Genomic DNA, 72,089 nt, shown 5'->3' on the forward strand with positions numbered 1-72,089 from the left:
GCTAGATAGAGATATTATAAGTAGACTTTACTAGTTTTTATTAAAATTGTATGTTGTTAGACAGATTATTGATAATATTAGTATCCGTATTTAAACTATAATTTAAAAAAATAGTTTCTGATAATCAATTAATGATAAAAACAAAACTAATTATCAGTAAAAGAAACGAATTTACATCCTCAACCTGTATCCATCAATCCATATCTTATGTGAATTGTTTCCTTTTAATTGATAACAGTATAGAAATATTTTTATTAATTATTAAATTTTTTGAGCACCTTAATACTATTCAACACACTTCTGTACTACACTATTTATGAGTAAACTTTGGTTAACACAATCTTACGATAATATTTAATTTTTTTTAGTTTATTAAATTAACCAAGTTGCATTTAACACAAGAAAACTAGTAACTATATTTTAAAACCTTAATATTTATTTATATAGGATAAAATAAGATTTTTAACCCAAATGAATAACAATTGTTCGATTAAGCTGAATGAAAAGAAAAACTTTAAGTTTATGATTAACAAGTAAATGTAAAAATAAACAACTCTATATCTAAGAATCAAGTAATCTATCTATTTGGAAAACATAAGGAGAAGGGTCTTTTAATTTTTGTAATTTTAAGTAATATTAATAAATTTATATTTCATCACAACATCTTAAGTCAAAGAAGTCAATACTTACACAACAAAGGTTCAAAAAAATTATTGCTGGCTAACTTGTTTGTTTTAAATTTTTTTTTTGGTTTATCACAATTTTTTTTGGTATACTAAACTGTTTTAATAACTTAAATTCATTTTAGTTTTGAAAAAACAGTTTACTTTTTTATAAGTAATAAATTTTTTGAAAAAATAGATGTGAATGAAAAAAAAACTGGTTAAAGCCAAGTTGTGTAAGTCGTCAGTCTCTATATTTACTAATTAAAGTGCTCGGGACCGAAACCAACAGTGAGCACATTTTTATTTGTGAAAATAATCTATTTTTTAAATTTTGTTCATCAAATGAGTCATTTATATTGATAAAAATAGAATTTAACTATCATTAGTTCTTAGTTTATTTTATTTATTCCATATTAGTTAGATTAAACGTAAACTTTTTTAGTACTTAATTTGAATAATTTTTTATCTTTAGATTATTAGGTCATATTTACTTTACAGGTTTGTTTAATACTAATTTAAATAGATTTTTAGGTCATCTTAAATAAACTTAAAACAATTTCTAACTTTTAAGTAAATCTTTATAATTTTTTGTTGTAAATATTTGTGTAATTTTTAATAATAGTCTGTTTAGTTATTTTAGAATTTTCTACTTTAAAGAAAATATTATAAGATTCATACAAAACTTGGTTTAATATTTTTTAAACATGTTCCAATTTACATAGAACAATTCGTTATAGGCTGTTAACCAGATTTTTCTTCGTGCTTTAGATACTAGGACCATATGTTTTAGGAGTTTTTTTTTTGTCGTTTAATAAACTATACCAGGGTCATAGCTAGCTCGAAAAGAATACGAATAAGCAAAAACTTAAAACATCTTAATAAAGCGTTATAACGTCTTAGCGATAAAAGAACAATTTGAACAACCACAAATGTTTTTGTATTTTATTTTAAACTATGCCATTTTGTTAAAACTTAAATAGAAGATTTGCAGTAAAGTACAAAGCTATGTGCCTTAACTATACTTTATCAATTTAATGAATTTTATTAATATGCAATCATTACTTTAAACTACACTGAAACTAATATCCCAAAAACATGTAAATTATACTTTTAATGGTATAGGGGGAAAGGGTTGGGTGTGCCACTTTTTTTACAAGTTGATCTTGTTTTAAAGATCTTTGACTAAGCTAGCAGTTGCTTTTCACAGTATTTTGATTCTCAGTTTATTTTTTCTAAATATTAAGGTACTGAATAAACCACTTTATTAGTTTTAATATAGGGAAAGACCATGTAAAGAAAGCAAAAACAAACTATTTAAAAAATTTTTTTTTCCCCTACAGATCTATAAGTTTCTCAGTTTATTATGAACTTATTAGTAAACTTTTCTATGGTAGAATTTGCTTAAAAATGTTAGTAAAAAATACTTTTTCTAAAAAAATTAAACAACTTATTTTCAATTTTGATTACAAAATATTTCTGGTTGTGTGTTTATAACTGTATGACTGTTGAAAAAAACTTTTTTAATTGGCTAAAAATTTTAGTCACAATAGAATGAATACTCAAAAAGTTAAAAAAAAACTATGATAAACTATGTTAGATCTTTATAAGATAAACTATTTTAGCTCTGTTGACGATCTAATTTAAACACTATTTAAGGGCTTAAGGAGGTTATTTTTTACAAAAGTTAAGACATATGGAAGTCCACCTTGATTTTTTTGATTAAATGTAATTAATTTTGTAGGGTTTTATCTGGGCTATTAGACATTTTTAACTGCTTAAAAAAATCAAAGTATCTTTTGAGATATAAGCACCTAAGTCAGTGATCTCAATAGATGCTTAATAGTAGTCACTAGTCAAAAAAGAGACTGTTTCACTAAAATTTTATCTTCTATCTAATTTTTCAAACAACCTTCTTCAAAATTTCATAGAAAATTTATTACTGATATTTAAATTGATTTAATACCTCAAAAATTTAATATAATGTATAAATTGTATAAAAACTTAGTGAAAGCTATAAATATATATGAGCAAATAACACATTTTCAAAAAAAAAAATTGGACCCCTATATAGCCTTAACATTGGTTCTTATGTTTTAGCTTAAAGCTTAAACTATAAGTTTGTTTTATTAGTAGACAAATTTATTAATTATTTAAATATAGTATTTTGTATAAAAAGTTTCCTGTACAAACTTTTAGACCACAATTTTTTCACTGTCAATCTTCTAAGAAATAATTTTAGAATTTATACTTTCCTTTATTTTTTAAGCTATTGACTTCAAGGTTTTACAAAATGTTTCTTACATCACAAAAAAAAATACTATTGTAACTATAAAAAAACCTAATTGCAGATAAAAACAAAAACTTTGTCTTTGATTATTTAAATGTTTTTTTATTATAAATAATTTCATAGTATTAACACACGTTTAGTTTACGATCAAAGGGGGTCCTATCTTGTTTTTTAGAGATTGTTTTTTTTTATGTAAGCTACCGAATAATTTTTTTTTTCCAATATTTTAAATTTTTTACTTAACATGTTTTCAAGTTTGTTTTCTGAAAATTGAGGTATCTACTTTAAAAATCAAAATAATAAATAAGTATCACAGACTTTTCAATTGTTTTATATAATTCAGAAATTGTGGTCCATATTTTACTAACAGAAATTTTTTACAAAATTTCTATATCTCAAACGTTAATTTAAGTTGCTATGCTGTAAAAGTTTAACTTTTAAAACAATAAAGAGGATGTTGAGAAACCTTATCATAATCAGTTATAGTTTCTTATTCTATTTGAATATGACTTTGTTAAAAAACTCAAGATCATTTTATCTAAATTATTAGATTGTATAAATTACTATTTTTAAATTTTTATGTGTCATATTAGTTTGTAATAATTCAAGGGCATAGGGGGGAGGAAAACTTTATTTTAACAATTTGATCTTACTTTATTTAGTTTTTACTAAGCTACAAGATGCTTTGTAAAAATTTAAAAAATTCAAAATAAATTTGAGATATAGTCGGTCAAAGTCGGAAGCAACATAAGGTTCCTTGTGGGAGGCGTAAACTAAAATAGCAAAAATAGACTATTTCACTAAAAATCTATCTCCTCCTTTGTTTTTTGAGATAACTACCTCAAAATTTCAGGAAGTTTTCCTTGATGTATTTAGAAAATTCGGTTGGAAAGAATTTTAATAGATTTTAAAAATAAAAGTTTTATATAAAAAATTAACGAAAAAAACTTTTTTTTTTTTTTTAATTTTAATTTTTAATTTTTACTAAATTTTATTCCAACAGAATTTTCTAAATATTGCAAGGAACATTTCCTAAAAATTTTGAGGTAGCTATCTCAAAAACGTAGGAGTAGATTTTTAGTGATTTCTTGATATTTGCTGTTTCAGTTTGCGCTTCTCATAAGCAACCAATTGTTGCCTCAACTTTGACTGACTATATCTCAAAAATTATTTTGAATTTTTAATCTGTAAAAAGCATCTTGAAGCTTAATAAAAACTATATAAAATAATTTCAAATTGTAAAAAAAGTGTCTACCCCCTATGCCCTTAAGTTTTATGATACTGTAAACAAATATTTTGAAAATCCAGGTTTTATATGGTTTTAGTAAAAAATTAAAGGTTTTATAGGTTTTTTGACTAAAATTTAAATTCCAGTTGTTTTCAGGTAAAATGACCAGCTTGATTTTTTAAGTTAAAATAAAAGTCCTGTTTTTCATTTTTTTATATTATTTTTCTTATTAAATTTTAATCTTTTATAGAACTTAGCTTGTCTTGGTTATTATTAGTGCAATTCTGAAGCATTGTTATTTCATGCTCAGTGAACCGTTAAAAACTGGTGCATATCTGCAGAAAAACTATACATATCTGGCAAGACACCCCAAGTTTTCTATGAAAATAGATATTGTTACCAAGAAGGATTCAGCATTTTGGTTTATGGCCGATTAACATAAATATTAAATGTTTGAATCAAGTTTTAGAGGTAAAAATTCCCAACTTAGAAAAGTTTAAAAGCATTATTAAATGCAATATTTATTGAGATAGTTTGAGGATGCCAGTTGCAGTTTTATAAATTGAAATTTTAGCCTAGTTTTAAATCTAATTTGTTCAAAAACATTTAAAAATATGCTATAAAATTAAAAATAATCTTGATTAGTTAATAACTAATAGTTCATGGTTTGATTTGCTTTAAAAATATGTTTATTTTTCACTCTGCTAAAGTTATTTTTATTTTATTCTTAAAAACTAAAGAACATGATACTAAAGTAAGAGTTAAATTACTTTAAGTAGTTTACTATGTTTTTGCATACGTGTTTTTTTAAATTTTAAACTGCAAGGATTTATGAATTTTTTATATACCATTTTATACTCTTACACTTGAATTTTTGTAAAATAAAAAAGAAATGGTATAATAAATAATGCAATGCATGTTTAGCTTTTTCTCACATAAAATTTTTCATAGTGTTTTTACAAATAATAAAATAGTGTTTATTTTTATTTCTTATTATTCAAACAGCTATTGTTTAGTGTTAGAACCAAGAAATTTATGCAATACTGAAAAAAAAAGTTACATGTATTGAAATTATAATCACTTACAGGATTACCATACTTTTAGGCTACTCAAGCTATTCAGAATAACTCAGACCGTCAAGCTCAGGAAAGTATAAACTTTTTTGAAAAGTTCCAGCTGACTCAGGCTTGTTTAATGTAAATTAGGCTGACTTTTTGTCCTCAAAAAGTGGCAACCCTGTGTTTATTTGCAAACATAAACATTTAGCAGGATGGTTAGTTAAGCAGGAACATAAAGCTGCTGATAAAGTTTTTGTAAGTGTTTACATTCTTAAAGACGGATAATACCAACAATTTTTCAGGCATACTTTTGTAAAATGTTTTAATTGAATAATTCTTGCTTATGTCAAGCTATAAGTCTTGCAAACTTGCATAGTTTAGTTTAGAATTTACTAAAACATATTTTTATTATAGTTAAAACATTTAACACTTGATTAAAAATAAAGCTAAAATGAAGTTTTCTTTGGAATCAGAAAAAGAAATTATTGAAAAGTGTGTAAACTTTGTGGACAAATTTAAATTTCTCACTTGCGATTCACTTATCATTGTTAGTTATTAAATTTTTTAGTATTTTAAGAAAATCTTTTTTACAAGTTTTCCTTCAATAAAAAGTTGTAGTGTTTTGTTACATTTAATTTAAACATTAAAAGTGTAAAATAAATAGCAGTTTGATGTCCAAGATAACTGGTTAAAAGTAACGTTCATACAGGAGTTTTTCAATGAAAGTCTATGGAGTCGTTTACCAGCAAGTTGGAAAATGTCGCTAGACAACATCAATCCAAAGAAGCTTCACCAAATAATAGAAGATGAAGAAGAGTTAAATCTTGCAGATAAAGAGTAGGTTTTTTTAGACATTAGTTTACTTACCTTCAATTTATTTTGCATTATAATAAACTTTAATTGTTTAAAAAAATTGTTATGTTTTTATCATAAGTTTAGTTTTTTTACTAATTACTTTTTTAGTTTGTTTGTACTATGAAAATAATTAATTTAATTATTAATTGAAGTTATATTGTTTTCTAAACCAGGGTTTCCAAAAATTTTTTGCATAAGGCCCCCTTTGAAGAAATTAAAAGAGCTATGGCACTCTCTAATAAGATTTCTCAAAAAATAAATCTTAAACTGAATAAAAAACTTGATATTTAATCAAACTGTAGTTTAAAGAGAAAAGTAAATCTAATCAGAACTTTATGTCATTGTGCAAACAAAATTGGTTCCTCAGAGTTGCTACTAAGTGATATCAAACAGATCAAGTTACTTTTAAACAAAAGCAGTTACCTACAAGAGTTAGTAAAAAAAACAGTTCATTAACATTTGAAAAGTTTGGATAGAACAAAGACAGTGGGACCGGAAAAATGTGTAGTTACTTTAAAAATTCCATTCGTTAATATAAGCTCGGAAATTTTAGAAAAGATAATTAGACAATCAATAAGAAATACTTATTAGGCAGCAAACCCTAGAATTGTCTTCACCTCTAAGCCACTATTAACACAGGTCGGTAAGGATCCAATATCAAACTTAAATAAAAGTATGGTAATTTACCAATACTGCTGCTGTTATAAAACAAGCTATATAGGATTAACAACAAGACATCTAAGGAAAAGGATTGAAGAGCATGTACCAAAGAGTGTACATAATTTTTGCTTTTCAGATAAGAAAGATGATATACCGGTCAAGGTTTTAAATTCATCTAAACGTTCATCTATTACAGAATATTTAATTAATAACTCAACTTCTGCAAACAGTTATTATCTAAATAGATTTAAAATTATTAAAACGTGTAGTAATATTTTCTATTTTATTAAATTAGAAGCCATTTGTACTTTCTTAAGGAAACCTGTTTTATATAAGCAAAAAGATTTTTACTATACTGTTTTTTTTCTTTTCATAATACTATAAAAGTGTTGTTTTTATTCTATTTATTTTTAGTTTTACTGTAGATCAATTAAAGTGTAAACAAACTTTAATGATTTTAATTGTTACTAACTGCTTTTGTCTTTTATTAATCTCTTGATTACTTTATGATTACTTGATTATTTAGTTACTATGTATATAAGTTGTAAAATCTTATTACTTGTTAGCTTTGTACTTAACTGATGAGAATTGCTCAAAATATATATAGTTTTATTGAAATTGTGTGTTTTGTATATCTTATTGTATAATTACTGATCACTTATGTTCCAATATTTAAAAATATTAAGTATAATTTATTCATCAATTGTCAATTCAAGCTAACGCCGTTTCACCTAGAAGGTTCTTCAGAGCTTTTTCAAATTGACAATAAAATAAAATGAAGCACACAAATAAATAAAATGGGATTAGGTAATGAGAAAGTAATTAGTTGTTAATCAGTTAGTAATTACATGCTTGAGCAAATACAAGGGAAGTTAATTAATTAATTAATTGTAAAGATAAAACTAAGCAAAAACATTCTTCAATTAAAATAAATATAAATGAATACTTGTAAACAAATTGCTAGTAATACAAAATAATAAATAAATAAAACTTGAAACGTATAATTAACAAAAAATTAAAACAATAAATTATAGAAAAATAAATATCAAAATTAAAACTAAAAATAACACAAAAAATAGCTAGATCTGAAATGGGGGCATTTCGATGTTAGTTCTTTTCTTACATTAAGTGCTTTTTCTCTGTCCGCTTCAGCAATGGCCATTCTTTCTAGGTTGCAGATAGTGCAGTTTTCTGTTTTTTTGGGAACTAAGCAGTTAATTATAAACAATATTTGCCATTTGATTTTGGAGAATTCAATGTTGTTAGATGTAGTAAATTTGGTTAAATCCGTTGATTGTAATTTCTTAATAATGCTCTGCTTATTTTGTTGCCAACTTTTCTTAAATGAGTTTCCTGTGGAACCAATGTATTCCTTGTCTCTAACTTTTGCTTTACATGCTCCTTTTAAGAAACATTCACTGTTAAATGGACAATTCGTCTTATTTCTACAATTGCAAGTTCTAGTTGTTTTGTTTTCAACTTCTCAAATCTTTTCATTATGTGAATTTATAATATTTTTCATGTTGGGCAAACAGCTATACGAGATTTTGATTGTGTTCTTGTTGAAAATCTTATGAAGTTTGTTGTCTTTTGGAGAATGAAGGCGAACAAGGTCTAAGAATTATTAGTCCTATATTAGTTTTTAAAGAGTTACAAAACGTGGGGTTAAAATATGTTATTTTCCTTGATCTTTTGTTTTTCTTACTACTACAATTCAGTAATAAACAATGAACTTTACCGCAAGATCAACTGTTGATCTTGCGGTAAAGTTCATTGTTTATTATCGATGGCATAAAACATCTCAACTTTGTTGATGATGGCCGAAATAAATACTGGCTAATACAATTCAGGTCATGTTTATCATAGTCTTAGCTTGTTATGTCCACTTGAAGTTAGTGCTTTGTTATAATCTTTTTTAACGCTATCAAATACCTCTTTATTGCTTGAAAGTTTAATTAATCAATTATTAATATTGGACTTATGGCTTTTCTTATTGTTTTGGGGTGGTTAGACCCATTATTTATGTATTTTACATTGGAGTTTTCCTTTTTGTATGGTAAAATTATACTTAATAATTAAGCTCTGTATATAGAACATTGTACTTCATATAGTTTTTTAGTATATGTATACTTAGAAATATAAAGTAAATTTTTAAGTAAACAAAAAATGTTTATTTAAATTAATACAGTCATTGATCTTGAAATTTTACATTGTAATGTTAATGTTTAGTTCTATTACTACCACCAGTTTTATTACCTGATGATTTGTGTAAATTTTGTTTGGTTAGTATATTGTTTCATTTAGTAAGAGTAAATAGATATAGGATATTATAACCTTTTAATGATCTAAAAAACTCTGCTACTTTACTCTTTACAAACACTATTTGCACTATTCTAACTCTTGAACATTTAAAACTATAACAATAACTGTATACATGCATAATTTTAAACACTTTATTGTAAGGTAAGTAGACATAGGGTTTATGATAAGAACACAACTAATAAACCTCTAAAAAAGACATGTAAAATAAGAACAAGGAAAAAAATTAAAAATTAAATCAGTTAAACTTTCTAATTACGATTTTAATTATCTAAGGAGCTGCTAGGAGCCCTAGAGTGCTTTATGGGATGGTTATTTTAATAATAAATATTTAGCTATGTCAGGACATTTTTTGTTCAGGAGCTTTTATGAAAAAAAAAAACATGTTTGTAATTAGATTAACAACAAATTATTTATTTTGTATTTCAGATTTGGTTTTCCACAAGACTTCAAGGAGCTTCTAGTTGTTAGAAAGCATTTACTTTTACCGAAAAAATACAAAAACACAAACAATCAAAAGTTGTCAGGTAATATTTTTTGTTATCTTTTTTTTCTTATTTAACTTTTTATTTACTGTTCACTTAAGAGGTAGTTTAGTGATGATGAAGATTTTAAAGTATTCAAAGTAGACTTTAAGTTACCTGCTTACACAAGTTTACAGTAAAACGGTTTTACTATTAAAATATTATTAAAAACATTTACTGTAGTAGTAAAAAACACCTCTACATTTCCTTATAGCTTATAATATAAACAGGGTTGCTAAAAACTTTGGAGCCTGGAAAAACGTGAAATTTGACAATTTAGGCTAAAAAACCTGGAATTTGAGAAATTTTGAAAAATAAACTAGAAAAACTTTGAATTTTGAAAAAAAATCATGAGAAAAATATGAAGCTTTTAACAATTTTAACATGTTAAGTAGTAAAATTTCGATTTGACTCAAAAAACTTACCATATAGGTAAAAAACATTTTTCATCATCAAATTTTTCTATTATTAAAAAACACATATTAAGTAGCTTTAGAGTATCTTTTCAATGTTTTTATACTACTTAACACAGTTTTTTACATTAAACTTAACTTTAAAATAAAAAATGCCCGTAACTGTGTACTTTTAAAAACCTGGAGGAAATTAAGAAAACCCAGTAAAATTGCCAAAAACATTTGGTAACCCTGTATAAAGGACTTTAGTTGTTTTTAAAATATCAATTGTCAAGATTAAGATATATAATTAAAATATTCTTGTATATAAGCAAACTTAACAGTAAACTCTTGTTTTTATAACAGATAAAATGAAGTTAAAGCAATCAGCGTGTCACAAACATGTCGGACCCAAAAAAGAACATGAAATTTGTCATTTGGCCCCTGTAAGTATTTGCAAAGTAATACACTTCAGTTAAAATTTTATTAAAAGTATTAATTTGTTTTTTATTCGTAATTGGTTAAGTATATTTTTCCCAACACCTTTATTTACCAATATTAACTTTGGCTTTTGTACGAAAGCTTTAAGTACAAACTACAAGCCAGTTTTTATATAATTCAAAAATATCATTTAACTTTTGAGATATTCTATTTTTTGTAAAAAGTTTACGATACTAACGTATGGAACGCAAATTTTTTGGGGTCAATTTTCTCAGAAGTTTTAAAAATCACTAAAAATCTATCTTCTCCTTCATTTTTTAAGCTATCTTCTTCAAATTTTCAGGAAATGTTCTTTTTATTATAAGAAAAAAATAACATTACATATGAATTTTAATAATTAAAAAAAACCGGAATTTTATGACAAAAATTAAAAGAGAAAGTTTTTTTTTTTAAGTATTTTTACTTAGAATTATTTAAAGTCCAAAGTCGTTTTTTTTTTGTACATAGATAAGACAAATCTTGTTTAAATATGTTTGACTGTGAAAGTTTGAAGAAGATTGCTTGAAAAATGTAGAGGAGATAGATTTTAAATGAAATAGTCTCTTTTCGCTCTCTTAGTTTTCCCTTTCCATAGGAAACCTATTATGCGGCCCAACTTTGACCTGTCATATCTTAAAAAATAATTCGAATTTTTTAAAACGGCAAAAAGCAACTTAAAACTTAGTAAAAACTCTATAAAATAAGATCAATTTAAAAAAAAACACGGCTTACCCTTTATGGCCTTAATTTTTAGATAGTTCTGTTTTAGTTTTAACTGTAAATTATAAAGTGATTCTAAAAAATAATTAAATGTTGAACATTTTTACAAAATAAACTTTTAAAGGTTTTTTTCAACTATAAGTATGTAATTTTCGTTTTATCCGTTTTTATTATTTTGTCTTCTAATATACTGGTATAAACTGTAAACACCAGACATAAAAAACTTGTCACTGTACCATGTACTTTAGTAATAATATCTCTATAAATCCTACCAATTATTTTGAGGTAGTTAAATAACTAGCAAAAAATATTTTTTTTATTGAATTGTGTAAGTATTAAAACTATAGACAAATTCATAGTTAATTTGACAAAGTATAAAGTTTTCAAAGTTATTTTAACTAACAGGATTGCCGAAAAAACCTGAAATCCTGGAAAAACCTGGAATTTCGTACAAAAATCATTAAAATACCTATAGAAAGCGGGAATTTTTAAACAATTATTACATATTAAGTAATTTAATTTTGGTTTGACACAAAAAAATCTGTCATTTGGATATTTTTTGTTAATATTAAAGTTATTTTTAAATTAAAAAACACATTGAGTAGCACAAAAAGTAGCTTATCAATACCTATTCACTAGTGTTTTATTTATATAGACAGTTTTTTACCTTAAGCGTAATTTTATACCAAAAGTAGACCCAAAAACTTATACTTTTGAAAACAATATAAAAACATACATAACCAAAACAAAATATTTTTTTTAAGAAATATTTTGAAAAAATTTAACAATTTTAGGTCATTAAGTAATGTTTAAGTGTGGTGCTGTTTAAACAGAATGTACTAATTGTCATAAGAAATGTATTAAGTTTAAATAATTTCAATAAGTTTCCGACTTAATTTTAAATTATTTTGTATTTAAAAACTGAAGTTTTTTACCAGTTAAATACATAAAAAATAATCTTAAATTGAAAAATTATAAAGTTAGGAAGTAGCAAGAGGCTAAGTTATAAGCAATTATATATTTACTTTTTTAGTTCTACAAAAGTTGTTATATGTTTTTTAATCAATTTGTTTCTTGTGTTGTTTTCAAGTTGTTAAAACCTTAAATGTTTTTTTGCTTTATTCTAGGTTTCTAGATTGTTTTAAAACACATTTAAAACTTATCTTTTAATGTTTTGGTTTATTTATAGCCAGTACACCTTAAGAATGTTATATAAAAACAAATATTTTACAGACTGTTCGTAGCATTGTTTTGTGTTATAGTTGCATAAACTGATAACTTATAACTATTTTCAGATTATCGCCACAACCTACTCAGGCACTGACTGCAAAAAGATTTATGTAAGTTAAATGTGTGCTTTTTTTTTAATAAACCAATGCTTTGTGTGTTATTAGTAATTAAATATTTTGAATTCTCCATAGAGTTAAATTTACTGGATATATTTCTTTAAGTTATTTTTCGTTGTTTAGAACAAACATTCTAGATATAAAATTATATATAGGATTTTGGTTCAGGGCAAGGCCACCTGTCGAGGAGGCTGTCTGTTGTTTACAACCTGCCGGATGTCATGGGCGTCGAGAGAAACACCCAGTTCACTGAACGAGCCGAAAAATTCGATTTGGAAACTCAAAAAGCTTTAAAGGTTGCTTGCATAAACTTTTTATTGAACGTTTTTATTGATTATTAGTTATATAGATTCAGATATCTTCAACGTTTGAAATTATGAAAAAATAAGTAAGATAGTTTAATAAACTTTTATAAAAGTGTTTATAAGCTCAAGTTATTTTAACAGTTTTTCGTTAAACAAATTAGTATTTGTTTTTAAAGTTTGTAGTGTATAGATAATGGCACAAAATAGACTTAAAAGAATTAAAAAACTTTTTTTTTGTAAACCCAGGACCACAAGCTTTTCTTTCCCAAGCACGCCAACAAAAACGTGAACACCAAACTGAAAAGCGGCCAGATTGTCGATGAAGTCGGTTGCCATGACAACGGAGTGTTGCTAACTGGGCTGCACGCCTGCGGTGACCTCAGTTCCACAATGGTGAGAATTTTCTGTGAAGACCGGAGAATAAAATCACTCGTTTCCGTTGCTTGCTGCTACCACAGGTAGTTTTGTAAAAAAAAAACAGTTTAAAGTACAAAGAATTTTAGCTTATAATCTTTTGCCTAAAGTTTATATGTGTTATATATTTTTCTTGCTTGAAAGTATTTATATTTGTGGATCTAGCAACTAGAAATATTGCATTTTATTAAAATAAGTGAGTACTTAAAATTTAGTCTAAAAAATTAAATTCAATTTATAAAGTGTGGAATGTTATAACGATGTAAATAGTTTTTTTTTTCTTCGCAAACTTTAATTAATTTTTGCTGATCTTAGTTCATTATAATATTTACTCTTTGTTTTCGATCCATAAGGTTAAAAAAAAAGGTTTTGAATATAAAAAAACTTTAATCAAATAACTCAGTTGTATGTTTTCCTTTTAATTATTTTTTTCACATCAATTTATGCACAACATTCAGATTAACAATGCTGCCTGAAAGCACCGACATAAGAAGCGGGTATCCGATGAGCAACTTGGTGAGAAGCATGCCGAATCACGAGTTGGAATACAGCAGCTTGCGGATGGCTTGCCACTCAACAGAACTTTTTCTCAACGAACTCAAACAAGGTTGGTGATAGTTTGAGTTGTTGAGATACCTTACGGGTACGTAGGTATTAATACTACATTTTCTACTTGAAGTTGTATTCAGAGTTTTGGTTAGAGATACTTTGTTTTTTATCAAGTAGAATTAAGCAATCTCAAGTACTTCTTTTAGAACACAAACAGTTTTTCTCAAAGTCATTGAAATAAAAAATTTAAAAAGATTGATAGTTTTAATGAAAGAGCATTTCTTATTAATCTCATTCTAAATAATTATCGTTTAACAAAAGATTAACTCAAGTTTAATTTTAAAGTTATTTCGATATATTACTTTTATTAAAATATTTTCTTCTTTCTTCGCATGAAAATTTTATATTGAAGAAAAATATTTTAAAGTTCTTATTTAATTTCAAACTCTTTTAAAGTATCAGGTTCTGCTGTTATAACTAAATACAAATTTAAAAACTAAAATATAATTCAATAGAGCATATGATGTTCTCTAGGCAGACATACAGTTTTATATATCAAGTTCAGCTTTAAAACTTATATCATCTGTAAATTGTTCTTAGATTGCAAACTATATATTTCTTTCATTTAGCTATCTTGGCAGTTGTGCAAAATGATAAATTCCTATTGTATCATGTGTGTTTGTAGATCGCAATTAGTTGATGCATTTTTATATAGTTTTAGTAAATAATTATGTTTGTTTGAAAATAAATAAAGTCTCTTGACATACTGTGTAATTATTATTTATCTAATCAATGCTCGGAGTTTGTATATGGAGTGTTTTAATTAATTTTACTGTTTTAGTTAGTTTATTTCTAAAAATTTTTTTTTATATTAATTTTATTTCTAAAGTACTATATGAACTTTGAAATAATGTTTATTCGGTAATCTTTTTTAATACCATTTTTTCAGTTGTAAGTTTTGTTGTATATTATTCTACTTGAACAACTTGTATTGTATGTTTTTGTTTATTAATTTAAAATGTTATACATTTTATTGATGCTGTATAAAACTTAAATTTAAAAATGACATCTATATCATTTTTTATATTTCTACCTTTCAGTTTTTATTTTACTAGTTATTTAATTTATATGTCATTAAAAGTATTTTGTTTTTTTTTAATAATTTGTTTTTAATAGCTATATATTGTTTAAAGCTTAATAAAGTATTATTTTTAACTAATAACTATTTTGGGTTCAAGTATATTTTTTAAAGTATAACTATGAAGCTATTTTAAAATATTTTTCAAGTCATCACTCAAGCATAGTGCACAAAAATACACCTTTAAAAACCTTGCATTTTATATTTTTTTTAAGTGTTCTTAAAAATAGTTTAACTAAATTTTTTTCTGCAATATAATATACGATTTATTTTTATAAGGCCTCCGGCTTTATTGTGTATTATATTGTTTAATTAATATAGCGAAACAAATTAAAATTATTTGTGTATTTAAAATATATACTAACTCAGGTAGAAACACTTTATACAATAATAACTGGTAACGTTAACTATAACTCAATCAACTCTAAGATTTGTGTTATACCTTTTTATAAAAAGTCAGTTAATACGAATTAAACTGTTCACGTATGTGAAATCTAACAGGGGATGAAGGGAAATTACGTGTATACTGCTACAGAGCGGTGCTTCAACACATACTTAAAAGTCGGCATCCAGAAATAACCAGGCCTAATGTTGAAGGAATCAAAAATGCGCACAATATGGACTTCCAACAGTACGTTTATTAGTCTTGTTTTACTAAACAATTTTTCAACACTTAACTAAATTGTTTTTTTTTTATCTGACTTAAGTTGTAATTTTTGATATTGGTTAAAAAAAGTTGTTTATCATTTAAAAAATCTTCTTATTTTAATCATTATTTTCAACTCAAAAAAGTAGTTTTATACATACTGAACGTCTAACTAAAAATAAAATCTAGATATCTTGAAGCAGCAACAGTAAAATTGAAGCTTGCAAAGACACCAGAGTACAATTTAGAAGAAGTAGATGAAATGTTAGGAAAGTGGAGAAATGTAGTGACCTTCTTTGCGTTGGGAGTTATACTAGGACCTGTCATTGAATCACTCATATTGAGAGATAGGTGCCAGTATTTGGTGGAAAATGGTTAGTTTTTGAACAGTACATACTTAACTTTTTATTAAAGTTAATTTGATAATGTGTTTATTTATTTAATAAAACGTTATTAAAACATATTTAGAACATATCTAATACATACTTAATGGTAAGTTTTACTTGGAAAAAAACAAAAACATTTATATTTGTTGAAAGCAACAAAAGTATTTTACAATTGAAGTTTTAAGCACTGTGTCAAAATGAAGATGCTTTGTAACTAACTGATCTTTTTCTAATAACTTTTGCAAATTATTCTATTGTGGCAGATATCTTAATTTTAAGTAATTATTTTTTAAATACTTCAAATTATATGTAGTTTAAGTTAACTTACGTACAAAAATAATAATACCTATTTTGTAAAATTAACAGGGTTACAACCACAAATTAGTTCAATTTTCAACCCAGACTTATCTCCAAGAAGTTATGTGATTGTTTGTAGCAAAAATTAAATTAACAATGCGTTTTTAGATAATTTCTTTAGAAAATACTACTATTTATTGTTTTACACTTCAGCTATTTATTAAAATCCTTTGAGTTTTTTCGATTGTTTTTTTTTTAAGGTATAAAGAACTTTTATAATGTTTAACTTCAATTGATTTTTTGTACTTAGTTTATTGAACCTTACACCACGTTTTTTATTTTTAACTAAAATCGTAAAACACATCTTTTTTATAACTTTTAAAATTTTATCAATTTATTTTAGTAAAAAAATATTTTTACAACAGTGTTTTTTTAACTAGGAATTGTTAAATATTTTTTAATTACCATTTGCTTTTTGTATGTGTTTTGTCTTCAAAGTAAAAAGCAACATTTTTTTTACAAAAATAACTCTTAGAGTTACATAACAATGTTTATTGAAAGTTTAACATTTATATAACTTATATAAAAAAATAAAAAATAAAATACTATTTGTATTAAATCTCATTGCATTTAATTTAAAGGTTGGAAAGTAAAATTCTTAGGTCAGAAGTTTCAAACATTTACTAAATCTAAAACAATAAATGAAGAATGTTTGCTGCTATTTTCATACATAGATTTGTTTACCACATAAAACACTACTAAAAACATAGTCTGTGCATTCTGATACTTTTAAACTAATATCTCTACAATTCACTCTATTCCAAAAAGTATAAGATCATTGTTTGATAAGTCGTGAAATGTTCATGTGAAATATTAGACCAGCTTTTTAAAGTCGTGGACCGATTTCGCTAAAAAAGTTAGTCGCAGGCCGCATTTTTTCAATTAAAGTTCTTCAGCCGGTCGAAGTTATTTTAAGTAGTTGTAATGTTAAAATACTATTTTACACAAAAATTCGATAAAACAAGCCGTAATAAAGCACTTTAGATTAGTAGTTACGAGGTAAAAGTCTAATTGTAAACTTATAACAATTTTTTTATTAGTTTAGAAACATTTATTTTGGTGAAAAGTTTATTTTGATCAGAAAATATTTGTTTGGTCGGCAACATGACTCATAGTCAAATTTAAAAGAAAACTGAACTGAGAAGTGCTTGGATCTTTAAACATAGAACTATGACAGTTTTAAAAAAGACGAAACCTTTTTGTGAAGGTTAGTTGTAAATGTTATAAAGTTAAAATACAAAGTAGTTCCAAACTAATTAAAAATGAATTGGTAGAAATTTTCTTACAATTTTAACACGTTGTACAAAAGTATTTTAAGAAACTGCAAACTAACCTCTGTTAAAAAATCATACTAATTACACTACCTTTAACGAGCTTTGAAAATAGTAAAACATTTAGTTAATTGTTTTTTACGTATTTAAAAGTGTTAAAATGTTTCTAGATATAAGAGAAGGTTAGGTTTTACCATAAAACTTGCATGAAGAGGCTATGATACTTTTTCAACTAAAATCAGCTAATTAACGGACAGCACGATAGAGTATTTTTAGATTTATTAAAGCTTTATTTTCTGAGAGGTAACACAGTCTTTAAAAGTTAAATAAATCGTATTGTGTTTCCAATTTGTAGCATACAAAAAAATTCTTTTTAGCGTGAAAAGTTGTTTTATTTCTTTGGTATTTAAACTTTCACTGCTATTAATGTTAGTTTTTCAAAAAAACGATTAAGAAAACGTAAATAAATTTTCTGAGAAGTAATTAAGTCTTAACTAAATAAATCTTATTGTGTTTCAAATTTGTAGCATGTAAACAAAACCTTTTTTAGCGTGAAAAGTTGTTTTATTTTTTAATATACAAACTTTCAGTGTTATAATGTGAGTTTATTAAGAAAACGTATATTTTCTGTCGTAAATATTTTCCAAGTCCTGAAAAAGGCTAAAAACCTAAAGCTTACTTTTATACTTATTTAGTCTGTACTCAGAATAGTATTTTATTAGATTAATCCTAAAGGTTTGCAAAAAGTTATAAAAGTGCTTTTAGAATTGCTGCAATTTACCCTTGGTCAAAACAACATTTATACTTCATATTTAGTTATTATAGGCAGAACAAAAAAATAATAACTTTTTGGCACCAGTCATAAGAAAAAACAGAACAAGGTCATGATCAATTTGAGAAGATGGCTGTAGTTAAGCAGAAGGGTTTGCTGAAAAAAAAAGGCTAATAAAATCAAGACTAGCAGTACTGCCCGCAAAAACATGATGAAAAGAGAAACAATAAATTATCTACAATAGAAAGACACATGGATTCAACTAGTAGTTTAAGAACTATACAAACATTTAAAGTTCTGGTAGATGTTTTAAACTATAGAGGATAGACAAGCAGCTCTTCGTTTATTGTAGTATCAGTTAATGGAGGAGAAAGATTTATGTACAAAAATAAACTCTCACAATGGTTTCAAAAACAAAAAATATACTTTTTCTACGCTTTTTGTGTCACAATTTTTTACAACTTTATGTAAAAAAAATATTATTCAAGATATTGTTTAACAAGCTATTGACTTGGAGTACGAAAAAACTTCCGGTTATCGAGGCATACACCAAAAATGCAGTTTAATGTCATGTCCAGGATACTAACTAAATACTGCTATTTGTAGTTTGTAATCAGTAGTTTTGTTAGTTTGTAAAAAAATTCTTTCAAGTTTATCTATCTTAGAAAAACATACTTAAAACTATAGTTGGTTTTTAAAGCTAAGCTAATTTTAGTAACCAGATTTTTTTATTAATCAACATATAAATAAAAAATTCAAGATCTTTATCCTATTTTTATCAATATGTTTAAATGAAAACTGTTTTTATTTTTTTAGTAAAATCACAGGAGTCTCCTCATTCAAATCGCCCATGTAATCTCTTACATTCGACTTGATATCTTCAATTGTTTTGTGCAACTCTTCCTTGTACTTCAGATGATCGTAGTAGCCCAGCGAGGCGTCTTTAACTAAATTAAACAAGCTCAAGTTTTGTGAGTTTTCTTTTTCCACGTAATATCTCTTACCTAAAAGTATATCACACCTTATAATTACTACTTTACCAATTTGTAATATAGTGACAACTTTAATTTCTTAATGCATTGTTTTTAAATATCTTTGTCACAGTTTTTTTGTATGATTTTAAACCCATGTATGAATTTGTCACTCACCGTGATATAGATACAAAGGTTGTTCACGCTCAAGAGGTTCATGTTGATTGAGGTAGTATATTTTTCGAAGTACACCGCCAACTGTGTGCTTGAGTACTCTCGAATTGCTAGCTGTTGGACCGTGTAGTGCACTGTATATCGAATCATTGATGTTTGGTCTTTTCATCGCGTTTGAAAGACTACCGCGTAAACAGGTTTTCCAGATATATTAGGTGCTGGAGAAATTTATGTATATGTTTTGCTTTTAAACGGTTAACTCAGGGTTCGGCAAACTGCGGCCCGCGGGCCAAAGCGGCCCGCGAAGGGTAAATCTGCGGCCCGCGAGCATGTTATTTTTTTGAATGGAATGCGGCCCGCGAAAGAAAATTTTGCGGCCCGCGAGCATGTAAATGTGGCCCGCTAAGCAAAAATATATTTAAAGTTAATTTTTTTGATAAATTTAGTTTTGAGTTCCTGTATAACATTTTATAACAATTAAAAGATTTTAATGATTTAGCTTAAAAAATGTGAAAAAGACATGTTAGCATTCTACTAGGTTTTTTTATCAATTTAATAAGAACTTTTTTCTTACAACAGCAAATTATTTTCTGAAAAAAGAGTGTAAAAAGTGCTTTGAATTAGTAAGATAGTTATATAATATCTATTTAGTAAAAACTAAATGCAAATGTTTTCCGTTTTGTACAAAAGTAATGCACAGTAATAAAAAAACAGATTTCTATAACATATGTTTTATTTCTAAATGTTATATTCTAGTTTACACAAAAACATTTAAAATAACATAATAATAATAATAATGATAATTATAGTTATAATGATAATGATAATAGTAATAATAATAATAATAATAACAATAATGATAATAATAATAACAATAATAATAATAACAATAATAATAATAAGAAATAAGGTTAATTTTACTTTGGTTTTGAAATCTTTGATTTTTTATAAGTATTTTTTGCATTTTAAATTAATTCCTATGCACACCAATGAACAAAGATGCTCATATTTAAAACCACTTTTTATTTAATACTTAACCAGATAAAATTTAGTTTATGCATATTTTTCTAACATTATTGTTTCTACATGTAATATCTAAGTGTGTAAAGACGCATTTAAATTAATATATATGACATAAATTAAAAAAGTTTTTTTTAGGTATACATTTGGTTTTTCAAACTATGTTTTTTGCCAAAGTGAAATATTTTTTATGCGTTGCATACTGTTATAAACAGTTTATGTTTTTTGAAACTACCAGTTTAATACAAACTAGATAGAGAAATGGTAATTTATTAAGTTTCTACATTTTTTATCAAAATAGTTTAAATTCGATTAAATAAACAAATAGAAATTACCACACACTCAGACTATGACTGTTTGAAGATTTCAAATCTCAGGCCAACTTGGTCATTTTTCAGTTTTTGGCTTGAATTGCTTTTTGTATGGTAAAATGTCAGGCTAGTTTTGGTCACTCGGACTGACTTTTTTGCTTTAAAGAGTGGTAGATTAAATTTATGATGTATGTTTTGTTCAATGCACAGTATTGGTTTTTATTAATATATATTTTAAATTTTAAGTTATTCAGCTGATATAATTTGAATTATTATTTATACTAATTGTAAACATATAAGTGTGAACAATTAGTGTTACCAAAAAATCCCGGAAAAGCTTGGAATTTGACAATTTATACTTTAAAAATCTAAAAAAGCCTTGAATTTGAGAATTATGAAAAAAACTGGAAGTTAAAAAATAAAATTATATGTAAAGTAATGAAATTTCGATTTGACACAATAATCTACCATATAAATATTTTTTTTAAAACACATTTAAAGTATCTTAACAGTATCTTTTAAATTTTTCTATATTATTTAAGTCAGTTTTTTTTTCCTTTAACTTAATTATATACTAAAAATAGAAGCAAAAAGTTTTATTTTAAAAAACTTAATATTGGAGCATTGCACCTTTGCTTTTAACATTTCTTTACCTATTGTTGTACTTTGTATTGGAACTAAACCTAGAAATTCTTCTAAAATTTCAAAATTAGTAAAACCACCTGTAATAAAAATTCTAGAATTAGCAATATCTGTTGTATCAGTTCTCGCATCTTAATAGATTGATTTAAATCCTAATTTGGTTTATGCGGCTTTATAATCTTCAGACATTTCCTAAACACGACTTCTTGTTGGTATTGAAGAAATAAACAAAAATATTTTACTAACGCAAACACAAATTATTTAAATAAGTTTTCAACTGTCAACGGTATCTTTTTTTTTAATAATTACTTTTGCTACTTTATAACTTGCCTAAACAGTTTTTTCTAATCACTCAGTAGTTACTGAAAATAGTTATGTGCGTTGTTGAAACTGACTTAAGCGATTTGTTTTTTTTTGTTTCTCGCAATAAATCCAAACTATTATATTATAGTCCTTATAATTCGTCTTATAATTCCATTTGCTCTTTTTAAATTCAGTATTTTTATTGCAGATATAGAATTGCTACAATGCTCAAAAAAAAAAGGTTTTTCTAGTTCATTAATGGCTTAATAAATAATTATAGTTTTGTTAAAAATGTTTAAAAACATAATTGTCCATTAAAGCTGAATTACAACAATTTATTTAGTTATATAACTAACTCACTGTTAATAAACTTCGGTATTTCTTTATTTGTGAACTTTATTTTGAACAGGGTTGCCAAACAAACAGGCTAGTTTGAAATTTTTTTTTAATTCAGGCTAGGTTAAAGCTGTTTAAGAATTTTTTATAAAAAACTCAGGTGTATCTGAAACTTTTATTTCAAACATTATGAATAAATCTTCGAATTCTCAGAATAGTTTTTATGACTGTAGTGTAGTTTCCTAGTTGTAATTTTTTGTTTATTTACATATTGTGCTTTTTTATAATAATAATATTTTAGTTATGTATTTAAGCTTGATTAACAGAAAGTTTTTAGCTATTTTAACTTTTAGTAAACTTTTAATATAATTTAGACATTTTTCCTTTTAGAGTGGCAACCGTGTTAAGGCTAATTAATTACCACTAAGGTATTTTATTAAAGTATTCCAGCATTAATTAAGCTAAAAAAGTTGATTTAGCTTACCTACAGTATAAATATCTATAAAAATTAAGTTTAACTTATTAAGTATTTAAGAGAGTACATATTTTATTAAGACTTAAGTATATTAAACAATGCAAATTCTTTTACAATAAACATTTATGTATTAAATAGGCATTCTAAGTGTAGCTAAAAGTCATTTAAAGTAAATAAGTGAATAAAAGTAAAACTATCTCTGGTGTGACCAAAACTAAAACCAAAAGAATATTCAAGTATCACTAAAACTAAAACTGTGGCCCGCGAAGATTTTGAAAACTTGAAATTTGGCCCGCGAGCACCAACTACCTGCCGACCCCTGGGTTAACTTAAAAAGTAAAACATAATAAACGTAAAAATGTTTTGAATATTAAACACTATTTTATTTTTTTCAAGTTTTATTTTTTAAGTATTGTTAAAGTTTTTTGATCTTAAAAAATAAAGTCTGAATATTGGTAATAAAGTGTTTTTTTTAGTTACCAAAAAAAATTGTGCACCTTATAATTCTTATTACTATTGAAATAAATCTTTAATATTATATCTTTAGTTGTTTACTTATAGTTGTTTTATTATTTTTAACCGCCTACTAAAGTTTGTTCCAATGACATGTTTAAACACTTAATGATACTTTTACAACGAGCTCAAATTACCAACTATTAAAAATTACATATTCAAGCCATCAATTTTATCAAAATAGTATGTAACTAGTATTATAACTTTTTACAAAATAAATTTCTTTGTGCTTGCAGAAAGTGTTGAGATGGCTCAACTTAAATTTCGAATGCATCAGTTTCGTGCAGTCGTACTGCAAACTGATTGATTTTTCCCACTCAATAATGTTTAGCACGATCATGTGACCAGGTTTTTCTTCGATTGCCGCCAACATAACTTCAAATTTATCATCTCTTTCAAGTCGTTTCAGATTTTTGCCATCTAGAGAGGTAGATGCTCTTGCGCATGGAAGGTCTTGTAGCTGTAAGTGTTACTTATCTTTATCTACTACTTTAGAGGTTTGAGAAAATGATTTTTTAATCTTAAACTTATCTGAACTATAAATTTATTTTTAGAAGGAAAAATAAAGTTCTTAGAAGTAGCCTTGTTTGTGGAAAACTTACTTGTGACATAATAATCAAAAACTTTTATAAGTACTTTTTAAGATGAAATTTTTTAAGACAAAATCTCTTTTCTAATTTTGTGTTGCTCCTTATACTTTTTTATTAATCAGTAGATTTGTACGACTAAGAATTTTTTGTTTTGAAACCATAACTAATAAATGAACTATGTACAAATTAAGAAGATAATTTTTAAAGAAAATAAATTATTTGCTTATAACTTATAATTTTCTGCCAGGTTTTTTAAAATACAAGTTTTTTTGTCTGTTTTTAGTAGTATGAACTAAACTTAAGATATAACTAAAAGGTTACTTTATTTCTTTTTTTATATAATTAATAAATCTCTGAATACTACATAAAAATTTTATTGTACATGATAGTCCTTCTTTTTCAATTTTAATTTTATCATTTTACATGTAGTTATTGTAGAAAATTCCAAGTTTTTCCAAACATTTTTGTAAGCTAGTCAACTTGTAACTATATGTGCAGTAACTTTGTTAAAATAAGGTTTTGATTTTCAGCTATAACTGTTATTGAAAAGAAGTTTTTAGCCTGAGATAACCAGAATGTGTTGCAATCATGACATATTTATTTTGGTTGAAAACAAACATAACATAAAATAAAAATAGTTGATAGATATATATATACCAATTTAATTTTACATTGGAAATATAGAAGTTGTCGTTAAAAGTTTTTGTAAAAAAGTTTAAATAAAACATATTTAAAATTTTCCTGATGATTACGCTACCTCAACTTTTCAAAAAACTAATAAATATATTTGTTAATATTTTTATTTTTGAATAAGATTTATTTAGGCACTTACGAGGTCTTTGACCGAAACTTAGTTTGTAAAACAAATTCTTGAAAGAATAAGTTCATATTTGTTATTAAAACAATATGCTTTATCTTAAAATAGAAAATATTTTTGTTTGTTAAATGTAAGTTTTATTTATGTATTAATGTAAGTTTAGGTTTACACATTTCTATTCAAAAGTTTAAAGCCATTCTTTAAATTTCACCAAGTTTTTCGTTGCTACATTAAAATGACCAATGAAAATAAAACTATCCAAAACAGGGAACTTTCGGCCCCAATACTAGAGCATGATCCCACCATTGGTACATAGAAGTCAGAACTATATTTTCCGGTATTCTACCAAAGTACCAACACTGCTTTTTACTGCAAGAAAATAAATCGTTTTTCGACAACTTTTTAATTGAGTCTTACAGTTGTTACTGATTGTATTTTCGAATAAAAATATTTACACCAATGATTGCTTAAATTCATAAAACTTAAAGTCTAAACTATTTAAAAGAAGTGAAACAACTTAGTATCTTAATAAATATCGTAAAGAATAATTTCCTATTTGTTAAACATGAAATTAAATAATATTTATTTTAGTTTACTAGTAATCTTAAACAACAAATATATGAATTTTGAAAACTTATTAATATGTTTGTCGCTTTGGTCGTTGACTATATGCTAAAATTAAACCATTGGTTTTTTCAGTACTAAAACTTTTGTATTCATTTGTATACTTTACTATTTAGTTTGAATAAGTTCAAACAACAAAATTTAAATATGGACTTTTTTTTACAAGCTTTGAATTTTACAATTTCAGCAAAACTTATGACATGACTCATGCAACATTACGACCAGTGATGTTAAATCGGAGAGCGAAAAATCCCCGCAGTAGAATAAAAAAATAAAAAGCATGGCAATAGAATTAAAATTTCTTATGAAAGCAAAAGCTTATTGGCTTATAAATTTCTTTTTTCTTCTAGCTCTCTCACTTTTCACTTTAGTTTCTTTTATTTCTCCAAATTTCTCTCAATTTACTATAGAGCTTTAAAGTGCGTGTTTACAATTAAAACAGCTGTATTTAACTGCCATCTTGATTATAACATGACTGGTTCTCACAGTCAGAGGTTTCCGCGTACCTAAGTATGAGGAAATTTTTTTTTTTTCCTTTATGATTTTGTGTAAAGATATGTTTGAAAAACTGATAAAGAACTCCATTTTTGTTCAAGTTTGTGACGTTATTAGTTGAAATACAAAATATTTAAATTATGTATGCATGTTTTTTGCGTTTTTATATAAATTAGTTTCAGACTTTAAAGTATTTTTTCTTTACTTTAATGGTAATTTAAAGTTAGTTTTAACAGAGTTAAGTAAATAATTACAGTTTAATAAAAATTATGAACTAATAAAACTTTTTAAATTTTCTCTAGGTTATTATGATGAACATAATATTTAGTATTTGCAAAGTTTTACTTTAACAGGTTGAAATAAGACTTTTGAATGGGCTAACATTTTATGATAGAAATGGAAATGTTCAAGAAAGTATAGACGGAAAAGACTACCCTATAAGAAAACTCGTACTTAATTCTTAGCGTTTACGTCACTGCGTATCAGCGTTGTAGCTTGAACGGAACTGCACCAGTTCGAGTTTCTAAAATAGTCCTTGTAAAAATGTTTATTGTAGTTTATGAAAAAGCGGCCTTTAAAATTATTTTATCATCGGTTTGGACAAAAAGCAACGATTTCATTTAAATAGTGAAATAGGGCTACTTAAATACTAATGAGTTAATTTTCATAATACTATCTAAATTTAATAACTATTGTGTTAACTTTACATTTGCTGTAATTTTTGGTGAGTACACTGCAAAAGTAAGTTAGTTAAAGTTTGAATATTTGCTCAATAAGTTTTGTGTTTTTAAAAAACTATAAGCAAAATGCCTTTTCTAACTTTTTTGTTTTGAACTTTAAGTCTTTAAAGTATTTATTTATATATATATTTAATCAAGTCAAAATTTACTTTATATTCAACATGAAAAACATTTGTTTACTTAACTTACTTTCTAAAACTAGTTAAACTAAAAGGTTTACACTAAAAATAAAACTTTATCGTTGTTATAAAACAAATAAAATATTAAATGAAGTCGCGTCTTTTTATATAGTTTACACTAAACTGTTTGGTAAATTATAAAATTTCTTAACATATATGCTTCATTTTCTTTTATGTTTTTTATAAGTTGAAAATAATAAATAAGCTTTTAAAATTTAAAAACTGTTTTTTTATCAATATTAAACTTAACGAAAATATTCAATTCCAATTTTTACACTATAGATTTGTTTTAAAACTTATAACGATACAAAAACTTGTTTTGTTTTTTAGATAATACTAAAATTCATTTCATACACACTTAAATGTATTTAAAATACGAATATGACAAATTGATTTTATACAAACCAACCTGTGTTTGTTTAAAAATATTTATATACTGTTTGAGTTTTGACCTTGCAGTAAGTAAATAAAACACGTCAGTAGAAGCAGTATTAACAATTTGTTATTTTTTGTTTACTTTTTTGTGTATATTGTATGTTTAGCTTATATTTCTATCTGTTTTGTATTAATTGAAAATATTTTTTTTAAATCCATTCAAAAAATTGTTTGCCAAATCTTCAAATGTTCAAAGAATAAATCCATCTTTTAAATTTCATCACTTACAGGTTTAATCTATCTAATATTATTAACTTGGCTGTTTCTATGAAATATATAAAATTATCTATGAAAAATGATAAAAAAGTTTAATATATCGTTTTGCCGAACAATATTTGGTTCAAAGTACATCAAAGAATGCTAAATAATACAAAACAATAAAGATAATTGTTTTTTACAAACATAATTTTTTTAAAGTTCGATGTAAATTTAGTTGATGAAGCAACAAAAGCCTTTGTAGATCACAATTTATTTACGTATTACGATTGCAGAGTGGTTCATTAGCAAATAATTCAGCAGAAATTATTGATATAAGCTCACTCAATTGCGATAAGTCATGGGTGTCCCAACTCACGTACAGCCCTAGCGGTGAAAAAATACTTCTTTATAAACTTTTCATTGTTAATACTTACATGTACGCTGCTCCTAAAGAAGTACCAAGGTTTTAATATCCGCTCCAACTAACTTTTACAAGTCAAATTGTATTTACGAGTTGCAATAGAATGTATCTGGTTCTCCTCAGTTTTTGTATTTAACATCTTTTAACTTATTTTTAATTATGTGCTTCAAATATTTAAAAAAAATTGGTATAACCTTTAAATAAAAATATTTTAAACATTATTTTAGAGTTTGGTGTCTTAGACAAAAATCATAAATCACAAATATTCGTTTGTAGTTTATTAAAAACAAAATTTAAAAAAGCTGGTGAAATTGATTTAACACTAGTTTGTTTTCTAAACTTTGGTTTGTTCTTATGTTTGGTACTTTTTTTTCTTATTCTTTTCGATAACTGTCAGATTGCCTTGAAACACATTTTCATTCTTTTAAGGAGTTAAAAAAGCGCTGCGCAGTTTAACGCCTCGCTCAGTAACGTCTTTGACAACTTTCATGTCATTACCTTTTGCTCTTGCCAAGTCTTTGTTCCATTGTTCTCCTGATTTGGTAAGAAAAAATTTACTGCAGTCTGAAATTAAAAAATAATTAAGATACTTCTAACAAATTCTGCTAGATATCTCTTCTTTCTTTCCTCAGTAACACAAACAGGCAGTATAGGTAATAGTTCTACGGCACTAAAACAAAGCTGTAACGTTTTTTGTGGAATTTTACAGTTGTCGAAATCTACAACTTTAGAAAAAGCGTATTTAAAATAAACTAGGGATTAACTAAAGTATTTAAAAACCAGAATATAAAGTTTAATAATGGATCACAATTTATAAAGTTTTTAAAAATGTTTCATCAAATTGTTTAGTTATATGAAAATTATTGAAAACATAAAAATAAAACATAACAAGTCTTTAATCAGTTTAAATAAAACTTTATCAAAAATAAAAAGTAAAAGTTCTAAAACTTAGAGAATGTTTGAAAATACTTTTTTTTAAAAACATAAGTTCAGAGGAGTCTTAAAAACTAAAAGATGTAAGTTAACTTTAAACAAAACCGATATGGCTACTTTAATGAAAGTCTGTATAAAACGATTTCGAATGCACTACATTAAGATCAATAAAAGTTTAAAGCTGATTTGATGCTTAAATATAATATATGTTTTTTATTGACAATAGAAAGATTACAACTAGTTAATTGCGCCTAGTTTTCATTAAGTACTGTTTAGTTACTTAATAATTAGTTATAATAATAACTTAAGGCTTAAGTATAACGGTTTGTCTACTTCAGACTCAAAACAGAAACTTCCTAGGGTGTCGGTTCCGACCGCAGAAAAAGCGTTTAGGGAAAAACCCTTCATCATTTGATGCTAGATCAGGGGTCGGCAATCTAAGGCCTGCGAAACAAAATTCTGCGGCCCACGACCATGAGCCCGCAGAGCAAATTTATATTTTAAGTTAATTTTTCTGTAATTTGGTTTAACTTAATTGATTTTGTTTTTAGTCCGTATATAACATTTTAAAACAATTAAAAGACTTTACTGTTTTGACTAAAGAATGTGAAAAAGACAGATTACTTTTCGACCAGTGTTTTTTTCTCAGTTTAATAATAACTTTCTTCTTACAACAGCAAGTTATTATCTGAAAAAAGCGTCTGAGGAGTGCTTGGATTCAGTAAGTTATTTGTATAATAACTATTGAGTAAATAAGCTAAACGCAAATGTTTTCCATTGTGTACAAAAATGTTAAGTAGTAAAATTCTAATTGACCTGACAAATGTACCATGAAGATAAAAATGTTTGTCATTTTCAAATTTTTTTTTTATTAAAAATCACATTTAATTTAGCTCGACAGTATATTTTCAATGTTGTTATACTACTTAGCGCAAATTTTAACATTAAACTTAGCTTTAAACTAAAAAAGATCCAAAAAAGTGTTTTTTTAAAAACCTGAAATAATTTTCTTTAAAAAATTTGCCAACCCTGATTATTAAAATTATTTAAATACTTTTTGTTTCCAAGTTATTAACTCTACCAAAGTATCTAAGGAATGGTTTTTTGAAATTTAAAGTTTATAACCTAAAAAATAAAATACTATATAAAAATTCAATCATTTTCAAATTTCCAAAAAAACAAAGATATAAATCACAGTCTAGACATTTGTATAGAAAAATTTTTACATAAAAATCTAAATTGCAAACGCAAGTTGAAGTCATTTCTATGTAAACTAAATTTTAGTTTTAGTTTTAACTTAAAATTCAATGTCTTTTTTTTTTGAATTACATCACCTATTACTGGGCCCTTTATTAGTATAAAACTTTAGTTGTTTTGACTAATGTATAAGAAAAGGTATTGCAAAACCCTAAAGAACCCAGTAGCAAACTTATTTAAAGTAAATAATGCGTTAAAAATTAAATAGCTACAAGAACTAGACGTTGGATGCTTATAAAATCGGCGACCTTTGAATTTTCAGCTGATTTTTTTTTTTACCTTTGGAAATATCGCAAAAAACCGTTTGCAAAACTTTAAATTAATTTAATAAGCTAGATAGAGGCTATATCAATTTTTCTGGAAATAACCCCTTTGTAAACTGTATGAGACTTTAAAATTTCGTCTTTCAAGTTTTCGGCCGAAAACTTTTCTTTATGTAGCTTTAATCAGAAAATAAAACATTTTGTAAACGTTTAATAACAATTTAAATAAAGTTTTATGATGACGAATTTTGATTTGCTACATGTACAAAAATTTTCAGCCAAAAACTTAACGGTCGAAGTTTTAAGGTCCCATACACTTTATATAGTGGTTATTTTGAGAAAAATTGATATAGCATCCTCTATCTACGCTTATTAAATCATCTAAAACAGGGGTCGGAAAACTGAGGCCCGCGAAGGGTAAATCTGTGGCGCGCAAGCATAAATAATCATTATTTGAACATAAAATAAGTATAAGGTATTTCATGTTCATACAATGTTAATTTTAGTAAAAACGTGCATGGGTCATGTCTTACATGAAAGCAGTTTATATTAAAAAAAATCATGGAACATTCAAAATATCATAATTAAGTGTATTTAGAAATTAAAATATTAGAATATTAAAAGTTATTTTTTTTTTCTTCAGTGACCTTTAGAAAACTGAAGGTCGTTGAAAAAAAATTATTTGAAAAAAAAACAACGACCCTTGAGAACACAGCAAAGTAAAAATATTAAAATAATATATACTTATATATGTATTTTTCTGGCTAAAACATCGGTTATAGCAGAGATTCCAAAAAAAAAAAACATTTTTTTCTAAGGGGCCCCATTCAAAAATTCAAACCCCAATCCAATGGATTTTTTTTAGTTAAAGGCAAAGAAGCGTTCTCTAGAATAAAATAAAAATCTTAGTTAGCTTTAAAGATATGAAAACTAACTGGATCTAAAGTTTTGACATTTTTTTTTATTTAAAAAATTTCTAATCGAGCTAAGTTAACACTCGTGTTTTTTAATAATAACTTTCTTCTTACAACAGCAAGTTATTATCTGAAAATGGAGTGTGAGGAGAGCTTGGATTCAGTAAGTTATTTATATAACAATTATCTAAAAATCAACTGAACTCAAATATTTTTTATTGTGTACAAAAGTAATGCAAAGTAATCAACTAATATATTTTACTTTAAGTCTTTACTTAAGTCTTTTCTTTACAATTTAGGTATTTAGTTTTACATGTGTAATATACTTGAAATTTTGTTATAGAAGTTTTCTCACTATAAATTATGTTTGAATGTTCACAAAAACATTTAAAATAACATAATTATAAGAAATAAGGTATTTTTTATTTCAGTTTTGACGTATTTTGGTTTTTTACAACTTTTCTGTGCACTTTAAATTAATTCCTATGCAAACCAATGTACAAAGATGCTCATTTTTTAGACCACTTTTTTGATACTAATTGTTTTAGTTAAGTGCAGTTTATGCATAGTTTTCTATTATTATTATTTTTATTTCATAGAATATCTAAATGTCTACAGAAGCATTTAAAACAAAACATACGACATAAATTAAAATAGTAAAAGTTTAGCATACATTTTCATTTTTCAAACAATACTTTTTGGCAAATTTAATTTAATTTTTGCTTTGCATGTAAATATATACAGATGCTATCAGATACGCTATGCTTAATTAGATACTTTAAACATCTTATCTCGAAAAAACTCTGAATAAAGACTTTTTACTAGTAATGAACGTTTAGTAGTTTTGCAACATTCATTAAGTTTTTAGCTATTTTTTTGAATTTATATTAAATTTAGAACGTTTATTTAGTTGTTTAAGCAAAACTAGTTTAAAGCTTTTATTTAGATTTTAATTAATGATTTAACAGTTAAGTTTCCTTTTTTTTTCTTACTATTGATTACTGTTACCTAAACAAGTATTAAAAAAAATTATCTAAAGTTTATTAGGTTGAACACATAAGCTTTAGATTTATAGCATATGATAAACTGTTTAAATATTTAAGTTGTTTTACGTTCACACAAGTATTTCTAAGATCAAATTGTTTCTTTAAGCAATTTCTCAGCTAATTACTTCTGATAATTTTTTCTTTTATCTTAATAACTTAGATTTAAATTCAATGTTTTATAGTATTTTGAAAGTTAGATTTTGAATAATAATTTAAACCAATCTACTATTTATTGAAGTTTCGAAAAAGCATAACGTTTTTAGTTTACTTGATTAATTAATGTTCGTGCTTCATAAGTTAATTAGTAAATTTATCTTTTTATTGCAAATTGGTATGCATATCAAAAAAAATTTCTAAGTTATAATTTTGCTATTGGTAAACAGTTCAATTTTCTCTTTGAAGTATGTAAGCTCAGTGGTTCTTATACAAGTTAAAATAGTATATTAGAACAAAAAATTATACCAACACATGTCAAGTCATAAAATTTGGATGCAGCTAAGTTCTGTTAATAAAAAACAAACATTATAAAGAATATTAGCACATTTTATTTATTTTTTATTAAAGGATTGAGTCTCAGTTAATACAGTTACTTTTAATATTTTGTATAATTTTTTGTTACTGCTTAAAATCTAATAAATTTACACTTTAAGTAACATAAAAAAATTTATAACGCTAATATAATATCAACAAGTCCTATTTTTAGTTACCTTTATTTCACCATAAAGTACTAAAATTAAATTTTGATTTCCACTAATGTGTAGAAATTTTACTATTTATGTAATTTTTTTACTATCAGAATGAGCTTATTATCTATTTGAAAAGGTTCTATATACAGTCCATACTAGACCAGTGGTCGGCAGCCTTTTATGAGTTTCGGGCCAATTTTTCTAAAGAAAATTGCTCGCGGGTCGAAATGTTTGAAAAAAGTCTTCTGTGAACCATCGTTATTTAAACGTATTTGTAGTAATCAACATAAAACTACTAGTTTAAACCAAAATGTGATAAAATAAGCAATAGTAGAATTGTTGTAGTGAGTATATGTATATAGTTTATTGAACGATAAAAAATGCGCTCAAAATATTTGGTCCTAGGACCTGGTGAACGAAAAAACCTTTCGGTTATCAATTAGTAGTTATTAAAGTAAGATCCTAATTATAAGCTTTTACTACAAAATTAACCTATTTACCGTTTTAAAAAGTTATATTTTGAGCTAAAAAATAAATTGTTGCCTCAGAGTTAGGCTTTGTGGGCCGTGTTTGGCCTGCAGTTTGTCGACACTTCTGCTAAACTTAGTAATTCTTTTTATTTATTTAGGTGAAGTAACAAGTGCTCATAAACATGATGCAATGAACAATTCAAAGATTTATCAAATATTGTATCCAAAGTTATGAGTTGGCAACTTTTCTTGGGCAGGTTAGACTTACCAAGATTTGTTTTTCGCTGTCCGAACTTGTTGCACATATTAATTCTTTAAGTCTGCGGATTAAAAAAGATATACTTGAAAAAATTAATAACAAAACTGTTTAAAGCTTCGTAAATCATTATCTATGAAATTTTAACATGTGCTTAAGTGAATGAACGAACTATTTTCTATGAATGGAATATTTTTTAAAGAGTTCCATTAGAAGAGTTTTTTAAAAGTTAAGTAGCAAAAAAAGACCTTTTCATTTTAAATACCACTTTTTTTAGTTTTTAATAAATTGACACCCATTTGCATTTTAAAGGGACGATTACTTAACTAAACAGTAATTTTCTAAAAACAAATCAAAATTCATCTTCATCTACATAGAAATTTGATACTTTTTCTGGTAAAAGTTTAGCACATAGAACATTTACATAGAAGTGTTATACATATCAGGTGGAATACAATAACTTATGCAAGTTTTACTACAGCACAACCTATTCAAATATAAATTTTAGTCAATTGACTTATGCTAAGAAATAACAACATTTTGTACTTTTATTTTAAAAAAATATTAGCTTTTGTATAAATAAGTAGTATATTTAACTTTTTTTTTAATATGTATGTAGTAAAAAAAAAACATAAAGATACACCAGCGATATTAGCTAAAATTTAACTTAGAAACAACTTTGTTTCCTATATTTAAGACAGCAGTCAGCATATAAAAGAACCATACATAAGAAACAAATACAACCTTTTAATTGATAAGGAAACAAAAATTACTTTGTCTACAAATTAATTACCTTTATCAGTTAAATTAAAGTAAATTATTACAAGTATTTAAGCTGAAAAACTTCGCAATTTAAGGCAATCATAGTTCATTTTATCTATAATTTTTTGTTATTTTATGCTCAGGAACAATAATGTTTAAAAATAACTCCAGTCGAACAGATAAAAGATTAATACTTAATTGTTGTTTAGGGTTGCCAAAGGTCTTTGTGTAAATTTGTTCCAGGTTTTCTAAATTTGTTCCAGGTTAAAAAAATGTTTGCCTATTTTTTATTATAGAAATAAACTTAAGTTAGAAACCTTTTTTAAATATTATAACAACATTAAAAAATAACAGTAAAGCTGTTTAAAATTTGTTTTTTAACAATTTTTTTAAATTTAAAAAAAATATTTTTATGATAGATCATTTGTATCTTAACATATACATAAACATATTTGTTACTTAATATTTAAAAATAGTTTAAAACTCGTTTTTTTAGATTTTTTGTTTGAAAATCCAGGTTTTTCCAAAATTTATAAAATTCCAGCTTTCTTAAGTTTTTTAGTCTAAATTGCTAAATTCCAAGTTTATTTGCAAACATGACTGTTTCTTATCTTATCTACTACTGATTATATAATATAATATTTTAAGTTTAAAAATTCTAAACATTAACTTAGCAAATTGAAAAAACGATCTACACCTAAACTCATTTTCATTATTGCCCATTTTCAAAAGATTGAAAATAATAGTGTCTCTTCTTTATAAAATCCAGAATATCTATAGTATAACTTCCAAATCTCCCGTAAATTATAGCTCATAACATTTTTATTTAAGTCTTCATTACTAACCCTAGAAATTTAATGTAAGTTACTACGCGCCTTACTATTTATCACCTACTTACTGCCCAAAATTTTAAAATGCCTAAAGGGCGTAGTCATCCTTTTAATTAGACCAACACTGACTTGACTAGTATCCAAATTTAAACATATTGCATCATCCAGGGTTGCCACAGGTCAGGCTGGGAAAAATTTCCTGACTTTTAAATAAATTTTTCCCGATTTTTCTAAATCAAACTCTTGACTTAGCCCTATTGTAAAATACATAATCAAACACTTGAAACTATATAAAGCTTTCAATATAATTTTAATACAGGTTAAAACAACAGTTTTTTTTTTGCTGAATTTAATCATCAAACTTCCATTACATCACTTGAACCATCTGTGTATGATTGATGTATTTGCAATAAACAGCTCTATCAGCAAAATACTTGTATTGTTACCTTATAAACACAGTTTGTCTGAAAAAAGACACATTTTTTTAGCATTTCCTAACATAAATGTATCTAAATAAACGAAACGACATATAAGGAACTTTTACAATTGAAACCTTAAATTAATAACGAACTTTCACAATTAAAACCTTAAAACAATAACGAACTTTTACAAATTAAACCTTAAAACAAAAAAGAACTTAATCAAACACTGTTTTTTTTTATAATATGTAATAAAATTTATTTTCTCCGTTTCTTTATTAGCACTTCAACCTCTTCATCTAATAAAGATATGGTTTCCTTCATCTGGTCTGAATCCCGCTTATTTTTTTGGCAATTAAAGTTATTTGCCTCATTTTATTTAAACCGTTCTCATCTGCTGCCCTTACATATATCGAAGAGAATCTTTTCTCTAAATCTAGCCACAATTTGTGGGCTTCATTTCTTTTTGCACTCATTTATTTTTACCACCAATTTGCAAGTTAATAGAAAAACTTTACAGTTTTATAAAGTATAATTTATTAATTTATACCAGATGAAGGCATTAGAAATTAAAAAAATTTCTTAAATTCTAAGAAAATTTTGCAGTTTTAGTATGACTTTAAAGGATTTTTAATTAATTTTTACCATTTGATGACTTTGGTTAAAAAGAATTTTGTATTTTTAAATTGACAAAATCTGATTTTTTTTTGTCAAGTTTCCTGACTTTTTTTCTAAAACCCAATTTTTTTCCTGACTTTTCCTGACCTTGTAGCAACCCTGATCATCTTAATAACTAATGCTTTACACAAGAAATTAAACTAAATTACACTGAAGTTTTTATATATATATATATATAATAAAATATTTTTTATTATTATATTATATTTTAATAAATTTTCCTTGAAAATTCAGAACACCTTAAAGTCCTAGAGTGTTTAAAAATTTATTTTACTCCTTAGTGTTGGTTTGAAAACAAAGAAACTGGTAATTATATACAGGGTTGCCACTGACTTTTGGCAAATTTTCTCAAGGTTTTCAAAAATTCTTCTAGGTTTTTAAAAGTACTTTTTTTGGGTCTATTTTTAGTTTAAACTTAATTTTAAGGTAGAAAACTGTGTTAAATAGTATAAAACATTGAAAAGATAAAGTAAAGCTACTTCAAATGTGTTTTTTAATAAAAAAATTAAGATGATGACAAAAAACTTTTATCTATATGGTAGATTTTTTGTGTAAAATCAATATTTTTCTACTTAACATGAAAAAATTGTTTAAAATTTCAGAATTTTCCAGGTTTTTTTTTCAAGATTTCTCAAATCGCAGATTTTTTTGCCTAAATTGTCAAATTCAAGGTTTCAAGGTAAAGTAACAACCCTGTTATATAGAAAATTAAAAAACAACTGCTATACAATTATTTTCTTTATGTAAAAATAAAGAGTTAAAATAATTTACTTTAGGGTTGCAAAAGATTTTTTGTAAGTTTCTTTCAGGTTTAAAAAAAATAAGTTTTTTGGTAAGTTTTTAGTATAAAATTAAACTTAAGTTAAAAACCTGTTTTCATTAGTAAAACAACATTTAAAAGATACTCTTAAGCTACTTTAAAAGTGATTTTTATGAAAAATAACTTAAATGGCACAAAAAATATTTATCATTACGATAAATTTTCGTATCTTAGTATAATTTAATTTTAAATTACTTTAAACTTTAAACATTTTATAATACAATAAATTTTCACAATATATTTTTTGAACTAAATACTTTAGTTGCTAAACAACTGTTTGTGCTAAATAATTTTCATTGGGTGAAACACATTCAAACGTTCAATTTTTTTTTTACTTAATTATTTTTTAGTAAACATAAAATTTTGTCGCAATAAGTTTTATTTTACAAAAATTCTTCTATATAAATTATTTTTACTTGAAAAAATATTAATAAACAACATTGAGTAACATTTTTGCTAAACTCCTATTCATGCATTAAAATTTATATAAAATTGAAAAATAAGAAAATAAATCCACAAAGTAAATCATTGCCAGCATAACAATTTAAATAGCTTGAAAACTAGTTTTATCGAATACAAAAGCATATTTTATTTTTATATTTTAGTTTATAAACAAATTTTAGTACAGTTAACTTTTATAAGTTTGTATACTAATTAAACAACTTTAATTAGTAATACATAAGTTTTTAATTTAAACACGGTATTTTCAATTAAAAGTAAAATATTGTAATTTTTTCAGACAAGGTCCTGTTCTTACAATTATTCTAAATTTAAATCCGACTTAAATGAAACTAATTTTTTTCCTCATAATTCACCACTTGTGTGGATTCTTCCTTGTTCAACCCGAAACCCTCGATCTTGCTCCACTCCGCCCAGTTTTCTTCGAAATGGGGGAATCTGTACGGGTATTTCCGCGGAATGACCGCTTCGGCTTTCCGCCAGTAAATCGGCTCGTTGTACTTCGTGTGATCTCTCTCGACCCAACTGGGGAAAAATTTACAAACTTTATTAAACCTGCTTCGTTTAAAAGTTATCATCACGCAATATACTGGTGAAAATCAAATAGTTAAAATCTTACAACGAAAAAATCAGATTTAGTATCTAATCAAATTCAAATTTCAAAATGAACTTTAAGCAGTAAACTATCTTAAACAAGTCAATGAATAAAACTAAAATGAATAAAAAAATAAAACTAAATAAAACTAAAGTCAATGAATGAATCAAACTTAGTTTAAAATCAAATAAATAAAAAGTAGGCTCAAGTTTATATCAATCAACACACTTGTGCGCAACTTAAACATTTTAGCGAAACATACTTCATGTAAAAATTCAAACAATAGATGCAAACAAACGGTTTGGTGTCTTCCACGTGCTTCCAGGTGTCGCTCAGCCTCACCGACGGCCTCATCTCCGCCTTGTGCCTCATCTCCTCCAGCTCCCTCTCCTCGCTGTCGTGCGTCAGCAGCTTCCTCCCTCCCCTGAACTCCTTCCTGAACTGCACCTTCACCTTGCTGTTGCGGGATTTTATTTGAGTTTTTAAAAACATTTAAACCTGCATTAAGGGTTGCCACTATTGGAACGAAAAACGCCAAATTGAACTACATTTCGTGAGATCCTGAACTGAATGACTTTGCTGTTGAGGTTGTTTTTGTTTGAGTTTTTTAAATAATTAAATTATACGTTCAGGGTTGCCACTTTCTTTGCAGCAAAAGAGTGCAAATAGCATTAGGCCTGATTTTGTGAGAAACTTTTTTTTAAAGCAATAAAAGCTTAAGGCTGAACAAATCACTGTTGTTCTAGATTGAATAGTTTTAAAATGAAAAATTTGAGAAAAATACTAATCCATTGTTGTTTGAGTTTTTGTCAATAAATAAAAACCTGCGTTCAGGGCTACCACATTCTATGAAGCTAAAAACATCAAACCTTATTTTGTGAGCAAATTACAATAAAGTACTAAATCCAATTGATTTTTTCTTTACTGGCTTGAATATTACAAAATCGTAATAATTACAAAAGAGCTTAGAAATACGAGAAAGATGTCATTTTCAAGAAAAACATTAAAAATACAAAGTCAAAGGAACTGGCAAGAGTTTTACTAAAAATGCGAACAAGTCTAAGTTTTTCGAATAGTCTGAAAAACTTCAAACAACCCTGAGCTGACATAAGCTTTTTCAACATATTAGACTGGGTGGCCTGGATCTGTGGCAACCCTATGCAGTTCAACAAACTTATAATTTTTTTTTTAAGTTATAACAAAAGACAAATCAAACAATATTATATGTAATGTTCTTCCAGCAATTGTGCACTGAATTTTTTTTTGTGTTTTTTAAAACTGGTCTGTTTGTGATTTTGATAAATGTACTTAATATCATTTATTTTAAATTACTATTTAATTTTCACATCTGTAACTCAATCTATTATAAAATTTAAATTTTACTTTTAATCATAAAATTAACTAAATGCAAGTTTTTGTAAGAATAGTTTTAACATTTAAGGACTCTAAAAAAAATTAATGTTTGAATACATTCACATTTTGAAAAATTAGAAGTATGTAATAAACATTTCGAACAGAATTTATAAAAAAACAATTTAAAAAAAAGCAAGAATATCTTTTTAAATCTTTTACAATTTAACTTCATAAGAATCTAATAAATTAATAAATATACTACTTTAGTTTTAAATGAACATTAAGCGGCTTAGCAAATTTTAATCTCTTAATCTTTACTTTGTTTAGAATAGAAGTATAAAATCACAAGTAAAAAATCATAATCAAACAGTAAACTTAATAAAATATTAATGAAATAACACATACCAAACTAAATAACTCTCTTGGTGTAAAATGTAACATTTGAGACAAAATATACAACGTGTGTACAAAAATAAAACAAAATCAAGTGAAAAAAATCAAAACTAACAGTTCCTGATGCTTGTTGAGAAAAGGCCTGGTGAGGTACATTTCGTTCTTGGCCTCCTCGGTCAGACCCTCCACAAACTCCTTGCGATGAGCCTCGCTGAACAGGTAGGGAATGCGGTGCTTTCCGCCCGTCTTGTTGCCCTTGATCTGCCTCCATTTAGTCCTGCGGTTCCTCAGCAACAACTGTCCCAGCTTCATGATAACTACTTATAAAGCTGTGAAGATATATTAACATTTATTTGTTCAGTTGATGTTGTTGTGTAGTAATTAGCTGTTGAGTTTTAGTTAAACAGATTTTACTTGACTGCAGTTGTTGATTTGTTTTCAAATAAAAATTGCTTTCACCAAGCAGGGTTCCACTAATATTTCAAAAAAAAAATTATAGGGAAGTCCATAAAATATAGCAAATTTATAGGGAAATTAGCAAAAAAAAACAATGAATTTTAAACATTAAGAACATATTTTTAAAGTACAGAAAGTAAAATTTGTCATTAACCTTTTATAAGCACAGTCTTAATGAAAAAATTACGGAAGTTCAAGGGTTTCTGAGATCAAATTTTAGTTAAATAAGTAAACATCAAAAATTATTATCCATTAGATGTCGCAAAAGAGTTAAATTTTTGTACTGAATACATGTACATGAGTACATGAATGATGTAGTATATTAAAGTATTTTTTTCAAATCACATTTCAACTTAAAAAAATTTAACTAGCCTAAGGTGTCAATGTACTAAAATAAAAATATTTGTGCCAGCAACACCTTTACTTTCAAAAAAGTTATATAAAAAAGTTATAATAAGTTACTATTTAATTTATAAACCACTATGTTTCTCCTTTGTTTTGTTAAGGCATTAGTACACTTACTAGGTATAAGTTTTTACAATCAAACTGTAGAAGGATACAAAATTCAATAAAAAAAAGATAAAATTGTCAAAATCAAAGGTACTTCATAATTTCAACATCAAAACTTGACATAACAAAATTAACTAAATATAAGTGATTTAAACATCTGTAATCTTGAGTTAAGTATGAAAGGGTAGCAACACGTTTTATTGTAAAAGTTTCAGGGAATGCTGAATTTATTTTTTTTTAATTTCTACAATGAAGGAATTTAATAAAACATTTTTGCACACATTTGTGTTCCTTCAGTTTAAAAAAGAAAACATCAGATTTATTTTCACAGTAAAATAAATCGTCAAAAATTCATATGTTAAGCATTTTATTTCAGCAAAACTTAATGCTTTATGCTACTTTAAGAATTAAAACAATGTGTATGGCTCAAAGAAAAAAAAAGGTGACTTAAGCAGAAATTAAATATACAAAAAAAAAAGTGACTATAAAATAAAAACAGGTGTTTTATAGTTGGATAGAAGTTGATTTATTGCTTTGAAAAACTTGTTTTCATGTTCTTTGCTTAAAGTATTGTAAGTATTGTATTTAAGTTATGTTTTAAACATAACTTAATAACAATACTTAATAACTACTTAATAAAAATACTAATAAGACAATACTTTATAACAAAATAGCAGTTTTTGCTATTTTCATAGCCTTATTTTTTGCTAAATGTTACACCATATTTAAAAAAGTAGTTTAAAGAACAGTTAAAGATAAGTAATTTGGCAATTTTTGAAATATGAGTGATCAATGTCAGTGACCTCAAAGGTTACACTAAAATCCTATATCCTCCTTCATTTTTTAAGCAACCTTCTTCATATTTTAACAGAGAGTTTATTATTAAAATTAAAAAAGATTAAACGCAGGATTTTTTTTTAATTAAGTAAAATATAAATTTTATTAAAAAAAACACCAATTTTTTGTTTTTTATCTAATTTTTGTTTTCAATATTTTTAAAATTCCAACTTTATAAGTCTTTGAAACTATAAAAGGAATGTTTCCTGGAAAATTGAGGTCTCTAGCTCAAAACATTAGGGAGAAGATAGATTTTTTGTATTTTTTTAAATTTCTGAGAAATTTGCCCCAAAAAATTTGCAGTCCATACACTTGTATCAGAAACTTTTTATAAAAATTACAATATCTGAAAAGTTAAATAAGGTTTTTTTATTCTATAACAACTAGCTTGTAGTTTGTACTTTTAAGCTTTCATATAAGATCCAATGATATTTTCAGTATAATAAAGGGTCAGACCCCCTTATGCCTTTAAACTGCAATGAGTTTTTGGTTATTTTTTAGTTTAAACATTACTAGAGATGTTTCTAAATTATTTTTTTTAAATAGATTTTGAAAAAATTCATTAAAATTCTAAAAATACTTATTTATATTAGGGGTAGAAAGTACTTTGGTGATGTTTGCTGGACTTATGAGTCCATATGATTTGAATGTGTTTAGGCTTCATTTTAAAAAATCTGAAATAAAAAATTTTGCAAAAAAAAAAGTATGCCGTCCAAAAACTTAATTTCAACCCCAAAAATCACATACTTTTTGATTTTTTGACTTTAACAGTAATAAAATCACTTTTACATGCCCTAGACTTGAAATTTATGTCTTAAATGAAAGCTTATACTTATTGACATATATTTAAAGACATATTAACTGCTTTTGATGTATTATGACGTCATAATCCCCCTAAATGTTCAAAAATTGTCTGTAAAATGTAGGAGTAAGGAAGTACAGCACACTTTTTTGGTCATATTGTAAAATTCAAATAAGTAGATATGATTTGGATGCGTTTTTGCTAAGTTAAAAAGAATCTATAGTAAAAAATTATAATTTTGCAAAAAAAAAATTGCTGTCCAAATAACTGATTTTAACCCCAGAAATCACATACTTTATTGATTTTTTGACTTAAACAGTAATAAAATTGCTTATACATGTCCTAGACTTATAGTTTATAATTTTAAAGAAAGCTTATAATTATAGGCATAAATTAAAGACATTTCGACTGCTTTGTTGTATTATGACGCCAATATTACACTAAGTATGCAAAATTTGTCTGTAAAATTGTACTTAATTTTTAATATAAAAATTAAATTCCTCTGCTGTTTTACTTTTAGTTTTTTGATTTAGAATATAAAATGTATCACGTCAGCTAGCCAGAAAGATATTACTGATATAATGTCATTTCAATTGCATGTTGATATATATATAAAATACATTTTAAATCACTTTCCTTTAATAGAAATTATGGTTATTCAGAGCATTTTATATAAGTAAATACAATAACAATTACCTGCTATGAGTTGAAATTTTTAAAAAATGATAAAAATCTTTAAAATAAGAGAATTAAAATATTTAACACACTAACAAATTAAGTTTTAATTTATTTAGTTGTACAATACTTTAAAAACTTTAACTAATAGTAATTTGAAAAAATAAAAAAATAAAGTAAGAATAAAGCTAAAAAATATTACAGATAAATAATTATTGTTTAACTAAAAAAAATCTTAAATTTAAAGAATAATATTACAATAATTTTAATAAGTTTACATGCACTTTCTAAGATATATAAGTCTAGATCTTTTACACTTAGACAGGTGCTCTCAATAGTCATAGTTTCTAATAAAGGAAAGTGATTTAAAATGTATTTTATATATATATCAACATGCCATTGAAATGACATTATATCAGTAATATCTTTCTGGCTAGTTGACTTGACACATTTTATATTCTAAATCAAAAAACTAAAAGTAAAACAGCAGAAGAATTTAATTTTTATATTAGAAAATAAAGTGCAATTTTACAGACAAAATTTTTATATTTAGTGTAATAATGACTTCGTAATACAACAAAGCAGTTGAAATGTCTTTAATTTATGCCTATAATTATAAGATTTCATTTAAGATATAAAATATAAATCTAGGACATGTATAAGCAATTTTATTACTGTTTAAGTCAAAAAATCAAAAAAAAATGTGATTTTTTGGGTTGAAATCAGTTTTTTGGACAGCAATTTTTTTTTTGCAAAATTATAATTTTATTATAGATTACTTTTAAGCAAAAACACATCCGAATCATATATACTAACTTTTATTTACAATATGACCAAAAAAGTGTACTGTACTCCTTTACCCCTACATTTTACAGACAAATTTTGCACATTTAGGGTGATTATGACGTCATCATACATCAAAAGCAGTTAATATGTCTTAAAATATATGTCAATAAGTATAACCTTTCATTTAAGACATAAATTTCAAGTCTAGGACATGTATAAGTGATTTTATTACTATAAGTCAAAAAATCAAAAAGTATGTGATTTTTGGGGTTGAAATTAGTTTTTTGGACAAATTTTTTTTTTTGAATTTTTTTAATTTTCAGATTCTTCTTAATAAATCAAAAACACATTCAAATCATATGGACTTGAATGAATATTACAATATGACCAAAAAATGTGCTGTACTCCCTACCAGGGGCGTTGCGTGGGGAGGGACGCTGGCGCATGCGTGCCACCCAAAAAAAAAGAATTTAAAAAAAATGCAATATCTTTATCCTTTGTTGTTTATTTCTTCTGCTTAATTTGCCTTTTTTCAACTATTTTTTCTAGTAATTGAAAATTAAAACGAAATTTCCCATTATACTGATTTGGTGCGTAATTGCAAATGCACACCAATGTTGATGAAAAAATCTATAAGAAAATTTTTTTATAACTTCGTTAACTTCATAAGAATTTAGACTCAAACAGTACGCAACTAGTTAGTGCACCGCAGTAGTATAACCTTATGACAGATTTTTTTACAAGTTGAGATGCTAACATTTTGTTAACACACCATAAAGCTAAACCTGTTTTATAGTGATTATGATTCAAGAATGAACAAATTGTAGTAAAAATAGCAATAAACAACTGCTAATAAAATAAAAATAAATTGATAATAAGAATAAAAAACATTAACAACATAATACAAAAGAAAAATTTTAAAAAGCAGAAAAAATAAATTAAACCAAATAATAAACAAATAGTTCATACTGTAATTACAGTTTTAATCTCACTATACAAAATGTATTGTTTAAATTATCTAAACTTGAAGTTTTTATTAAAAGTAGTTTCTTTTTTTATTAAGATAACAAACAAATCAAACTTTGTTATTCTATCAGCCTTAAAGTTTAAAAATTAATCAATTTTTGTAACAAGTTATTTTAAAATTTCTTTAGTCACATCATGAATAAATTTATAGCAACTTGTAAAACAGAATTTTTACAATCAATTTTTAGTCTAAAAGACATAGATGATTAATTTTAAATTTAAATTTGTTTAGTTTTAAATCAAATTTTAAAACGAGCATAAAGTTAATTTTATAGGCAAATTTATTAATTTTTCAAAAAACATAAAACTTTAATGTCAATTACTTTCCTTATCTTATAAGCTATCTAAAAATTTTATATCTTATTTTAGAGAACGTACCTTTGTCTTTAATTTAAAAAAAAAAAAAATTGGTTTGGGGTTGGAATTATTTCATGGGGTCCCTCCAAAAATAAAGGTTTTTTTTTTTGTTTTTTTCATTATTATTGTTTTAGAACCAAAAATCAATTTATTTTTTTATTTCTATTTTTATTTTCCCTTATTTTGCATGTTGTTTAAACTCTTAAATGTTTATTTTATAAATAATGTTAACACCTTTTACGATTTGGCCCCAAAGCAAAATGATGTATATTACACTATCATTTGCCTTGGCCATTTCCTAGATAAAAAATTTATAAAAGGAAAAAAATAATAATAAGAATGTGAATTACAACAAATTTAATTAAATTATTTTTTTAGTACTATTTATTAAACGTACTATTTATTCCCTAATTCTTCCAATTTCACTAATTTTTAATTGTTCACTAGCTACATCCTCTGTACCAAACCAGTGGAAAGTCTCATATGTCATACCAGTGCACAAAAAAGGTAGTAATACAACCCTTAAAACTACAGACCCATTTCTTTGACAAGCAGTTTTGTAGAATTTTCGAACATATAATTTCTCTAAAAACACTTGATCACCTTTTTTTAAATAAGCTAATTTCACATAAACAGTTTAGTTTTCTACCTAATTGATCATCTAGTTATCAACTGTTGAATTGCTTACACTCATGGTTGGTTTCAATTCTAAGCAATAAGTCAACTAAAGTTATTTACACAGACATTCAAAAGGCTTTTGACTCTGTATCCCATTTTAAACTAATAAAGACTTTAACTCAATGCAAAATTCATAAAAGTTTAGTTAGCTGGTTCAAAGAGTTTCTTGAAAACAGAACCCAAAAAGTAGTTATTGGTAACACTTTTTCAGAGTCTTTACCTGTTTTCAGTGGAGTGCCTCAAGGAGGGGTTATTGGCCCACTTTTATTTATAATTTATATCAATGATATAGCTTTAGAAGTAGATGTTGATAGCAACATAAATCTCTTTGCAGACGATACAAAAATTTTTAGCCATTCTAACACAATTCTACAAAAATCTTTGGATAAAATTTATTGTTGGCTAAAAGAAAGAAAACTAGTTTTAAATACTAGTAAATGTCAGGTTCTAAACATTCAAAAAAATACATCTAGTATCACTTCTGAATTTAGAATAAACAACATAAGGTTACCTTCAACCAAAGTGTTTAAAGATCTGGGAATTTTTATTGCTGAAAAACTAAAATGGAACCACCATATCAATTACGTTTATCAAATTGCATCAACTATTTCTTTTCAAGTTTTAAAGAGTTTTAAATCTACAGATATAAACATTCTAAAAAAAAAATTATCTCGCTTACATTCGTCTTAAGTTAGAATACAACACACCAATTTGGTCTCCATATTTGAAGAAAGATATTAACCATCTTGAATCCATTCAAAGAAAATATACAAGAATAGTCTTCAACCATTGCAACATCTCATACACATCTTATTTTGATAGACTTTCAAAACTTGGTATTAAGTCTTTAGAGTATAGAAGGATTGAGTTTGACTTAATTACTTTTTTAAACTAATTAATAGTGAAACTACAATTAATTTACAGTCTATTTTTGAACCTCATAAATGTACTTATTTACTGAGAGGTAACAACAGAAAATTTTAATGCAGACATAATTTCAATAATAATGTTTGGCATAATTCTTTTTTTTATCGTTCAGTTGAATTATGGAACAAGCTTCCAAACGAATTAGTTTCTTGTAAAAAAGTTGAGCATTTTTGGTTAAGGTTAAAAAAGTTTGATTTAAATAAATATTTTGTCAGCAAAATTCATAAGTATTTTTTTTTTTGTTATTTCTTCTTTAACCACTGGTTGTATTTGTCTAATTTGGTTTAACCTATAGCTTTATTTTATTAGCGGCGCCTTTCCTCTGTGTATAACAAAACCTGTTCCCTAATACATAGTTAATTGGCCTGTTAAAGTGCTTGGGGCCTTGGGTTCTTAAGTTTTGTTTATAGTCAGTGTTCTCAACATTTATCAGCTACTACGAAAGTCCAACAAACGCTGAGTTATCTGAGTATTAAAGATTTGAAAGTAAATGTGAAGCAGGCTCTCCTAACAAAAGTGAAACACGTTGTTCAGATAAAAGCAGTTCTAGTTATACAAACAAAAGTGAAACAAGTTGTATGGATAAAAGTTAAACCAGTTACTCAAATGAAGGCTGAACCAGTTGTTGAAATAATGCAAAGCCAGTTGTTCGAATGAAAGTGAAACCAGTTTTGGAGTGAAACCATTTGTTGGGTGAAGTTGAAGTAGGATATTGTTGTTCTCTTTTTGGAAGAACCGGAATTATAAATTTTGTGTTATAATTTTTGTGTTTTTATGTTAATTTTTAAACTTTAATTAGTTAAACTCAGTTCTTTCATTTTTAATGTACAATTTTGGTTTATTTTTGTTTTTTTGTTGTATGTCTTTCTGTATAAGTGGCCTAGGTTTTGATGCCTGGGTCCTTCGTATGACAATAAACTTACAATAATATAATATGCAAAGTAATATTGTATGGAATGTTGCAAGTCTAAAAATATGTCAGAGCAGTCTAAGCTATGCTTTTTAGAAGTTGATCTTATTTTAAAGATATTTTTTCAGATTTAAGATGCATTTTTGTTGTTTTAAAAAATTCGAATTATTTTTTGAGATATGACCAGTCAAAGTCGGGCCGCATAATAGGTCCCCTATGGGAAGGTAAGACTAAAACAGCAAAAAAGACTAGTTTGTTTAAAATCTATCTCCTCCTTCATTTTTCCAGCAATCTTCTTCAAACTTTAACAGTTTAATCTTTATACAATAACAAAAAACATTACTTGTGAATTTAAAAATTTGTAGTAAAATTTTATTTTTTTGAAAATTTTTATTTATTATAATTTTCTAAGTTCATAAGTAACATTGTTTTTTGTAATTTAAGGATCATTTTCTAAAATTTGAAGAAGATTGCTTGAAAAATGAAGTAGGAGATAGTTTTATAGTAATTTTTTAAATTTACAAGAAAACTGACCCAGCAAATTTGCAGTCAAAATGTTTTAATTTAGGGGATTTTTTGAGAAAAAAATTTGCCACCCCCTGACCAAAATACCACGCTACTTTACTGCTCCCTACCCCTATTTATATTAATTTTTTAGCAATTTTTCCAAGTATGGTAGCATGGTTAAATTAAAAACTAGTTGTGGAAGAGTTAAAATTTTAGATTTTTATTTCTAATTACTTTTTTCACAAAAAAAAATAGTAATTCATCAAAACATTGGTTCCAAAAACCATAAAAAAGTTTTAGTTCCTAAATTCAAAATTTCTGAATATTTTTTGTATCTTCTCTACTATCTGTGCTGCAGAGTAAAAAAATACCAAGTCAGATTTTGAAAGACTTTTGGTAAATTTACTCTCATAATTCCTTTAAATTGCCCTTAAATAACCCATAAATATCAAAAAAAGTCAACTTTTTTCCTTATCAGATAAAAAATGTAAAAATAGATATATATATATATATATATATGTATATAAAAAGTTTATTTTAAGATGCAAAAACTTGCAGGACTTGAGTTTTGTGCCTGTGCACTCCTCAACTGCAAAGATAAAAATAAAGCAAGTTTTTGTCCTGCAAGTTTTTGCATCTTAAATTAGCCCTTCTTAAAAAAGCCTCTAAGGTGAGCTCTGTGTTGAAAAATTTAATTCATTAAGTTAATTAGCTTATTTCTATAAGTATTTCAGACATTTTTTGTCAAATTTCAAATTTTGACATAAAACAAAGAATTTATTTACAAAGAGAATAAAGACATAGTTTTATACAAGTTATCAGATTCACTTTTCATAACTTAATTAATTCAAAGTAAATTTTAAGATTTATATGGATCAATTATGGCAAATTTAAAAGGATCTTTGTAAAAGGTATAGATTTTAAAATTAAAAAAAATATATAGAACATAAAATATATTTTCTTCTTTGAATCAAAATCAATCTTCCTTAAACTTTTATATTTTTATTTCCAAGACATGCAAAACCGTTTTGATGTTAAAACTTTTTCTTTTTATCTTCAGGAATATTTTTGGGAGTTTTTGGCACAAAACACATTTACTTTTTTAATTCTAACATATCATCTATTTTCAAACTAATTAGAATGATTTTTTGAAAAGTTAAAGTTGCCATCACAATAGACAAATATTGAACAACAAAAAAACGCACTTTAAATACTGGTCTGGTGAATGAAGGGACCTCTAGGTTATGGAGTCTTACACCACTTGGATATAGTTTAATGTCATTTTCCAAGTTTGAAAGATTTTCAGTGAATTTCTAAAGTTTAAAACAAATTAATTGCATATCATTCTACCAGATTTTTTTTTCAACTTGACTATATCCAGTTTTTTTTAATGTATGTGTTGGCCATTGGTTTTGATCTTGCAATGATCAGTTTAAAGAGTTTTACAAAGCTGTCATTTGAACCTCTCTACCCATCAGGCAACACCATGTTGCCATAGGTTTTTCCAAGATTTCTAAATCTTTTACTGGTTTGTCAGATTTTTTCACTTTTTTTAAGTACATCTTTTTTTACAATTTGTTTTTAAGTTAATCTTAAGTTGTAAAAGGTGTTGTTTGCAAATGGAAGGTTTGTTATGAAAGGAAACAAAACTTTCTAAACTAAATATTTTATTTTAGGATAAAAAACACCATACTTACTCTTATATCAGGCATTTTGAATAATATATTGTATTGAATTGGCTTGAATTAAGTGATGTTTTATTGCAAATGAAACAGTAAGTTTAGAAAAATTTTGTATAAAATTTATCAAGTTAGTATTTAAATAAATAGATGAAAATTTGCCTGATAAAAGCTAACTTTTGCAAAAGAAAAGTCTCAAAAATAGTTTTGATTTTTTTTTTCAAATTATAAATAAATATTTTAAAGTGGAATACTTTCTTAATAAGTTGGTAAAGCCTTCCGCTCTACTAGCTATCACAATATTGTTCGATTACTCTTTTAGAAATATTTGGTTATTATTAGACTCCATTCATATGGACCTTTTTTATCTCCTTGAACACAAGTTGAGAATTCTGAATGTTGCATTTGATAGCAAAAATAAATTATAAAATTCCCTAAGTCGGAATAGACTTTAGTGTTTTTTGATCAGAAATCGACAGGAATTCGGTGGTCGCGGGCCAAATTTCGAAACTATAATATTTGTTGGCCATAGTTATAATTTTCTTAACAATCTTTTTATTAATTTGAGTTTAAAAGTAAAGAACATACTAAAAGTAGTATAAAACAATCTAATTAGTAAAAACTCTGTAGCTGCCAAAAATTAAAAATTAATTTCCGAAAGAATTTTGTAGTTAATGTGTCTAGCCTGAAAGACGTGTAAGGTAATGTTTGTGTACTACATTAACTGTTGAACGACAAAAAAAAAGTGCTCAAAAAATAAAACCGTAATAATAAACTATTAAATATTGTTTACTTTTAAAACGTTTTACTAGAAATTCATATCAATATAGTCGATTTTTGTTATTAAGTAAAATTTAGTTCATAAATTAAAAATGTATAAGGTATACAAAAATTTTATAACTACAAAAGTTGCACAGATTGAAAACTAAAATTAGCTAGTCAAAAGTGTTTAGAAAAGAGTTTTTGAATGTTTATACAACTTGAAAGGTTTTATTTTTATTTTTAGAAACTTTTGAAGAAATCCCATGTGGATTTTGTTTCTATAATATTAAAAAAAAGTAATTTTATATATTTTTTTTTAATCAAGTTCTAAACCACTGGTTTAAGTCTGTTGTTAGTTTTTTTTCAATATTTTTTTTTTTTTTTGAATTTTTAGCTAAACTATTTTAAGTAGAACTGTTTAACTATGTTTTATTTTAAATATCATAGAATATGTTTTTTTACTAGTAAAACAAGTTAACTACTTAATTTGATTAGGAACTTGTTTTAATTTTCGTATATATAGAATATTTTGTTATTAATGTTAGCCTACAATGCGTTGACAAAATTTTCACATTCTCAATAAAAACAGAAATTAGGTTTACATTTAAGTTTTTTTTACTAAAAATTAAAGAACTGAATCACATACTAAGATTTTGCATTCTGTTTTACTAGTATTTTTTGGTTGTTTATATTTTAAGCATTTTTATGTACCTGATAAACTTTAGAAAGTTATCTTGTAGAGAGTTTATTAACTGCATATTATCAAAACCTTCTACACAAAATATTCTATCGTTGAACAAAGAAACTGTGCAACCCCACTGAAAAAAGTCTAGAAACGCCCTTGGTTTGTTGTAACATATGTATATGGATTATTGTCAGCATTTCAAGTTGATGTTTTTAAGATAAGTGAACCTTAAGAAAATATAAAGTATAGTCTTAATATGTAGTGAAATTATAAATTTAAATGCATCTATCGTTTATTTTCAGTTTTTGAATCTGATACTTTTTAATAATCAAAGTGTAATAACGCAGTTATAGTAAGTTTAATTTGTTTTATTGTTTTCGAGATTATTAACTTTTTTTTAAAGTATTCTAACGCAGTGATCTTCAAGCTAATCAAAGTTTGTGAAGCCTAAAATGCAAAATTAAACTTCCTTGTACCTCAATGTTAAAATATCTTAATTAAATTACACTATATTATACTGTATCTTATGCCAAAATTTTAAGTAAGGGTTCAAAGTCATTTATAAAATGATATTTACTTTAAAAGTTTTTCCAAGTTCTAATCAAAAAGAAAAGAATCGCAGGCCAAAGTCTTTAAAATAAATAGTTTAAAAATAAAAAAACATATAAAAGCAAATATGGCATAAACTTGCCATCACAGCTTACTCATACTAAAATAAGAGCATGTTTTTTTTATTATAAAGAATGTTGAACTTGGTTCTTCTGAAATAGTTGTTTTTCATAGGAGATAGGAGTCATGAAATTTTGCTTGGGTTGTGGGCTTCGATTACCAAACACCTGTTGTACAATAGGTTAATTTTAACATTTTTAAATTGTATAACTTAAACCCGTTCTTTACAGGTTGCTTATTTGTTAGGCGGTCAAAACTAGAAAGACTTATATGATTATAATTGTTTATAGTTCATTCAGATTAAGATATAAGCTTTTGTGCACAGATTTCGTGAAATTTACTTTGCACAGCCTTTGAAAAGGTTAAATACCATTGTATCACACTACTTTTATCTATTTAAAAGAAAACAATCGACTTGAACAGTTGAAATGCTCAAATGATGTTAATATACAAAGCGATATTTTTAGTTTATATTTTGAACTACATTTTTAATTTACTATGAAATTTTATGGATTACTACTATATTTGTTATAGTACATAAAGGTTTGGCTTTATTCCATGTTTTTGATAATATATACGATAAAGTATTATTTCATAGAAAATAAAGCAGGTTGTACTATGTGACTATAATAATATAAATACAAATTTTATAAACATAGACGTAACATTATTACTAAATATAATACAAGCCTTTATTAAGATAGTTTCAAAAGTTTAGAAACATAATACAAGTTATTTTAATATGTAATTTATTGTTTTCAAGGTTTTACTAAAACCTTTAACAAACTTACTAAATATTATTTTAACCTTAATACTTTACAAAGAATATTACTTCGCAAAAATAAAGACTAATTTTATATTTTTATATAATGTTTATAAGATTTTTTAAAGTTTCATATTTTATTAATTCTGTTACTATTTTTTTACCACATGATCACTAAAATTTATTTACAAGTTATTTCAATTAAAAGTTACTCTTTTTTAACCTAGGGTATCTATTTATTATAATACCATGAAATAAAACAAGTTTATACTGTCAGGCTGTACAAAACTAAATTAGATGTTTTTGCAATATTTTTTTCATAAAACAAACTTTTATTTATACCAACTTTCAATATATTTACCCTGCAAAAAGTACAAAACAATCTTTTTAATCTTACTTATATTTTTTACAAAAAAAAATTTAAGGTTTATTTTAAATTTTTATATTATTTAAATTTTTCTTATTATCATTTTTTCTTCATACCTGACATTTGTTTATTTCAGTTAGTTACACCCTGCAAATAACTAGTTTACCTAATTAGTGTAATTAACTATCACAAGTGGAGATATTATTTTTGAAGTAATAAAAAAAATTTAACCTCTAGAAAAGTAGAGACAATTATTTTAATATGATTACATACATTACAAAATCTTTAACACAAAAAAAATCGGTTTAAGTTTTTTTTGGTAATAAACATATAAATTAAGAATGCTAAAAAATGTTTAGTTACAGTTATTTATATTTTAGTTAAAAATGATTGTGTATTTGAGTGCTACAACAAACTAAGTTGCTTCAAAATTAGCAACAGTAAGTAAACGTTCATCAAAAATTTATTAAAACGACAATGTGAACTAAATATTCTTTTAGATAAGTATAAGACTAACAACTTAATTATACCTACGCCACCTATTTGGGTAACTAAATATTTTAAGGTATTGCTACTAATGATTAAAGGAAGCTAAAAAGTGTGCGACTTTGCCTTTAAGTATATTTGTTAAATTGTTTTGTTCAGTAGGACTTATTACATAGTTTTCCTTTTATTTTTTTGTTACATTGTTTAGTTATGTTTTAAACTAATAAGATGCAAAATAAAATAAGTGCTTACTTCAAGATTGCCATTGTTTCAAGCAAAAATTCCAACTTGTGGTTTGCTTAGCCGCTGTTCAGTCGATGCGTCCTGAGTTCGAGTCTCGTCGGTGCTCTCTTGTTGGACTCGGCGCTGTTAGCCTGACTCTCATTGAGATTAGATATATTTGTAAGATAGCAATACCGTAATTCGGGACGTGAACCCAGGGCGTGTTGGCCGGCGTTACCATTTGTCCTCTGGCTTAAATTGGTCATTTGGTGATAGGCGATTTGTTGTAAGTCCGCCAGGGGGAACGGGTCAAAATTGAACAAAGACAAAATTGCACGAGGAAAATAAATTGCACTAAGACAAATTTGCACGAAGCGTCAATTTTGCACGAAGACAACTTTGCAATAACGGTCAATTTTGCACGAGTAACAATTTTGCACTGAGGGGAATTTTTTTCATGAGATAATAAAATATATATCTAAACAGAAAAATAAACTAAAAGTTAAATTAATAAAAAAAAACAAAAAAAAAAAGAAAAGTTACTGACTGAGGGTAAGGGTTAGGGCCTTAGGGGTAACAGTGATAGTAAAAGAAATTTTCTAGTAAAAATTATTATTGAAAAAAAACAAGAAGAATGAATAAAAACAAATTAATTAAAAAAAAAAGCTACCAACCGAGGGTAAGGGTTAGATGTAACAGTAATGTTAAAAATAGAATAAAAAAAATAAAAAATAAATCGTTGATAAAAAAAAAGTTACCGACCGAGGGTAAGGGTTAAGGGTAACAGTGATAGTAAAATAAAAATTAAAAAAAAATAGTTTAAAAAAAATATAAAAATTAATGAAAAAAAAAACAAATTTACTCATTTATTTTATTTTTACTATCATTATTACCTCTAACCCTTACCCTCGGTCAGTAGCTTTTTTTTATTTATTTTTTATTTAATTTATATTTTTTTGTTTTCTAGTTTTTTTAGTATTTTTTTTATTAGTTTTGTTTTTGTTTTTTACTAGCACTGTTACCCCTAACCCTTACCCTCAATCGGTAACTTTTTTTAAATTAATTTATCTTTTAGTTTTTTTTTTTGTATTTAATTTATAATTTTTATTTCTGTTTTTTTATTAAGACAAAATTGTCTTCGTGCAATTTTGTCCTCTCGTACAAATTTGTCTTCGTGCAATTATGACCCATTCCCTTGAAGTGTATATATAAAATCTTTGTTAAGCGATAAAAAAGTGAACTACTCTCGCTATGTTTTTACTTATCATTTTATTCTTTTTTATCCATATAAGATATCAAACAGTATTCCTGGATTTTGTTTTCGTAAAAGATGCTATATTAATTGACTTGGGAATTTCGTTTCACAATTTTTTTTATAAACAACATTATTACTTTGTAAAATTCTCAAAGCTATATTTATAATACATACAAACTAAACTGAGCCGCTTTAAAATTTGTATAAGTAGTTTCGCCAAAAATAATTTCAAAACAAATATATTTATTATAAAACTGTTGTAATTTTTATGATTGAGTTGACATTCTGGGACTATTTTTTTTTTGTTTTTTTGTTTTTAAAATACAGGTAAATCAGTAACTGTATCAAGTTTTTTATACATTTTAAGTTTCTTTTGTATAGTTAATTACATACATTGGTAGTCCTAGACGTAGCTTATTTGACTTGATGAATAAGTAAAGCAAAAAAATAGTAGTAAACAGAGCCAAAGCTTCTATTTTCCGTGATAACCTATTTAATTTACTACTTGAATCATTGGACAACAAGTTCCGAGCTACGAATATCTTCGACTTTTTAGTTGCTATCAAAAAGAATTCAGTAAAACGTAAGCTCGAATCAATTGGAGATAATTCATTTTGTTTAAAAAAATATAACAATTAAAACATATGTACCTGAAATAGTAAATCTGACACGAAATTTATTATTTTTTAGTAATTAAGTAAATAAACTGGACTTCGTATCTAAACTTAATTTTTAGTGCCAACATAAAGCTACGTATATAATAGGCTTTTCAAAATTTTATTAAATTTATTGAAGGAAAAAAAATATCCAAGAGAAAAATGCTATACTATTTAGAAGAAGTCTAAATTTAACAGAAAAAAGTCTATCCATCTATAGTTTAAAAAATGTTTTCAAAGTTGTTACCGAAAATAAAAATTTAAAGAATAAATATTCAAACTCGGTAAAAGTAAATCTAGGCAACCAATCTCATTTTAATAAAGTTGATTAAAACAAAGTACAAAAAAACGAAAAGTTTCCACTGGAGTTTTAAGAAACATGTGCAGGATTAGAACGTTCCACTACAATCAAATAAACTGGAACTGTTTCTTCGCACGGTTTAACATTTTCTTCAGTCCAACTTTCTTCAGTTGACGTAACAAAACAACCATTTTCAACACAACACTCTCTACTGTCCTTGTTTATATCTCCTCTATGAGTTATCTTGTCGGTTCGTTTTTCGGCAACAACAAAAACGTAAACCAAAGCGCTTATATCTAGTGCTTTGTTTTTCTTTTGATATTTATCAATAAAAAACCTGTTGCTCTTACGTAGTTCGAGAATCAAGTGATCAGTTGCGTAACGGATGCATCCTGGTTCAATGCAATCAATACAATCTTCTTTTCACATTTTATTCAGGTTCATCCACTCATTAGTATATCCATATTTCAGAATATCTTGAATTTTGTTTGATTTAACTCCATGAAGATAAAGCCTGTTACCTTGAATTTTATCAACCTCGTTTTTTTCATCCGTGGGATCAACTTTGAAAAGGTGTTTGATATTAGTAAAATTGGATGTTGCTCTCAATATAAATTTATAATCTTTGTCTTTATCTGTTAGATCTTTTATATTGTACTTATTATTTATGCTGTATTTAATTTGGTCAATTTTAAAATTAATTCGCTCTAAGGTCGATCTCATTTTGTACCTTAATTTTTCTTCTATAAAAGAAAGCTCTGCATTGTTATTTAAAATTAGCTCATTTTCTAAACACATTTCTTATTCTTTTAGAGTAAACTTTTTAATTTCATACGGAAGTTCAGTTTTATTGAACCTTTTTTACCGTAAAATACTGTAAAGCATTTCGTTTATAAAATCTTTTAAGCTAGTTTCACTTTTAATTTCTATTAGATAAGCAGGCTCTACCAAATCAGGACGAGCTAGATAAATAGTTGTTTCATTTGGAGCGATACTAAATGTACCTTTGATTATTTTATTGTTATTGCTACCAGTTTTAGTTTGTACATTTTCATGAGCTTCATAAGCCTGTTTGACACTGGTTTCTTAATTAAAAGTTTGCAGGTTACCCTTACTTACTTTACTTACAAGCAAGTATTTCACTCTTTTAATATTTGAACATTCATAGTAGTGACAGCTGGGGTAAGAAGAGTCATGTTCATAATTGTCTGTGAGCCAAGTTACATTTCCAAGTTTTCCTTTTTTATATTTAAAAAAACCTTTGTTCAAAATCGAACATAGATCCTCTGCATCCGGTTCATGAAGTAATAATACATTTAAGTCGTCACGTGGTTCTATATCTCTTCTCTACTCTTCTATATATCTTTCTATCGGTACAACTCTGAATACTTTTGTTTGCCGACAATATTTAATTTCGTCAGCCTTAATTGAGCTATTCAAAAGCTTGAGGTCCCTCTTATCATTGTGCTTTCTGATGCTTTTAATTTGCTCGATACTGAACATTGAATGCTCGTGAGTTAAACAAGCATTGTAAGAAACTAAAAATTTTATTATTTTTTGTATTACTTTATTTTTTTCTGGTTCAAAGTTTTTAATTTTGTCTCGAATTTTATTGTTTTTTTCTTCTACTTCTTTTTTGTATAGACATGGCAAATAATCTTTGTGTTTTGGATGTTTGTCTATAAAATCTTTTAGTTCCTTTTCGTTAAAATACAAAGCTTAAAATTTGAAAATATAGGATAATACTTTTGAAGAATAAAATAAAATTAAATTAAATTAATTTGATTCACTTATAAAGTTTATTACCTCAGAGATTAAATTCAGTAGGTTGTATGTTTTAAATGTCCAATTAGTAAAGATAATATAATATAAATTTTTAAATCCATTAAATAGTTCATAACTCATTATAAATAAAAGTTTTTAGACCAGTTAAACTGCCGTAAATTCAATACTAAACTTAAACTACATTAGAAAATTATATAAACTATTATTGTCAAAAGCAAGTCAGCAAGAACTTTTAATTAAACCTTACATAATAAATTTTAAAACACTTAGCCTGTAATAGCTAGATTAAACACAGTTAAAATATACATGCTTGCCCACAACAACGTGAAAATTGAAACCATCTAGCTGTTTTTTTTAAATAGTTTAAAAATAGTTTTTATAACTTTAACGCAGAGTAAACTAAAAAACTTTTAGAAACCTTTAAAAGCTATTGTCCAATTTAACCTTATCAATTAGTTTACTTGAAGTTTCATTTTAACGTGGTATTGAAATAAGCTAGATTTAATACACAATTTTGTATTGTTTGAAGAATACTAATGTATTCACCTGTTCAACATTCACATGTGTTTCTCAATTTGTACTAGTAAACTAGATGCATGTAGTTAGCTTTCGTGGCTATTTAAGCAAAAATTTTGTGAATAAAAATTATGAAATTAACATTTAAACTTGCGAATCATTTTCATGTTAGTAATTACACAAGATTTGATTATATTTCTAATAGTAACCTGTTGTGTGTCAATACGCCAAGTACTTTTGAACATTTTCACTTAAAAAGAAAAAAATAATTCCAATAGCCAAAAGTACTAAGATTGAACACTCTAATGATTAAGTAAAGAGTAAAATACAATTAACAGCTCAACATTAATTATTTGTGTATAATTTCTACTAGACAACAAAACTCACTCATTGAAGCAATGAAAGTATAAGCTTTTAAATAAGTATTAAAGTAACCATTATTTCTAGGGACGGTTCTAGGATTTAAAGTATAAGGAAGCACAGATTATACTTTTACTTAAGTGAAGTAATTATTTCAGTAACTTATACAAGTAAAATATAAAACATAACGCTATTTTGAGATTTGTTTATTTATTCTGCGATGTTTCTTTAAGATAAAAAACAAACAATTTGTTTTGTATCAAAATGCTGAGCTTTTAATTTAAAATGCAGTAAACAGTAGTATTGAATAAATAGTAGTAGTTTAAATCTTTTCCTTTAATGTTTTCACCAGTTATTATAAAGTTTGACTATTAATAATAAATCCTATTAATTCTTTACAAAATATTGCCAATTTTTTTTCAAAGCCTAAACATCATTACAATAATTTTAACTTAAATAAAATATTTAAATGTTTAAGTTATTGTGGTGTACAACAAGTTTTTGAGTACTTTTACTTAAATTTGAGAACAATCAAATTCACACTTGTAACTTAATTTCTTAATATGTTGTTTATTGAACAATAAAAAAAAACGCTCAAAAACTTTGGTCTAAGGACCTGGTGTACAAAGGAACCTTTCGGTTATCGAGTCGTACACCACATGCTTATAAAACTTCTTACGAGCTATTACACAAAATTTTAAAACAGTCAAATAACTAAATTTTTAGTAATAAAACAATCAGTTAAACGAAATGAAAGAAAAGAAAACTAAACAAAATTAACTGAATTTTGTGTTTAAAAACAAACTTAAAAACTTGTTTAGTAATATAAGAACTAAAATATATATATATAAGTTTAAATTAATTTATAAAAGGAGATAAACAATACTAATAGCATACATGTGAATAATTGAATGATAAGTCACAACCTTTTTAATGAAAGTAAAAATTTAATACGCTGAAATATTTTTACGTTTAATTTTATCAGTGTTTTGTGCTAAAAGTGTAATTTTTATTTTATTTAATAATTTTACTTGAACTGTAAAAACAATTTTACATTTAATACATAAATAAACTATTGTATAGTTTTTTAATAGTTCTAAAGAAATGAATTTTACCATAACTCAACTTAATTTTTATAAATGAAAATACAAAGATAAGTAGTGTAAAATTTATGCTTTTAATAAGCAATTAAAATAAAATAAACAATAATAATATTCACAATAACAAACTTCTTTCTATTTTAAAATATACTTTTTTATTCTTTGAATACTTGTCTAAGTCTAAAACTGTAATAATAAAATTCAAACAATATTTGTAAACATCAAAAAGAATTTTTTATTATGATTTCCTCAGAATATTATTTTTTAATATAAGTTTGCTTGAAACAGTTATCTCAGCCTACTATTTTAATATTTAATATTCTCTCTAAGTATATACATCTATTATGTTTTTTTTACATTGGCATGCTAAAAAAAAAGAAAAAAAAAGTTTGTAAGTATTCTGAACTTAATTCAAAATAATCTGAAGAATAACCAGATAGAAAATAATGCAATCTATACTAAACCACTGTTATTGTTACCAAATAAATCAAATTTTGAACAAAAAAACAAAGCAAATAAAAAAGTTGGTTATTAAATGACAAATACTATTAAAATTTTAAACAAAAGTAGCAATGATCACTATCGACCTTGTTAATTTTATTTTTAATAGATAACTTTTAAGTTCATACTAAAAATTTCCAAAAATGACTTATATTTTTTAAACATAATGGTAGCTCAATCCATAAGTTAATTCCTTAGTAGGATAACGATTTATGACCTATTTTGCTGTTGAAACTGGGTAGGAAAAAAATTGTTTCTGAAGACATCTTATGATAATTATTGAATTTTTTTACACTTTTATAGTATTTATTGAAGTTATCTGGTAACAAATTATTGTTAAACTTAAACATAAACAGACCTTATTTATATAGATACAGACTTTCAACATCTAAAAAGTTTATCTGAGTTTTTAAATACACTATCATTATATTTCATTATGAATCTAAGTGCTCTGTTTATAAGAACATTGATATCATTTATATATTTTTTATTGCTCTTCCCCAGCACAACAAGCCATATCTAACATTGCTCATAAGCAAATAATTAAAGATCAAATGTAATGCTTTTTTAATTTAAGAAGTTTCTGATTTTATATGATACACCCAATGTTTTTTTTAATTTTGTTTTTATAGTTTCTATGTGTTCTGACAATTTTAAATTTCTGTCTAAAACTATTCCCAAATATTTATAGCTGTCTGTGTTTGTTATATCTGTTTTATCTATTTTTGCATTAAGATCTACATTTTTCCAAAAACTATTTTTTGATTGATGTAGAATTATGCTTCTGAATTTATTAAGGTTTAGTTATACGGACTTCACTTATCCCGACGCTCACTTATCTGGACAGTTTCGTGTGATACAAATATTTTGGCTTTCATGCTGTAAGAAAACTTTAAGTTGTTTTATAAATTCTGAAATTTAGTTCGTTATTGTGACGTGTTATACTACCATAGCTTACATTCTAACTTTGTGGAAAACTAGTTTAGTTATCAAAATCCTTTTTATGTAAAATAAGTCAGTTTAAAAAATCTTTGAACAATGTTTTTTAAATTAAGAATTAAAGCTTTTTATTTGAACTTTTAAAGTGTTATTAATAGTTGATTGACTTCTAAGTTTAAAAAAAAATGAATGTATAACAGTTTTTTTTCTGCTTTTTTTTCAAACTATATTATAAAAGCTTTTATTTAAAACACTTTTTCTTTAAGATGAGGCGCATGACTTTTTTTTTTCTTTTGTGTATAAGTTATACAAGTTTTTCAAGATGACAGGTTTTTGAAAAAGACAAGACACCAAAAAAGAAGAGAACGAATAGCACTTATCATTGAAAATAAACTGAAAATTTTAAATTTGTAACAACAATGTGCCAACGTCTTTTATAATAAAATATTTTAGCTAAGGCTAAAGCCGACTTTGTACGACATTTTTAAAAGTGAAGAAAAGTTTTAAAGAGAAAAAGAAGAGCTGAGCTTTTATTATTTATAATGCATTTATAATGTTTATACTACATTATTTTATGAAAAAAAATATTTTTTTACTTATCCAAAAAAATGCTTAACCGGACATGTATACAGAAAATCTTGCCGAACATGTTCGGATAAAAGAATAAGCACTGTACTGTACTACTTTAGTATTATAAGAAATTTAACTTTGATTTTATGTTTTTTTATTTATGCTGAAGTATTTTGAAGTAGAGTAATAGCTAAACAAAAACTATGATATGTTCTGTGCTTAACATTTCAAGTCAGACTGTAGACTTAGTTTGTTTATTTTTATCGTCAAATAAGCTGTCTCATAGTTTATATTTTACAAATTTTACACTGATTGAGTCTTAAGATGATTTCTGAATATATTAATATTTTTGTAACTTGTGAATGTAAATCCTGCAATTTAACCACAAAAATTTTTAAAGGTACTCAGCCGTTTAAAACGAACGACGTTTCTTTGTTAACTTTAATCGTTTGTTTTAGCTTTAAAAAAATTGTATAATTATATTTTCAAAAGTAATAATTTTTACAAACTTTAGTTACAGTTTTTATTCTGGTTTAAATGTTAAGATAACATTGAATATATTCTTGTTTAATATCTATGCTTAAATAAAGTATACTTACATAAAAAAGCGTTTAAAAGATAAATTTTACTAGTTTTTTATTTGGCATCTATGACGATTTTACCAGATAAAATACTTATTTTATTACTTAATAGATATATATATATATATTAATTTTTATATTGTTTATTTTAGTTAAAGTTTATTGTATAAACTATATCTTAGTATTTACAATTATTTAACTTAAAAATTAGCTTATTAAGTTAATTTATTGAAATTAATTTTATCAATACTGAGTACACAAACAACAGAAGCAATAAAATAGTTAACATTAACAATTTCAAACAACTTTTTTATTTAAAAATTTCAGAATTGATCAAAGCTGGTTAAAAAACAGGCAAAATTGTAGCATATTTTTATGCTTTGTAGTTTTTGAGGTAAAATATTTAAAACGATAACAATATAAATACCATAAAACTTTAAACTTTTGTAACAATTTAAACTTTTAATGTAACTAAGAAAAAAAAACCAAAAACGTTTGTATTAAATTAATCGATAAGATGCTTTAACTATATAGATTTTAACACTTGAAAATTTATTTCCAACAAAAGCGTTTGATAAAATTAAAAACTAATTCGAAAAGGATATGAAACTTAAGTTGCACTTAAACCAGTAAAACTACAATTGTATGTATTTAAAGTGGTAGCATTTAAGTTATTATTAAAGATTTAAACGCACATATTAAGTTACAGATATCACATATTGTTTTGTATTAATAGAATTTTTAAAACATTGTAAGAAAACATTTTAATGATTAAAAACTATAAATTATTTATATATATTATAAAAAACTTTTCAACAGTTTAATAAGTAAAAATAACAGTTTGTTAACAGAAACTTATTTTTGGACTAAGTAACTACAAACAAAAATATTTTTATTTAAACAAACAAGTAATATCGATTACAGCTAACGCTTACCAAATTAACTTTCTCAAATTTCTGTTTAATATATGTAGTAAAAAAAAAATAATAAAATATTTCATGATTATTTAATTAAAAAACTTTCAAATATTGGTTTGAAATACATTGAAAACTTTAATAAAATTTTACAAAATATAACAATCTGAGGTAGTTTTGTAGACACAAATTTGTGATTTTGACAGAATAAAAACTAATGATTGACTTTTTCCGTACAGTACTAGTGATATCTGTTAAAAAACACATTTCTCTTTTTTTTTGCACCACAAAAAAAACATAGTTTATTTCAGTTGTAAATTATTATTAAAAAATAACTAATTTCAACTACCTTAGTGAAAAACTCTTTAGCATACCTTGAATAAGTTGCTTTGGTAGATTTAACTGAAGGTGCACTTTCCCTGTCTTTCTGCAGTTTCCAGTTGCCGGTTCTCCTCGTCAAAATTTCATGATTCCTCGAAGAACCCGGCAACCGGCAGACGTCGAAACAATCACCATGGCAACTTTTATCCCCGCGAAGGGGTGACCAATCAGTCGAGCGCTCACGCGACAAAAGAAGCGATCCCCGCGCAGGATGAAACCTGATTGACCGGTTGCAACCCGGTGGTGTTTGACGTCACAATTCAAATTTTCGAATGTCGAACTCATGGGTTAAGTTTCCCCTCTTCCATGGTCGTTTTTTCTTCCGTTTTTAAAACAGACACTGATGCTTCGTTCTTCGAAGCATTATGGCTTTTGACCGCACAGCCACAGACATGAAAGCAGATCTCGCAGTGTGAAGCTGAAAATCGCGCCAGCCGCTTTTATACCGTAAAAAAAATCGAGAGAGCTGAATCGATAGAATTGAGTTTTTGCAGTACAGGCGCGAAAAGCTAACGTTTAAAGTAATTTTCAATCTGGTGCCGGTGAGCGTGCGGAGCTCATGTGATTTTGTATATTGATGTAAATTTGTTTTTGTTCGATGAACGTTGTTTGATTGAAAAATAAATGTTTCAGTTACAATAAACATTGTTTACAGTTCGGTCTTAAAATCTATTGCCAAGAGCTTAGTATACACTATTTTAAAACTGAAGATATTATCATTTTAATTCCAACATTAATTGATAAAGTTAAACTAAAAACAAACTACAAAAATTGCAATAAAATCGCAATATTTACAACTCATAAAACTGTAATAGGTAGGCAAATGTATTTGTGGTATTTGTTTTAAAAGCAAAAATAAACAAAGATAAAAACAAAAGATAAGTTCCAAAAGATTACTCGTATATAGAAATTTATTTAACTACTAATAAGATAAGAACTTAAAATAAAACACATTTAAAACAAATATTTATTGGTGTTTCGCTCAACTTATGTTTATTTTGACAGTTTTACTTTTAATCATAAACACTTCTAAAATTTACACCCTATGTTTAAGCAAACAGTTGATGTAGCATCGTTAAAATTTGTTTGCCTTCTTGCAAAGGCTTTTACTTTCAAGCTGACGTTTGTGTTACTACGAGGCTCAGTGAAAAGTAAACAACTGAGAATTTTGATGATAAAAAATTAAATTTACGAGCCATCATGTGTTTTCTGACGTAAACATGGTTCGATTGCGTAGTTGCTACGAAGACTCGTTTCCTTGACAACCACTAATCATCTGTAACCTGTGACAAAAATCGACTATTAGTAGTATGTTTTGTTGTTTTTCATTTCAGTCTTGCATAATTCAATACGATTGTTTCACTTTGCTGAAAAATAATTTTTACGTTAGATAACCAAAAATTCTTTTTTTTATTGTTTTTCAATTTAGTCTTACATAAATTCAAAACGCTTGTTTCACTTTGGTGAAAGAGTTATTTTTACGTTAGATGGGCAAAAGTTTTTGTTTTGGTTGTTCAAAACTAAAATTTTAAAATTAAGAAAAAAAAAAAGCTAAAAAATCAATTAAGTTATGCAAACAACAGATCATAGATAATTTATTTAAAATTTTTAGTGAATTTTTAAACTTCTAATGAAAACGAAAACAAATCAATTGCAGTTCATATCTTTCTACTAGACTTTTTGAGTTGACTGAATCCAGATTTTTCTAAATGTATGTGTTGGCCATTGGTTTTTATCTTGCAATGATCAGTTTAAAGAGTTTTACAAAGCTGTCATTTGAACCACTCCCCATCAGGCCACAACATATTGCCATAGATTTAAAAATATTTTCCAGGTTTTCTGAAATTTTTCCAGGTTTTTAATTTTTCTTTCAGGTCTTTGGAGTATATATTTTTTGATCATTTAGTGTTAAGTTAATATCAAATTGTAAAACTTTTGCAAATGAATGGTATATTATGAAAGTAGACAAAAGTTTTTTAAATAAAATGTAAGGCATTTTATTAATATGTTATATTAATTGCTTAAATGAAGTGCTGTTTTACTGCTAATGGATAAAAATTTTTAGACAAATTTTGTATAACAATTATTAAGTTAGTGATTTTAATAGATAGAAAAAGGTTAGATCATACAAATTCGATCATCAGACCACAATCATACGAGAGTCAAGGCTTCTGCTCTGCAGACTTTCGCCGATGTTTTTGTTGATTGTATAATACGAGCGTACCAGATGTCTTGCCTAGTGGACAATGTATTGAACGTTGCACGGCAAAAGACAATGCTGACGTCACTTATCATTACCGGCTAATGGTTGCTTCTTGTTTGCATTTATAAACCGTTTGTAAATTGACGGCTACAAGTTCTTCGGTTGAGGCTGACTAATAAATATTAATCAGGACGAAACCGGTCTCAGTCTACCGAGGGCTTGTGGTCTGATGATCGAATTGGTAAGATCAACCCATTTGTTAAACTTAAGCTTTGTCTAACGGCATACGAGAGTCCAGGCTTCTGCTCTACAGACTTTCGCCGATGTTTTTGTTTGATAGATAGATGAACATTAGCCTGATAAAAGCTAACTTTTGCAAAAAAAGCCTCAAAATTTCTTTTTTTTTTTAATTGTAAACAAATATCTAAAAGTGGACTAATTTTCTTAAGAATTTTGTAAAGTTTTCGACTCTACTAGTTGTCACAATATTGTTCGATTACTTTTTTAGATGTATATAGTTATAATTAAACTCTCATTCGAAATGGACCTTTTTTATCTCCTTGAACTCAAGTTGAGAACTCTGAATGTTGCATTTAATAGCAAAAATAAATAGTACATTTCCCTAAGTCGGAATAGACCTTGGTATTGTTAGACCAGAGATCGACAGGAAAAGTATTTTCGTGCAATTTTGTGCCCTCGTGCAATTTTGTACGCTAGTGCAAATTTGACAGCTACCCTTTGGCACAGTTAGTTAAAATTTGATAGTAAATAAGTTAGCCTGTAAACTTTAAAAAATAAAACCGTTAAGCTAACTATTTAAATAATTATTGTAAAGAATAGCAATGCTTTTTTCGCCTTAAATCTTTTTTTACATACTTCAAAAATTTTCGACGACGGCTTAAATATATAAGATTTTAATCGTTATTTTAAACTCTATCAAAAGTGATGTAATGCTTTTTTCTTGTATGCTCAAAACTTAAGGTTTACATCTAATTTGATATTTTCGTTCTTTTGATTTAACAGACTAGTAAAATTTTCAGAATTGTAACCATTTTTATTCAAGTTTTCTTTTAAACACAAACATATAAAAATAAGATAGTACCTAGAATCAAGTACTGTTTTTAAGTTTTTACTTTAATAAAACCAACTAAGATGAGAAATGCTTGTAAAAATGCTCATTGTAAAAAAAAAATATTTTATAAGAACTTATTTGTGTTTATAAAATTTGCCATGTTCTGCTTTTTTTAATTACCCGATAAAATAAATTAAAAGTCTTAAAAATAGTAATGTATGTATGTGTTAACCAAACAAAATTTTTTGAGTTTAAGATTTGTGCAATATTTCTTGTTTTAATTTTAAATGTAAAAAAAAATACTTTTTTGAATTTTCTTATTTGTATAGTTTTTAAAAGTCTTTGAACAGACAAGAGTTTTAAAATTAATTGTTTTAAAGTCAAGTTTTAATACTTTTTGTGCTTAGAAAATGCGTAAAAATCAATTTTTAAAGTTTAGCTAATACTTCATCAGCAATTTTTAATTCAAACTACTTTGTTTCTGAAAACTAACAATTGAAACATAACACGTAACAAAGCTACTTTAAACTTTTAAAGACATATGTTCAACATCCAAACAACAACAGTTGAACGCGAGGCCGCTTTTTTATAAATATTCGAAATACAGATGCCATGTTTATTCGAGGGTCAAGCCCGTGAAATCATCTGCTGCTAGAAATGCCCGCCAATGAAGACTGTTTATTTTTTAGAATAAGACATAAAAATTAATTTCCCGCTGTTTTCAAAAAACAAGTTAAGTGCTTCAACTTTCCGCTAATAACGCTTTGCTGTAGGTATCAAGTTTAGCAAGTATTGTTTAATAGTTGATGTAAAAGTTAAATCCATCAAAAAAAAACTATATAATCAAAAAGATATTGATAAAAATTCATAATGGTTTGCAAAGTGTTTATTGTAACAAATTTTGTTTTGTTATTGAATATGTAAATTTATTATATTATTTAGCTATTTACGAATAGGGCAAAAATTTCTTAAAATCAAGAATTTTATCAATAAAAAGTATAAATTTTTAAACTTTATAAATATGTTTTTAAAATACAGTATCCTTTTGTTTCTCAAAACAAATTTAGCCAAACAGAATGCATCTACGTATTGAAACGATTTTCTTCTACAATCAAGCGTTGAATGATATGCATCGTGCAAGCAACGTTGAAAGAAAGTCGGAAGTACCTGATCAATAGCGCTTTTGAATAAATTTAATGTAATACAATGAAATAATTTGAATATATAAATAACAATACATTTAACTCGTTGTGTTCGAAGAATTACTTTTACTTCCTAAAAACCACAGGTTTAAGTAGTACATATAGGTCATCGATTCTTAACCTGGGGTAATTTTTCTTGTTTCAGAGGGTAATTTTTCTTTATCACAAGCTATGTAAACTAATGTTTTTTAATTGACTTTTTAATTTATAAGTTAATGTTTAACTGTAATTTTATTTTGGTTCAACAAACTGTTTAAATTTTACGATTTTTTTTTATTTAATAGCTTAAAGTTCAAAAATATAAACAAAACAAAAAAGTAATTTTAAAAATACAAAATAAGGCACCAGTATTTTTGAGTCCTCTCGAAGTGTGTTAAAACTGATAAAACTATTTATTTCTAACACGCTAGTTTCTGTCAATATTCTTAAGTTACCTAGAATTAATAAAATAAACAATATCGATCTACTCTAAAAAATGTAAATACATTAGCGCTTTTATAATCAATGTTTTTTAAACTTATCTGTACTATAACTTTAAAAGTATTGTTCTTTTAGTTTTTAACATGATACTTTTAAGTAATATTGATAAGTTAATGCAATACTATTAAATTTTCAAAATAGTACGCTTGAGAAAACTAAACATTAAGTTTTTTGTTTAAAGTTTTGTGCAAAGTTACTTTACGTTTTTCTGTTAAACTATATTTAAAAAAAATTATAATAGCAAAACCTTTAGGATGCAATGAAGTTTTATCAGTGTTTTTTTTTTGATCTAGCCTAAAAGCACTAGAAAAAAACACTGAGTACGAATATATTCAAAAGAACCTTCATCAAGTTCTTATTATTAATTTAAAAAACTTTTGTTTAAACCCAAAAATAACGTTCTGTCAATAAACAATCAAACTAAATAAAGCATGAAACAAACTTCTTCTTTTTTCTTTTAGAAACGTTTAAATATGTTCAATGTTAAAACATTTTGATCTCTTAAAGACTACTGATACTAAGCTCTTATAAATGGTAATCTGTACAAAATAAATAAAACGTAGATTTTTATATCAAAAAAATTTATCACTACTATATTTTATTTTCATTTTAAAGCAGTGCTTAATAACTGTTATTTCGCTTCACTTTTGCATTAAGAGATATTTTTGTAAATTGTATAGTAACTTTACAATTCAGTTTAACTTATAATTTGAATTTTTTATTTTTTACTCATTTGAACATATACTGTTTAAAAACTACTATATCTGAATTTGAATATAATTTTTTTTCAACATTCCACGCAATAAAAAGTTTAACTTAAAAAAATTGAGTATCTAAAACGAGTCCAAGCTGCTAGTCAGACATACAACTTTTTAGAATTTTTAGTATTTTAAATATTTTAAATGATATTTTGTATCAGCTTAACTTTGAAGACTTTTGGATAATCAGATTGGTGCCAATATAATCCGTCAAGTCAACTAAAATTTTTTTTCACTTTAATTTTAGTGAAAACGGCCTCTGGAATACAAAAAAAGCTGAAAAAGTGCGAAAACAACAGTGGATGTTCTCATCAAAATTACTGGCCATTTCACTCATGTGTTTGTCGAGTCTTTTAGAAAAGTTAAGGTGTTTTCCCTAATATTTGCTGAGTCAGCAAAATAAAAAAACTTCTTTTTTATAATATTTTTATTTCTAGTTATTATGGAACACGTTCAAAATCCACCCGCAATCAAAATCCACCCGCGATCAAAATCCACCCGATCAAAATCCACCCGATCAAAATCCACCCGATCAAAATCCACCCGAGTCAAAATCCACCCAATCAAAATCCACCCGGGTCAAAATCCACCCGATCAAAATCTACCCGGTTCAAAATCCACCCGATCAAAATCCATCCGAGTCAAAATCCACCCGATCAAAATCCATCCGAGTCAAAATCCACCCGAGTCAAAATCCACCCGTTCAAAATCAACCCGGTTCAAAATCCACCCGATCAAAATCAACCCGGTTCAAAATCCACCCGATTCAAATCAACCCGATCAAAATCAACCCGAGTCAAAATCCACCCGAGTCAAAGTCCACCCGTTCAAAATCAACCCGGTTCAAAATCCACCCGATCAAAATCAACCCGGTTCAAAATCCACCCGATTAAAATCAACCCGATCAAAATCAACCCGAGTCAAAATCCACCCGATCAAATTCCACCCGGTTCAAAATCCACCCGGTTCAAAATCCACCCGATCAAAATCAACCCGAGTTCTTTTTTTTTCGAAATAAGAATTAATTTCTAATAGAATTTTGTAATATTGAATAAAGTTATATGTTTAAACAACTATTGGTATAAAAAAGAGTAAGTATTTATAAAGAAAGAAATTTTAATTTATTTAATAAAATAATTAAAAATATAAGTTAAACAATATAATTAAACAGCATTAAAAAAAAATTCATAGTAGATTTACAATTATTTAAAATGTTTATAATTTATTAATGTTAGTAGTGTTGGTGTTACTTTAAAAAAAAGAAGTTAAAAAAAAATAAAAAAAGAATTACGCTCAGTTTCAATCCATTTAAACTTCCTTCTAATTTAATTTCCCAAAGTCAATCATAATTAAATAAAAATATTTACTAAGGATAACTCATAGTAAATTAAAATATCAAAACTATAGAAGTTTATAAATTAGAAGAATCTTTAATAACATTTATTAAGCTAAAGAAAATTACAAAAATCAAATACCAAATAATGTAAATTTATGGAAAATATTAATTAAATGTTACAAAAAGAAAATTAAAATATTAATCTAAAATTTTTGAGCTTTTTTTTTTGATATAAAAAGTTTTGTGTTTTGTGCTTTACTTAAACTTCAAAATAGTATTACATACAATATTTTATTATATAAAAAATTTTAACTAACAGTGTTTATAAAATATAAAATATAGATAAAGAATAATATAAAATTGCTACGTGATAATAAAATAAAAATCCTTTGTTAAATTTGGAAAAACTATCACCTATTAACTATATTTTAAACATTATTGTTTTCGACGTGGAAAAGACGTTAAAAGATATTTTTGGTGTGCGACTCGATAACTTTAAGGTATGTTCGTGCAAGAGGACTTAGGACCAAATATTTTGAGCGCTTTTATTTGTCGTTTAGTAAACAATTTATTGACGTTTCTTTTATTAGTAATTTTTAAAAACAGAACATAAGTTTTAATATAAAAATACGAAAACTAATTTACTAAAAATATAAATGAGGAATATGTAAGAAATCAATAACTGTTTTAAAACAATTTTATTGTTTTCTGTCTAATTTTTGTTACAAATATTTTTTAGTTATTTTTTTTAATTTATACAATAATTTTAGCTGCTATTATCGTTTTTTCAAAGTGTTTAAGTTAATTGAATTTTATTTTATTAAATGTTTTTTTTATAAACCATCTATTTTTGAAAAAACTAAAAACTGTTTCGTCTAAAGTAATTAAAGTTATAAGTTATTTTTAATTAGATAACAACTTAATTTGCTAGTTTTTAACTAATAGTACAAATTAAAAAGCTAAACATTTTTCTATGAATTCTAAAGTCCTTTACATAAAACAAATATCGACTCTACAATTCATTGAGTTTGCTCAAATAGCTTGTAAATTGCAACTAAAAAAGTTAGTAGTTAGACTTGAGCTAGGGAAATTATATACTTTATAATTGTAGTAGTAAACAAATAAGTTGAGTTTTTTAAAAATGACACTATATTTATAACAAATATTACAAAAAAATAAACTTATAACATTTTTAATTTATTATTAAAATGTTCTATTTTTACATAGGTTCATTAAAAAAAAGTATGTATTTCAGACAAGAGAGTTTAAATTCAAGTATAAGTTATTTTTATGAATTTTTGTACCAGACTGTATCAATTTAAACA

At 25.7% G+C, this 72,089-nt stretch overlaps 2 protein-coding genes across 2 annotated transcripts; one reads left to right on the forward strand and one right to left on the reverse strand.

Moving 5' to 3' along the window:
* Positions 1-5,650: 5,650 nt before the first annotated feature.
* Positions 5,651-16,588, forward strand: LOC145845799 (methyltransferase-like protein 25B). Its single transcript, XM_082952868.1, has 11 exons — positions 5,651-5,785; positions 5,948-6,075; positions 9,502-9,599; positions 10,355-10,434; positions 12,484-12,528; positions 12,690-12,830; positions 13,086-13,297; positions 13,712-13,860; positions 15,442-15,571; positions 15,776-15,960; positions 16,339-16,588. Exons 1-11 carry the CDS (start codon positions 5,690-5,692, stop codon positions 16,416-16,418), a joined length of 1,344 nt encoding a protein of 447 aa, XP_082808994.1. The 5' UTR covers positions 5,651-5,689; the 3' UTR covers positions 16,419-16,588.
* A 20,733-nt stretch (positions 16,589-37,321) lies between these two features.
* Positions 37,322-40,075, reverse strand: LOC145845270 (uncharacterized). The gene is made up of 3 exons (XM_082952691.1): positions 39,866-40,075; positions 38,303-38,461; positions 37,322-37,934 (listed from the first exon to the last, which is right to left on the reverse strand). Exons 1-3 carry the CDS (start codon positions 40,060-40,062, stop codon positions 37,742-37,744), a joined length of 549 nt encoding a protein of 182 aa, XP_082808817.1. The 5' UTR covers positions 40,063-40,075; the 3' UTR covers positions 37,322-37,741.
* Between the last annotated feature and the right edge of the window lie 32,014 nt (positions 40,076-72,089).

This window comes from Thalia democratica, chromosome 1 (assembly GCF_965202585.1).
Source record: "Thalia democratica chromosome 1, ktThaDemo2.hap1.1, whole genome shotgun sequence".
Lineage (NCBI taxonomy): Eukaryota > Metazoa > Chordata > Thaliacea > Salpida > Salpidae > Thalia > Thalia democratica.

Coding starts and splice junctions, on each gene's coding strand:
- LOC145845799 (XM_082952868.1), top strand. CDS start 5,690: ATGAAGTTTTCTTTGGAATCAGAAAAAGAAATTATTGAAAAGTGTGTA. Junction 6,076..9,501: donor TTAAATCTTGCAGATAAAGA/GTAGGTTTTTTT, acceptor TTTGTATTTCAG/ATTTGGTTTTCCACAAGACT. Junction 10,435..12,483: donor AAATTTGTCATTTGGCCCCT/GTAAGTATTTGC, acceptor AACTATTTTCAG/ATTATCGCCACAACCTACTC.
- LOC145845270 (XM_082952691.1), bottom strand. CDS start 40,062: ATGAAGCTGGGACAGTTGTTGCTGAGGAACCGCAGGACTAAATGGAGG. Junction 38,462..39,865: donor CTCAACAAGCATCAGGAACT/GTTAGTTTTGAT, acceptor ATCCCGCAACAG/CAAGGTGAAGGTGCAGTTCA. Junction 37,935..38,302: donor CACGTGGAAGACACCAAACC/GTTTGTTTGCAT, acceptor ATTTTTCCCCAG/TTGGGTCGAGAGAGATCACA.